The following is a 72089-nucleotide window of genomic DNA, read 5'->3' as shown; positions in this document are numbered from 1 at the left end:
CTAGGATACTGAAGAAGGTGGCTCGAGAAATCGTGGATGCGTTGGTGATTATTTTCCAGAGTTCGATAGATTCGGGATCAGTTCCTGTGGATTGGAAGGTGGCTAATGTTATATCATTTTTTAAGAAAGGTGGGATAGAGAAAGCAGGAAATTATAGACCAGTTAGTCTGGCTTCAGTGGTGGGAAAGATGCTGGAGTCTATTCTAAAGGATGAAAATACGACACACCTGGATAATAGTAACAAGATAGGACAGAGTCAGCATGGATTTATGAAGGGGAAATCATCTTGACTAATCTACTGGAATGTTTTGAGGGTGTAACTCTGAAGATGGACGAGGGAGATCGAGTAGATGTAGTGTACCTGGACTTTCAGAAAGGTTTTGATAAAGTCCCACATAGGAGGTTGTTGAGCAAAATTAGGGCGCATGCTATTGGGGGCAAAGTACTAAATTCGATTGAAAGTCAAATGGCTGATACGAAACAAAGAGTAGTGATAAACGGCTCCATTTCGGAATGGCAGGCAGTGACCAGTGGGGTACCTCATGGATCAGTGCGGGGACTGCAGCTCTTTACAGTATATGTTAATGATATAGAAGATGGCATTAGTAATAACATTAGCAAATTTGCTGATGATATTAAACTGAGTGGATGATGTTAGAAGATTACAGGGTGATCTGGACAGGTTAGGTGAGTGTTCAGATGCATGACAGATGCAGTTTAATGTGAATAAATGTATGATTGTCCACTTTTGTGGCAAGAACAAGAAGTCAGATTACTACCTAAATAGAATCAATTTAGATAAAGGGGCAGTACAAAGAGATCTGGGTGTTCTTGTAAACCAGTCAATGAAGGTAAGCATGCTAGTACAGCAAGTAGTGAAGAAAGCTCATAGCATGCTGGCCTTCAAAACAAGAGGAATTGAGTATTGAAGCAAAGCGGTTCTTCTCAGCTGTACAGGGCCCTGCTGAGACCACACCTGGAGTATTGTGTGCAGTTCTGGTCTCCAAATTTCAGGAAAGATTGACTCTTGCTATTGAGAGTGTGCAGCGTAGGTTCCCGAGGTCAATTCCAGGAATGGCGGGTCTACCTTACGCTGAAAGACTGGAGCGACTGAGCTTGTATACCCTTGACTTTAGAAGACAGAGAGGGGATCTGATTGAGACATATAAGATTATTAAAGGATTGGGCACTCTGGATGCAGGAAACACGTTTCCGCTAATGGGTGAGTGCCGAACCAGAGGACACAGCTAAAAAATACGGCGTAGACCATTTAGGACAGAGATGAGGAGAAACGTCTTCACCCAGAGAGTCGTGGCTTTGTGAAATGCTCTGCCCCAGAGGGCAGTGGAGGCCCAGTCTCTGGATTAATTTATGAAAGAGTTGGATACAGCTCTCAAGGATAGTGGAATGAAGGGTTACAGAGATAAGGCAGGAACAGGATACTGATTAAGGATGATCAGCCATGATCATATTGAATGGTGGTGCAGGCTCGAAGGGAAGAATGGCCTACTCCTGCATCTATTGTCTATTGCCCACAACATATGAGATAGACAGCTTTGACTGAGGTACATAAGTACCTGCCACGTACATGGTGCGATGTGTATCCCTGCGTAATGGTGGTATCAATGTCGACATTCTGACACATCTTGCAGCGTCCACCGTGACAATGTTGTTTGGTATTCTCGTGAAAGCTGTAAAGTTTGCTGCAAACAATGATCCATTCGAGGCTTGCTGACTGTTTAAGGGCGAGAAGTGGAGGTCTTGGCGAGGTGCTCAACATCATTGATAATGTGTTACAGGCTACAAAGTGCATGACATAGTTTCTGGCTCCTGGTAAGTAGTGGACAACGAAGGGTATCCTGTCAGGTGCAGTTTGTGTCTGTCTTCTGCAGACGTCATTAAGCTTCCTCGTTGTGGCACGTCAGAACTGGTGATCGATGAGTTGAATATTGTACCCCGTTCTTACCAGGGCATCAATGAGTCCTTCCAACTGCCGGCCTTGTAATACTGTTGGTGCCCAATTCCTACCGCCGTTCCTTAATATCAATGGGACATTATAGTTCCATGTCACGGTAAAGACTAATGCAAAATATCTGGATAAATCCTCTGCCATTTCCTCAATCCACGTCACTATCTCCCAGACTTGTTTTTTGAAGATTTTTTTCACCAAAGGTAACTCATTCTATCCAACTCTATCGTCATTTCATTGTCATCTCCATTCAGTTAAATACATTTATTTCCAAACTAACGTCCTCACAGTTGAACAGAATATTAAGGACTCTTGTATTGTTATCTCTACTTTTCGGTGACCTTTTACATGAATGTCATTTATTAAATCAGGGTCATTACCCACTACCAGATGCAAGATGACTTGTTCCCTGATTGACACCAAGACTTATTACTCGGCACAACTTTCCCTAATGAAATTATTTCGCTGTTGTAATCAATTTTTTTTCTATTTGATTGAATTAATCAAGAAGAATAAAATCGCACTTAATTATATGCTCAATATTTTGACTTATGACTTATCTAACAGATGGCCGACCATTTGGCGATGTAAGCACTATTATTCCCAAAAGGTAGAATATATGTAATTTCATGACTTTCCTCACATTGCCAGGATCCGGGTTCAATTACTGGCTTGGGTATCTATCTGTGTGAAGCCCGCACATTTTTCTCGTGTCTTCGTGGCCCTCTGCCTGGCGATCCGCTTTCTTCCCACATTGCAAAGATGTTCAAATTTGGTGGATTCTCCGTGATGAATGGGGGGTCATGGGAACAGGAGAGGTGCATGCGATGTTGTTCGAAATGCCTGTACAAAATCGTTTGATCGAATGACCTCTTCCTGTACTGTAAAGATTTTGTAATCCCCATTATTTAATACCCACCATCATCCACCTACAGGGTTTATACTCACACGAAACTGAAGTGGGAAAGAGCAGGCCTGAAGCTGGACATTCTGAGATGAGGAACTCATTGCCTGATTGCCCAATGTTCGTCATCATAGACAAACAAAACTCACGAGTGTCATGGAACACATTCCAGTTGCCTGGATATCAGCTCCATTAACACGCAACATGATTCAGAAATACAGGTCAGTCTATTGGTACCCCAAGTACTACCTTAAAAACTTACTCCTTTCACAGTGGGATGTGTATCAGGGAGCAACGCATTACACAAAAAATGTCTAAATATCCCTGCCCGCCGAGTGGAAAATCAAATCCGAAGTTTCATTTCCAAAATGTTAATATACCAATTAAAGTTCTGCATCATGTCTCCGGTAATTAGCTTACATGCAATGTGAAATTATTCTGATTTGATTGAGTGGCAAATTCTCAACGAGATGAACAGCAGATGGCTATGGCGGAATTTAGAGAATAATGCAAGACATCTCAATTAATTCTAAACAATCTTACCGTCAGCGGTTATATTTATCAAGAGTCAAGCATTGATGAATGACAAATGTGTAAACCCGAGGGGTGCACTTCCAGTTCGACTGACATTAATTCATTCTTGAAATGTCCGAATTAATTTTGAGCCTGGTACTGAAACATCATTTCACACTGGGGAAAGACCATTCACTGAAGATTGGGTTCAGCGGAGAACAATCTCCCTCTTTGATGCCCTGTGAAATTGATTCGAAATTGAAAAAAAAGTGAACGAAAACCTCGAGAATAACACAAAATGGCAGGATTGAGCTCGATCAAATTTCATTGCCTGTTTAGGTTGATGAAGTGGGTACACAAAGAGACCACGAAATCTGGCCTTGTCTGGAATGACAAGTGACGATTCGGAGAGACTGGATAGGCTACGTTTGATTTTCCTGGAGCAGAGAAGGGTTGGGTGCCAGTGTATGGCTGAGGGTGTAATCTGATTGAGATATACAAAATTATGAGAGGCAGAGACAGAGTACTATCTGAAACTCCACGGCCATTGGAAGTCATGTCGAAGACCAGTAGGCATAGCGGAAAAGAGAAAGTGGTTTCTCGAAATTGCAGAAACAATCTTCACTCCGGAGCTGATAAATAATAGCAACATGCTGAAAGAATGTGGAGAAGTGCACTTCCACAACATTTAAGAAACGTTAGGATGGGTGCTTATAACGTTGAGGAATAACAGATTATAGATCAAATGCAAGAAAATGGGATTCGTGTCGTCTGGTGTTTGTTGGCAGCATAGAACATGGAGAACTAAAGGGCATGTTTCTATGCAATGTGTCTCTCTGAAACCAAACTGATTATCTGATGTCCTTTAGCAAAGCGTTCTTGTTAGCCAGCAAGCCTGGGCCTTTACAAGACTGTGGTTTGTGAGACCAGACAAAGTGAGAGGTGTAAGGCAAAAGAAAGGAAAATGACTTAAACATTTAGAACTTCCAACCAGAGCTTAAACCGGATCTCACAAACATTCACTCGCCCAGAATCCCACCTCCCACCAACCAAAAGTTACCACAGACTCACATGTATGAGACAACTATAATTTCCCAGTCACACACTGCCTTCACATTTCTGACCAGTGTTGGATGAGCCAAATATCCTCATTTAATGTTTTTGGAAAACTGAAACCATTGTCTAGTCTCCCTGCGCAAAACTTCACTCCCTCACCACTGAATCCAGCCCTCACCCTGGTAAATATCTGAACCTGAACTTGACAGTGGACTACCACGATGAAATCACGCACACTGTGCTTGCGATCGCATAGGAGGAACAGAGGACTGCAAATGCTGGAGATCAGAGTCCAGAGTGTGGTGCTGGAAAAATACAGTAGGTCAAGCAGCATCTGAGGAGCAGGAGAATCGATGTTTCGTGCAAAAGGCTTTCATGAGGAATGTGTCTGGTAGGCCGGAGGGCTATAAGATAAATGGGAACGGGTTGGGGTTGGTGGTACGAAAGGTAGATGAGTGTGATAGACAATGTGATACTTTAGAGATGAGGGTGGAGGGGACAGATGGGAATGTCAGGAGGGCGGTGCGGAGTTGGTTTATCAAGAGTATGATAATGTGGGGGGAGGGGAAAGGAGGAACCTGGTGAAATCCATATTGACACCGTGTGATTGCAGGATCCCAATGCAAAATATCAGGCTTTCTCCCTCCACACATCAGTTCGTGAGGGTTTGGCGATGGCGGAGGCCCAGGACCTGGATGTCTTTGGCAGAGTGGGAGGGGGATTTGAACGGTTCAGCCACGGGCAGCTGGATTGATTTTTATGGGTGTCCCACAGATTTTCCCTGAAATGATCTGCATGTAGGCGCCCTTTCTCCCCGATTTGCAGGAGACAACATCAGTAGATGACATTAGTGAATGTACACGTAAATTTCTGCCAGATGTGGAAGGATCCTTTGGGGCCTCATTGGAGCTGAATGAAGTGGTGTGGGCCGAAGTTTTGCACATCATGCGGTGGGAGGGTTGTTGCCAAGGGTGGAGGTCGGCTGTTAAGGGGACATGGATCTGATGAGAGAGTCGTGGAGGGAATGATCTCTCTGGAATGCAGAGAAAAGGGGATAGTACATCTGGTGGTGGGGTATACGTGATGCTACTGGCAGAGGATGATGCGATATATGCGGAGGTTGGTGTGGTGGAAGATGATGTCCAGGGAGGTTCTGTCCTAGTTGCGTTGGGAAGGGTGTTTTTCAAGTTTTGAGGTTCCAGAAGTGGGGAAGATGCGCTGGAGGTCATCTTCGACCACGTGGGAAGGGACATTGCGATCTTGGAAGAACGAGGCCTTCTGGAATCTTCTAACGTGGAATTAATCAGCCTTGGAACAGATGCGGTGAAGCTAGAGGAACTGGGAATAAGGGGTGGCATTTGTACCGGAGATAGGGTGGGTGGAGATGTAGTATAGGTAGCTGTGGTTGCCAGTGGGCTTGTAGTGGATGTCCGTGTTTAGTCAGCGTCGGAGATGGAGAGGTTCAAAAAGTGGAGGGAAGTGTCCGAAATGGTCCAGGTGAAATTGACGTCAAAGTAGAAGGTGTTAGTAAACCTGATGAACTGTTCAAATTCCAGATGGTAGCACGAGGTAGCCCTGATACAGTCATCGATGCAGCAGAAGAACAGGAAGGGGATGATATCGGTGTAACTGCGGAAGATGGACTCTTCGACGTAACAAACAAAGCTGCAGGTGTGGCAGGGACCCATGCGAGCCCGCATGCCCACCTCTTTGGTTTGGAGAAAATGGGACGATTGGAAGGAGAAGTTGGTAAGACTGATGATCAGTTCAACCAGGCACATGAAGGTGGCAGTAGAAATGTACTGCTTGGAACATCGTGTGAGGAAGAAAAGGAGGACTTGGAGGCCTTTTCATGGCGGATGGATGTGTTCAGGGATTGGATGCCCATGGTGAATATTGAACTTTGAGGCCGAAAATCTTGGATGATGTTAAGATCGTGGGAACATTAAGACCATCTCTCTTTTCCATTCTGGGTAACCTCCCCCAACTTCACACTTGTCTCATTCCATCTGCTGCTGGAAATCTCATCCATTCCTGTGTTAACTTTACGTTCACCTGTCCTGACACACTCCAGTCCGGCCTGTTATATTCAACCTCCCTCTAATCTTGAAATTATCCAAAACACTGCTAACGTGTTTCTTCGCATCTTATTCTGTTCGCATTGGCTTCACGCTGTGCTCGCCGACCAACCCATTTTCTCGCGGAAAAAAAAGTATTCATATGTTGGACACAAGGATCCCGAATCAAAAATTGTTCCACAGAACTACCCTCCCTTCGTAATCTCCTCCAACCTCACAGCCCACTAAGTTACAGTATTACATAAATTCTAAACTGCTGATTTGTGATTGGAGGGATCCCATCTCTATCTTCATGCCTTCACTTGCAACGGTCATATCCTCTTGAATTTACTAAACTTCCTGCATATCCAACCTCACTTGATTTCCACAAGATGCTCCTTAAACAATGCCTATTTGGCGCAGTGTTTGGTCAGTTGTCATTATACCTTCAAATGTGGCCTGAAGTCAATTTTCCAAATGCCTGCCCTGTGTAATATGTCAGGTAATTACATTAGATTAAATAAAAGGTGGAAAATGCAACCTGTTAATGTGGACTGTTCCTGTTGTTGTTCCTTGAGTACCACTGTTCATCCAGTTTTAATTGGTAACTCCTTAGTGAAAGTGAATACCTTTCCCACATGCATTGTAGAGGTTTGGTAAAGTCAAAAATTACCTTCTGAATAGATAACTGGGACTGGTTGTTTTAATAATATCCGTGGAGAAAGACACTGGTTTAATATTTCAAGATAGATTGAAAAAGTGAAGGCGAATAACGTGTTGGTTGATATAAGATTAGAAGCAGGAGAGAAAAGACTGCAGTGTAGTCAGAACAATTCCTGATTGAGAAAGACATTGGCGAAAGGTAAAGCGTCTAAATTGACTGAATATGATCAGGAGATGATCTGAATTTAAATTTGAGAGGGTGCAGAAGGTATTTCTAATCGTATTACCAGGACTAGACAGTTTGAAATATTGGGAGAGCGAGAAAAAACTGCAGCTTCTTTATTCCTCAAAGAGAACTGAGGTGCGAACTTAAGAGGTTAATAAAATCATCAGAAGATTGGAGAGGGTGAACAGCAATGTCTTTTCCCCAGGGTAGGGTATTCTAAAAGTAGAGGGCATGTGTTTAAGGTGGGAGGGGAAAGCTTTAAAATATGGAACTGAGGGGCAATGCTTTCACACAGACAGTGGTGTGTATATGGAATACACTGCCAAAGGAATTGGGAGATTAAATTAAAATATGTAAGGAACATTTAATGGCTACATGAGCAGATACCGTTTAGAGGGATTTGGGAATAATTCTGTCAAATCAGATTCGTACAGCTGCACAGCGTGGACAAGTTGGACAGAAGAGATTGCGTTCTGAGATATGGTACATATTTCATTTAAATACAGATGGCAAAACTAACATGGACAGTGAGAGAGCAGAATTGAAACGGAACAATTAATTGTAAAGATTTCAATCCACACTACAGAACACCCACAAGCCCCACAGCCCCGAACCCTTTCCAAGTAATAGGCACAGTACTGAAAGCGCTAAGTTGTTGTTGAAAGATCAACAATGCTCGATCGTGTCACTGTTTACAGTTTTAATTCTACGCCGACAATCTACCAATTGATTCATTCACCACAATTTGTCAGGACTAAGGGATTTGTGATGTGAAGCAGGAAATGAAGCTGAAGGGAGATTTAACAAAGTTTTACATGTTTGTCAGCTGAGCTAATTTACTGCAGTCGCCCCTCACATGCAGTTACCTCGTCACGGACTGGGTGACTTCTTTCCAGAATATGTCGATTAATTTACAAGCATGAACTGCAACCCTGTTTCTTTCTCTCATAAAATGCTAAGTATTCCACGATATTATGCTTTTCTGTTAGATTTCCACTCCCCATTGTATTTTGATGTATGAACAATACATGTAATGCAGGAGAAGATAAAGGGTAAAATAAAATGTATGTTTTGAACGAGAATTACCGCTGTAAATGTTGGTGGTAAGTATAGAAGTGACAAGGAATCAGGAGGCTGTTTCAAAAAGTATTTAAATGCTTGGGTTCGAGACATTAACGATTCTCAAAACATTGCGTTTATAAGAAAAATCTGATACGGTTTACTTCTTAACTGAGGTGCACTCCATTAAAAACTGCACAAATAAACGCCAGTGAACATGGATCAGTTCCAGTTGTGGTGAGCAGCAAGTTCCATCCCAAATCTCACTTCACACTATTGTTGTCCATTTCCGATCGGATTCAGAATCTCCTGAGGTATCCTGTAATTTCTGGCGTAGAGTGTGAGAAGGGTCAAGTCGAATGACAATGAAATGCTTCTAATTTTTACGTCAAGCTTTTCACAAATGCCTGCGATGTATATGACTTTAGCCCATATGTGGAACAGTATCAGATTATCACTCTTCCCTTATCTTCGCAATTATAATGAGTGTAAAATATGCATTACTGCAAAGGTTACCGACCTGCATAAGATTGGAGAGACGGGGAGTCGCAGAGCGAGAGGGATCTGGGGGCAGGATGGTGTATAATAAGCACCAAGCAGAATATTGGATCTGGTATGTTGGAGAAACAAGAAGGTCAGACTCTGCTGGCTCTTGCAGGGCCATCCGCAGCCCAGTCACTTCGCAAGTAGAGTAGATATTATTTGTCATTTCCAACATATACAACTGATACAGTGAAAAGAAAGAGACCGTGTTCCTCCTGGACCAAGGTTCTCCATGGACAACACAAACTATACGATCGTTCAGAGGGCGGCATGAAGTCCATAAGATGTGCAAAACACGCAAATTACAATGTAATAGATGAATGTTAATGAATACATATAGTTCTCGCAGTAAATCCAAATCGTGCAAATAATTTCAGTTGGATAACAGTCTGATCGTGCAGTATTAAGGAATCTGATGGCTTGGGGGAAGAAACTGTTGCACAGTCCGGCCGTGACAGACAGAATGCTCCTGTACCTTATGCCAGATGGCATGAGGGAGAAGAGTTTGAGTGAGGGGTGTGTTGTGCAGCGTGATTGCAGCGTGAGAGAGGCAGATTTGGTGGTCGAGGCATAGAGATAGAGAGAGTGTGGTGAAGAAGAGAGCTTGGGAGGAGGAGATAGAGAGAGGTGGTAGAGGGAGTTTCGTGCAGAATGAGAGTGCGAACGAGAGTCAGTTGCAGCGCAGAGAGAGGGAGAGTGGAAGTGGGAGAGGGAGAGAGCAATGAAAGAGACAGTAGGTTTGGAGAGAGTAGGAAGGGGCATATACAGAGAGGTAGAGTAGGAGGAGGGTGGAGGGAGAAAGATTTAGAGGGGTTAAATGGAAAGAGATAGTGTTAACGAGGGGACAGAGATGGAGAGAGAATGAGATAGTAGGCAGACAGACTTGGAGGGCGTACTGAGAGAGTCGGGAGTGGGATGGGGAGACAGTGGGGGAGGCAGAAAGAGAGAGAGGACATGAGGCAGAGTGAGGAAGGAAGGATTGAGAGAGAGTGGTTGGTTTCAAGAGAAAGAGAGAGTGGAAGGGGCGAGAGGAAGAGAGTGCGAGTCAGGGAGAGAAGGAGGGGTAGTGAACAGAGAGTGGCGGGAGGTAACGACAGAGAGAGACTGGGAGTGGTGTAGTGAGGGAGAGTGGGAGTGAGTTTGAGCAAGAGAGGTTGTAGGCGTGTAAAGAGCGAGAGATAGTCGAAGGTTAGAGAGAGTGTGGTGAGACCGACAGCTGTTCGGGATCCAGAGTGGCTGGAGAGAGAGATTGGGAAGTTGGGAGAGAGATAGAGAGGGGGAAGAGGGAAGACGAGGGAGACAAAAGGGGCGGGGGAGAGCGAACAAGGCGAGAGAGACAGTGGGGTAAAGACAGATTGGGAGGGGGAGAGAGGGAGCAAGAGAGAGAGGGGAGTGGGAGAGTGAAAGAGTCATCTGTGAGAGAGAGAGAGACGGAGAAAGTTTGAGTGGAGCGAGAATGGAGAGACAGTGTGGAGGAGAGAGAGTTGGAGAGGGAAGTCAGCGAGAGTGACAGTTAGCTGGAGAGTGGGAAGGGGAGAGGGAGGACGTAGTGCGAATAGAATGGTTGACAGGGAGGGTGGGGTTAGAGAGACAGAGTCGGGGGAGAGTTGGAGAGACTGTTGGTGACGAGATAGTGGGTGTGGAGAGGGAGTGGGAGTTGGGCAGGGAGAGAAGGACAGCGTGGTAACGAGTTGAGAAACAGGTAGAGACAGAGTAGATGGGTTAGAGAGTAAGTGGTGGAGAGGGAGACAGACAGTGGGGATGAGAGAGAGTGGATGTGAAGGAGAGAGGGTGGGGAGAAAGAGGGCGGCGAGAAAGAGTGGAAGTGGAAGGAGAAAGACAGAGATTGAGGGGACAGAGGGTGACGTGTTGTGAGGCACGAGAGTGTGGGGAAAGAGGAAGAGCGAGAGGATGGGGAGAGGGCGTCGTGGTTGGACGAGAGAGAGACAGCGAGAAAGTGTTGGAGGGAAGTGAGAGAGGGACAGGAGAAAGAGGGAGGGAAGAGAGAGAAAAGGGGCGAAGAGAGACTGGGGGACTGATAGACAGACAGAGAAGAGAGAGAGAGAAGGAGGGAGAGAGTGGGGTGCTACGAGATTGGGAAGAGACAGAGAGAGTGGGAGCTAGAAATAGAGTGGGAGGAGGAGGGCGAGAGTTGGAGGGAGAGAGAGCGTGAGGGCGTAGAGAGAGAGATTGGGAGTGGGGTAGATAAAGAGAGGGGAAAGAGAGGTTGTTTTTGGAGATAGAGTCAGAGGGTCGCAGACAGAGAGGGAGATAATGGGAAGGGGAGATATAGACAGAGTGGGTGGGGCTAAAGAGAATAAGGGAATGAGAAAGATGGGAGCAGAGATAGAGAGAGGATGAGGCAGTAGAGAGAGAACGTCAGGGGTGCAGAGAGAGTCACGGAGGGGATAGAGAGAGTGTGGGGAGCATGGAGAAAGATAGACCAATTGACAGAGAGGAAGGGACCGATGTGACAGAGTGGTGGGCGGAGACAAGGAGCGCAAGAGAGTACTGGTTTGGAGATAGCGAGTGTGTGATGAGGAGAGCGAGAGAGAGAGGAAGGAGGTGGGAAAGAGCACCACAGTGGCAGGGGCACGGACAGAGAAAGACTGGGAGTGGTGTAGAGTGGGAGAGAGAGTCATAGTAGGTTCAAGAGAGATGGGATGGTTGTAGAGAACGAAAGACACTGGTTGCAGCGAGTGGGACGTGAAGAGGCAGGTGTGTGGTGACACAAAGAGTGACATGAGAGAGTGAGAGGGTGGAAGAAAGACAGAGAATGGGAAGTGGAGACAGAGAGGAAGAGGAGATAGAGAGAGTGGAAGGGGAAGGAGAGAGTGGGAAGGGAGAAAGGAAGCGAGAGAGAGATGGGAGTGGGTGAGACGGAGAGACGGAGAGACGGAGAGACAGAGGGAGAGAGTGCAGTTAGAGGGGAGAGACACGGAGAAACTGGAAGGGTAGACAGAGTTAGCAGAGCGGAGATAGTTGGAGGGGGAGAGAGTAGGTTCGGTGACAGTGAGGAAGAGTGTGAGGGGTAGAGAGAGAGAGATTGCGGGAGTTGGGTAGAGAGAGAGACAGAGTGGCAGGGGGTAAAGAAAAAGAGACAGAGAGATTGGAAATGGGTTATAGAGAGTATGTCAGAGAGGAAAGTGAGAGTGAATTCGAAGAAATTTAGCCAGAGAGTGGGAGGGTAAGGATAGGGTGGTGGTGGAGAGAGATCGAGAGACATTAGTGGAGTGAGAGAACGTGTGCTCGGGACAAAGATCGAGTTTCTTGGAGCAGAGAGTGCGAGAGAGAGAGGAGGAGGAGAAAGAGAGTGTGGCGGACGACAGAAAAAAGTGGGAGCATGAGGAGAGAGGGAGTGGTGGTTGGAGGAAACAGAGTGCGAGAAAGTTGGTTGGGGTGAGTGAGGTTACTGGGTTGAAATACAGGGAGAGTGGGAGTGCGGGGAGTGAGATTCTTGGATTGAGAGAGACATCGAGAGAGAGTGGCAGGAGAGAGTGATTGGGAGGGAGATAGAGGGGAGGTAGTGGAGACAGATGGAGAGTGGGACAGGAAAGAAAAAGAAAGAGGAGGGCGGAGAGAGGGAATGAGGTGGAGAGACAGTGGGGGCAGTGAGAGATAGTGCAAGAGAGAGTGAGTTGCCAGAAAGACAGTGAACGAGAGAGAGGGAGGTGAGAGGTGGAGACAAAGACTGAGAAGGTGGAGGTGTTCAGTGAAGAGAGAGGGAGGAGAAAGAGGGTGCTAGAGGCGAGAGAGGAAGAGTTGGAGGGGAAGAGATAGAGAGAGGGAGGAAGGAAGGAAATAGCGAGAATGACTTTAGGGAGGAGAGAGAAAGCGAAAGATGTGTAAGAGAGAGCGCGTGGGAGAGGGGAACACGAGCGAGAATTGGAAGGATAAGAGACAGCAAGAGAGAGAGAGTGGCAGGTGGAGATCGAGAGAGTGGAAGGGTGAGAGAGCATGGGAGGGAGAGAGGGAGTAGGTGAGAGAGAGGTTTACTGGGAGGTAGTTAGAGAGAAAGTGTGGGTGAGAGAGCGAATGAGTTTCGGAGAGAGTGTGGATGTGAAGCGAGTGTGGGAGTGTTCGAGAGGGAGGAAGGGTGAGCGTGTGACAGATGTACAGAGAGACAGAATGGGAGGAGGCAAGAGAAAGAGTGTCAGTTGGAGTGGTTGGAGAGAAATAGAGAAAAGGGGTGCACAGAGAGCGCGCAGCGATGCAGAGAGATGGGGAGTGAAGACAGAGTTGGAGCATAGGAGAAAGAGAGAGTGGGGAGAGAGAGATTGGGAGAGTGAGAAAGACAGTGGTGCGAGAGAGAGAGACATGTTGGGAGCAGAGGAGAAACAGAGTTAGAGAGAGGAGAAAGGGAGTGATCGTGAGAGAGGGAGAGTGGATGGTGGGGAGAGAGAGTGGGAGGGAGAAAAGTGAGTGGGGGAAGATCGAGAGAGTGGAGGCTAGAGCGAGAGGGAGGAAAGAGAGGGTGAGGGAGAAGAGAGTGTGGGGAGAGAGAGTGGGGGTCGAGGGAGAGTGGGAGTGGTTATAAATAGCAAGAAAATAGAGGGAAGGAGAGGACAGATGGTGGAAGAGCGTAGACAATGAGGTAGAGATGGTGAGGGGCATAGACTGAGACAGAGTGGGAGGTTTAAGTTAAAGAGAGAGTGAGATGGAGCAGGCAGATAGTGAGAGAATGATTTTGTAGATAGAGAGAATAAGAGGGGATAGAGAGAGTCACGGAGGGAAAAGATGGAGGGAAGGGATATGCAGAAAGAAAGAGAGGGTGTGAGACCAAGGAAAGGGTGAGAGAAAGTGGTTGATGGAGAGAGAAAGAACGAAAGAGTGTGTGACTAAGTGAGACAGAGAGAGTGAGATAAGGAGAGCGTGAGAGAAAGAGGGGCTAGTGAAGAGAGCATGGCGGGATAAAGACAGAGAGAGGTGGGAGGGTTGTAGAGGATAAGTGATAGTGGGTGGGTAGGCTATCACGATGCGCTTGTTGGAGGTAGTTGGAGGGGGAGAAAGAGTGTGCCTGGAGACAGAGAGAAAGGGAAGGCGGGAGTGAAACAGAGAATGGTTGGAGAGAGAGGGAATGAGAAACAGAGAGTGAGTTGACAGCGAGGGAGGTGATACAGATTTGGAGGGTAGAAACAGAATGAGGAGTGAGGAGAGGACGCAAGAAGAGGGGGAGTGTGAGATTCAGAGTGCGAAATGGTCGGGTGAGAAAGATGCAGTCGGAGAAAGTGCGAGGGGATAAAATGGGGAGAGAGTGGGAGTGGGCGAACAGGTGTGGGAGTGCGGAGATAGAGAGAGTAGAGGTGAGAGATAGAATTTGGGCGGCAGAGAGAGTGGGAAAGGTAACAGAGAGGAATATTTAAGGGGTAGAGAGGCAGTGGGGTGGAGAGAGAGCGGGTGTTGGGAGAATGCGAGGCACGTAGAGAGAGAGCGAGAGAGTGGGAGGGGGTAGGTAGAGTGGAGAGTAGTGATAGAGAGTATGAGATGGTAGAGAGAGTGTGCCGGAGAGGGAGAGAAAGAGAGTGTGAAGGAAAGGAAATCGTGTAAGTGTGTGAGAGAGAGTGGGAGGTTGCGACAAAAGAGTGCGGTGAGCAGACAGAGAGAGTGAGATAGACTTAGGGCGAGATGAGTGTGTGCAAGTGCAAAGAAAACGAGATTGTTTGAGAGGACAGAGAGCGCGACAGTGTGTCAGTGGGAGTGAGACTGTAAGGGTGTAGAGAGAGTGGTAGAATGGGAAGAGACAGAGGTGTTTGGAAGAGAGAGAGCTAGAGCGACAAGACCCTGGTTTGAATCGCACCTTGGCGCACTTACACCTTCTCCCCGTGGCTATCTGGGTTTCCTCGGGGTGCCCCGGTTTCCACTCGCAACAAAAACACTTGCAGGTTCAGTGAACTGATCATGTTAAATTGTGTACAGGGTCATGTCGCTAAGGTGTATTTGTCCGAGGTGAATGTAGAGTAGGAGGGGAATGGCTCTGGATGAGTTACTATTTGGATGGTCTTGTTGGGCTGAAGGCCCTGTCTTCACATACCATGAAAATTCAACGGATTTTGCTGACTATTCAATATACAATTCGTTTTCCTGTAACTTTTTTTATTAAACGATGTGGATGTAAAGCAATTAGTGAATTGACGAACTTTATATATATAAATCGAACTCCATTTCACTGCCACACAACTCTCTCTTGGCGCTAACTGAGCAGCAAAATGCAACCTCAGAATCCACTGCCTGGAAAATGGAAGCACAGCTACAACAGGAAAGGAATCAGCTCGATAAGCCTGAGAAATGAGCTTGAAAGTGGTAATATCTTGTACATTTGGAAGGAACTTAATTTCACACTGGACCAAAATTTACAGAGAACTGGAATTCCGTTTGGGCTCAGTCGGTTTGCACTTTCTCTGATGAAGCGCATCGTGAAAGGTACAATGCTGCAGTCAGTGATTGTAGTCTTTAAGTGTTTCATTTACAGAAATGTTTCATTACAATATATAATTTAAATATTGAACGACACTGTGTTAAGGTAACCATTACTTCTCTTTTGATTTTTACCGAGATTTGTGGCATTTCGCCCGAGACATGTTTTTTCGCCTACGTTTCATGACTTGAATTCCATGGTTTTGTATAACATGGTGTTCCACAGGAACTCAGCTGCCATCTTATAAAATCTAACTATAATGATGGCTGGTCTTCTACCCAAAAGCGATAGGCTGCACTGTTTCCATTACTTTCGTGGCCAGAAATCCTTATATTTGATGCCTTGGTTTTTATTGCCTCATCTGTGAGAGAATTCCGAGGTTCGCCAGTGTCTGATTGCCGACGTTTATTCTAATCTCAATGCCTTTACCTAATACTGTAGCTGCTTGTTTTAGATGTACAAGCCCGGGGAATTATCATCCTTGCTTCCAATGTGTCTCAATCTTTGTGAGTTTGTCCCTGAGATCTCCAGTCATTCTCCGAAAGCTTGTGGGATATGACCCCAAACTGGTCCCACGACAAGCTTGTCAGCCCAGAGGTCAGTCTGGTCTTTCTTTGCTGCAATCCATCAATGTCAGATTTGTGCTTTACTATGCAAGGAAATTAGAACTGCACTCATTACTCCACAATGTCGGCGATGAGGTCTCACCAAGACACTGTACAGTTGCACTAAGAGACCCTTACTCCTGTACAGAAATCCCCTTGAAATTTTGGTCAACACGCCATTTATCTTCCGAACTGCTTTCTGCTCATTCAATATTGCAGCATTGGATTAGAGATCTAATTTCGGTGATTAAATGTGGTCTGAATTCGATGGATTTGACTGAGACAAGATGGGGGAGGGGAAATGAGCAAACTAGTGAAATCCAAGTTCATCCCTTGTGGTTGGAGGGTTCCTAGGCCGAGGATGTGGCGCTCTTCCTCCAACCATCGTGTTGTTGTGGTCTGGCAATGGAGGAGTCCAAAGACCTGCATATCCTTGGTGGAGTGGGAGGGGGAGTTGAAGTGTTGAGCCACAGGGTGGTTGGGTTGGTTGGTCCGGGTGTCCCAGACGTGTTCTCTGAAACGCTCCGCAAGTAGCCGCAAGGCTATTTGCGGAGCGTTTCAGAGAACACCTCTGGGACACCCGGACCAACCAACCCAACCACCCTGTGGTTCAACACTTCAACTCCCCCTCCCACTCCACCAAGGATATGCAGGTCTTTGGACTCCTCCATCGCCAGAGCACAACTAGACGACGGTTGAAGGAAGAGTGCCTCATCTTCCGCCTAGGAACCCTCCAACCACAAGGGGTGAACTCGGATTTCGCCAGTTTCCTCATTTCCCCTCCCCCCACCTTGTATCAGTCAAATCCATCGAATTCAGCACCGCCTTCCTAACCTGCAATCTTCTTCCTGACCTCTCCCCCCCCCACCCCAGTCTTACCTATCACCCTCACCTTGACCTCTTTCCACCTATCACATTTCCGACGCCCCTCCCCCAATGTCCTCCTCCCCACCTTTTATCTTAGCCTGCTGGACAAACTTTCCTCTTTCCTGAAGAAGGGCGTATGCCCGAAACGTCGATTCTCCTGTTCCCTGGATGCTGCCTGACCTGCTGCGCTTCTCCAACAACACATTTTCAGCTCTGTACTTCAGAATCCAACCGAGCCACTTTTAAGGCCGAGGATATCTCCATGATGAGTCTTGTAATAAACGGGCTAATTGTCAAGTTCTGCCTCTCAAGATTTTCTTGAAAAAATGGTACAGCTGGCATGGTCCCCTTCATTACTTGGTCTTCTGCAGAAATGAATTAGTGCTTTCAACAGTTTAAATTTGCTTAAGTGTAAATGGGAGTGATGCATGGGGCGACTTAAAATTGCAGATATTGGTTAAGTACATTATCCTAACCTGTGCTGAACACTACTAACTTTCGGTGACCTTGAGAATTGGCTATACAGCCTCAGTTTGTGCGTTTTGTCTTTGTTTGTGTCCTCTTTGTTTGCCTAGAGGTAACGTTTCTGCGCATACGACGAGGCAGGTGACGATTGGATCAAACTACTCTACATATAAGATCAAATCAGCGGTGACGGGGTCAAGGCAATCTTGTTCTGTTGTGCAGGCCGAACTCCGTGCTTTTGTCCCCACGGAAGCCACGCTGAAACGCCATGATAGACTACTAAATGCAACACCTAAGTTAGGCGATTTCATTGGAGAACGTGAAGATTACAGATGCTGGAGATTAGAGTTGAGAGTGTGGTAACTGAAAAGCAGAGCAGGTCTGGCAGCATCCGATGAGCTGGGGAGTCGTCATTTTGGGCAAAATCGTTTCCCTTGTTGAATTTATGAATGTGGCTAAGAGCCATCAGCCCGTACATTTGCAATCAAAATCAGCGTTCAGCGAACACATTCAAAACCTTCCCACGGGACTGGCACCCTGTTCCCTAAATATCCCAAAATTACCGTCCCAAACTGGATTGTTGCCGTTGTCACTTTCCAAACGACTAGGCAAGCTGGCCAGAGACAGAATGCTGTTTAAAAAGCTATGACAGTTCTCGCTACTTCCCCACATTTTATGAGTGCAAGTACTCGCCAGGGCTCTGGAGTTTGGACTGCAAGTGTTGGTAAAAGAATCTCACGATTCACAGAGATTTGTAATAAAGAACTTGCTTGCCCAGAATTATGACCGGTGAAACCCATTTAACCATCATTGGACCTACGTTGAGGTTTGTGACATGCTTCAATACGCCCCGGTAAGCTCTTGTGCCTAACAAATTTAATTGGCTTGTACAAACATGCATTATTTATGGTTGCTTGGCTCAGAATGTCCACACTTTCCTGATTTGAGCCAATGGGACACAGAGGGCGACTATTACATTCTCTATTATATTTCCCCCTTCATCGTCGACTACTGTAGAAGCACGCACACCTCGGCTTGAAAATATTATTAGCATTGGAACTCCCTAATTTTGACTGTTCTGGAATGTGAATGTTTCATGACACTTAGAATCACCAGAATCTTAAAAAACTGAAAGTGAAAAATTGTTGCCTGGAAGAGAGAGAGAGACCCTCTCAGCCCCGAGACTCTGAAGCTAGCAGAACGATTACATTCTTGTGGTCTTTTATTGATGCACATTTGCTTGTTGTTGATTGAATTTTTCTGTTTTGTTTCCTGGCGCTCGAGATCCAGGATTGTTGATCTCCTAGACTATGACGGCGAGACTATCAATAGTTAACTCGACTTATTTTTTATTTTCATGAAATTCAAGTCAATTCAAAATGGCGGGAGACGACATTACAATTTTTAAATAAAACATTCTCCTCAGATTTTACAATATTTGACCCAAGTGTAAACCTGCTCGCAACTCTTGCATAACTTCTGCTTCTGACAAAGATCGATTTCACCCCCTGTTTTCACCGGGTGTTGGACTAATTGAAGGATTGAGTGAAGTCAGTTAAAGTTGTACCACTGTAAACCTTGGATTCGCGTGCAGAATAATTCTGTTCCGGTTTGAAATTAGGTATCTGTTTATTACTTGAAAATGATTATCTAATCGTAACATTGAGGGCAATCATCTCAGACTTTAACGTTTGATCATTCAGTAGAGGAATTGCAGTCAACATCACAAAAATAATATTTAAAAATTGTAAAACTCTAAGTATGAAGATGGATGTAAATATCCCAAACCAGCGACAGAGTTTTCAGAAAATGATTCAAGCAGAATTAATTTTTACACTGCTGCATCTCATTTGTGCATACAAAGTGTCAGTCATAACTTTATTCGCTGTCAATTTCCCTTCCCCATTAAAAAATCAAGTATCAGTTCAACAAGATTTTCTGAGGAAGAAATCATGTGACAAAATTTAAGTTAGTATTGTTGATATCTGTTTCTTTGGAATAAGTTTTCATTTGTGCATACGAAGCATTTTGATACTGTGTGAGTAGACATGACTTTATTGATGCAGCTGCAGTCATTTCACACCCTATGACGCAATGACTGAGCAATGACTGATCAGAACCGCTTAAGGAACTAAATCTGGGATTCACATTGAGAGTCTGCAACCGGTTATTTATAATGGGTTTTAGGATTGGAAACAGTGCGCATTTTATATTATGTAATGGGATCTGGAATGAGTGAATTTCACTTTCATATTGAAGTCTCGAGGCAAAACTCATACTAAATCGGAACAAAACTTGTGATTTAATAAGCTGAGTGTGATATGCACCGAATAGAACAATCCTGATACAATTTCATGACTGCAACTTTACGCACATTGAATCATTTTAGTGACTTTAAAATCTATTTGTTCTTATTAATTAATAATGAAATGTCTCAGTCACGTGTTCAGTTTCCATCTTGCGTTAACAAGATTGGCAAGACTGAATGGTTTATGCACTATCATACATTTTCAGTCATCCGTGTTATTGCCTCATAATTAGTTGAAAGCATGGCAACATTGACTCATGTTTACCTCAACCATCCCTCATGATAAATTGAGCTCTGCACATCCAATTGGAAATGGAAGTAAGCTATGTAATAGAAAGTGTAAAAAATGGTGTTGAAGCAAAAGCTCTGTAAACGAATCTAAGTAGTATTCGGGATCCTGAGCTTTTGCCTGACATACCGACACTATTTAAGGATGGGGATGACACTGATATGGATGGGGGAAAGGGATGTTATTCAAGGAGAGCCATTGAGCCCCTTATATGTCCTGATAGTCTTCAGCACACAACAGATAATAGACAATAGACAATATGTGCTGGAGTAGGCTATTCGGCCCTACGAGCCAGCACCACCATTCATTATGATTATCATGGAAATTAAATCGACTTGACTCAATTATTAGCAAGATCAAAGAAAGGAACTTTATTTTAAATTCTGCGGAATTGACTCCATTACACTAAGCCAGATGCCTCATTGTAAGGAGTTCTGAGCATTGTTTTGATGCTTTACTTATAGTGTTTCTTATCACTCTCTCAAGGGCAAAGACTGGGAGAATTCAAGTTGTTATTCTCTCATCCCCTTATCATAGACATATTAGTTCTTCAGCTTTTTATGAGTTCGATTATCGCAAGTTCGTGTTGGATGTGTACATAATTCGAACAGTGATAAGCTACTGCAGGCGTTAGAAAAGCATTCTCTTTCAAACTTCACAGTAAATGGATAATTTTCCATTACATTTTCCATCTTTTTGTCATTTTATGCCATCATGGACAACGACAGCAACAACAAACAAAAATACAGAGCCAGAGTAGCTATACATCAAACAATGTTAAGGAAACACCAGACCTTTCCTCAGACACCACCGAGCTTTGTGGTGGTATCGTCACTTGCTCGGGTGTCCCTGTCCATAGCCCATGTGCACACGTCACACTCGTTAACGCCATGGTAGGGTGGGGTCCACGCAATGCCTCAGCCCGTATAAATAGTCCTACCAGGGCGCTTGCTAAAAGTTTGAGCTGGGGCAGCCCCATATTTATATGAGGCTTCTAATCACGACTTGCACTTAATTGGTTCCGGTGCTGTCTGATGCCTACTCAGGCCCAGCTGCACACTTGGAATGTCTGGCGTGTATCCACTTGGCTCTTTCTGCGATGTTAACTGCTGTCTGTGTTGCACGTATCACTTAAAATGGTCCAAGCCACCTCTTCACCTTCCAGTTTTTCCTCCTGAATTCTTTCACCATTACCCAGTCTCCAGGTGCTAGATCATGCAGTTCCCTCCTGTTGGTTGTTGCAGTGCTGATTTCACTTGATTCTGTGCCTTGTGGGCTTCTCATCTCCACCTCAGCCTTCCCCTGTCAGTCACCCTGTCGATCATCCTCCAGGACCAACTGAGGCTGTCTGTGTTGGCACTGTCTCGCCCATCAGTCTGTTGCTCCGCAAACAAAGCATCCAACAGATCTACCCCTGCCCGCGCCGCGAACTGCACCTCTGCGTCTCTGTCTTCCTGTAGCTCCTCCCTCCAACGGCTGGGTGACCATTTGCATCACTGTAAGCTGAGCTATATGTGCTTGCTGTTCCATCTTTAGTTTCCGCTTATACTTTTCTTGAGTAAGCAATTTTTCAGCATGTATCGCGTGTTGTTCTATCAAATTCAGCTTTCCCGTGTCGTAGGTAATACATGTCTCTTTTACATGTTTTTGCTATTTCGTCTTTCATTCCATTGATGAAGCTGGTCCTCAGGTGTGCCTCATAAGGCATGGTTTCTGCCGCAGTGATGATGTCGGGTGGTGTCAGTTCACTATGGGCATTACAGACTTCAGTGAGGCACGAACGTTACTGGGACACGGTCTCACCTTCCCGTTGTTTACACATTGTAATTTTGGTCATGTCCAGTCGCACTGGGAATGCCTCCCTACAGGCGTTTGCCAGCGCTGCAACAAAAGTATTGAAGTCTTCGTTCTGCTCCGCTTGTGCGTCCGCTACCCTGCCATGAAGGTTTGCATTTGGCCAGGTATACATGATTTTCGTGACATTGGCATCTACCTTTCGTCCCAGGAGACATCTCATCTCATATCACGTGAGACGGAACTGATTACAGAACTTTGTAACTTCTTTGGCGAACTTATTACCTCGAACCTCGCGTGAGTTAGGCAACTGCCCATCGACACTTTCCAGATCCTTCATGGTCCATGGCCGGTTTACCAACACTGGATGTCCCTCTGGACCTGCAATTTCAACCATTGGTGCTTGCAGAACTACCTGGTTCGTATGCCAGTTCCCTCACCGTCTGACTCATCATCCGTCGGAGAGTGACCGCAAACAGGCCCTGAATGCCTTTCTGTCTTGAAGTGGTCGTCCTTCTTTTGGGCTTCTTGCTTCAATTGGTTGTGGGTGTGGCGTGTTATCGGTGATCCAGCAGATCCTGAGGCAGCGGCCGCTGACGTGGAATCTTCGCCAGGCCGATCATGTAAGGTTGCTGTAGGTCTTGGAGGGCAGTCATCAAGGTTAGAATCTGAAACAGACTTTAGACACAGTTCAGCTTCGTAAGGTTGGTTTCCGCGCGTCTGCATGTGTGCTGGTGTTCGTACGTGTGTTTGATCTATCTTTTACTTGTGATTTCCTTTCCCTGATATCAGCCTCAGCTTTGCACATGTTATAAGCACTCCAATCCACGGGTTCTATTTTTCTCCTTCTCTCTCTCCTCCAACTTCGACCAGAATATTTCCAGCTGTCTTTTACTAAAACTTCCTCCCTCAGGAAAACCACATTCCTCAATCCACAATTCTGACTGCTTTACAGACTCTGGGCCGTAATTATTAGCATATATTGTATTTTTGGTTGGCCATTCCAAGTCCTGTGTGGACTCTCCCTTTGTTTCCTCTTGCCATTTTTAGTGTAACTGGAAAAGTGTTCAGCTCTCTCTCTCTGTTATGTTTTCCCTTTGACTTGCTTTTTACCTCTGGAGGTCCCCTCTCGCACTGGGCGCGTCTACCTCAATGCCTTGGTTTTCATATACCAAGAAACCACGTGCCTGGTACGTCTTTGGCGAGTCCAACTCAGCCAGTGGTGGTTCCAAGTCTAAAGCTACCCTCAAACTTGCTGTCTCCGAAACACTCTGGAGACGGCAATCACCTTCCGTGGGGTTTTGCTGTAATATCACGTGAAAGTTCACTGAACCCTTTTCGTGCTGTATTTAATCTCTGATAATGAGTCTCTACGTAGGATTACTTAAGGCACGACTATTACCCGGACCCGTAGTGTAATGGAGTCAATTCTGCAGAATTTAGAATGAAGCTCCTTTCTTTGCTCTTGCCAATAATTGAGTCCAGTCGATTTAATGTCCACGAAAATGATTATGGCTGATCATACACAATCAGTATCCTGCTTTTGCCTTATCCACATGACCTTTGATTCCACACCTCCGATTATAAACCTCCCGTTTCTGTGAAGATGAGGGGTTCAGCATTGGTAACCATCTTCATAGCCGACGTCATAAAAGTAAATGGCCTGAGTAATCCAAAACCCGGGCTGTCTCGATAAACAGATTAATGTTAATGAACCAAACCCCTGACTGCAAGGAGAACAAGTCCAATTGCTCAATATATTCGAAGGACAATACGGATGTATAATGCCACTCCTCAGGCCTGTCTGTAGTTATGAGGATATGAAGGCTTGATTCCCTGACAATGACAGTCAGGCGTACCAGTCAATACAGTCATTAGAACGAGTTTTACAACAACCTGCAAATATTCGTGATGAACTGAAATGCAATCTCAAACCTTGGGAGTCACGAGGTCAATATTGCGATATGTTGCCTGCTAAGAAATTTTTATCAGGCAATCAGCTTTTCAATTTACAAGCTGACTCACCTTTGTTTAATGCGATGCTTTTGCGATGCATTCCTTCTGGTGTCGCCGACATGTTCCAGAGAAATGAGATGAACTAGTCTAACAATTCCGGTCACAAATCCAGTGAGCAGTGATTTTGTACTGGGATGTCCAGAATGAGACCAAACCACGATCGAGGTTGCAAGCAAAATCGAAGATGTCCAATAACCTAGCGATCCCTATGCCCCATGTGCCAACCCCGAAAAGCTTAACTGAGACCAACATACCAACTTGGGACGCAAACTACCTCAGATGCCCACACAACAACCACTACTGGGCAGCACATTCCTGAGGGGACACTGGAAAATTTAACAGGCAGACCCTTATTTTAACTGGAAATGTAGCTACTAAGGAGAGAAGTGACTTTGCAGCTGCCTTGGAGCTAACGTAAGGTTTAACATGTTGAATTCTAGTAAAAGGATGTCTCTCATTGTGCTTTTGGTGTAGACACGATTACGGAGCCTTGTAGGAACATAGAAGATTTTATCCTCATAGAGACAAGGGAAGGGCGGAAATGCCAGATCTGGGTCAGGCACAGCAATCAGAGCGGTAAGAATAGGCTGAAGACCACAAGCTATGAACTCAAATAGGGTGTTCCCTCGGCACTCAAACCAAGATATGGCTGCCCAAAGTGCTAAAAGTTTGTGTTCTTTCGTTGCTCATGCCTGGTTTAGCTGATTATGTGCAAAGTTGTACACACTTGGGCAAGGAGGGTTCCAAATCCACTCCCTTGCCTGGTGGCCCTTTTTACATTTCTCTAACTTGTTTTTATAAAATTATCATTGGTACATTGGTACAAATACCGTCTAATTATAGTAGTTGAACTGAGTCAATGAACCGTCCCAACGGCTGACACTACTGTCACAACACCTTGGAAAAGTGGGAAATATCTGCACACGTAAACTGATAGTCTTTAATGTTTATAGTCACAGGCACACTAAGACTAAGAATGGGGACCGCCGAAAATTGGAGCCTATGTCGGAATATCACGATCTTGTTCCAATAATAACCCGCACAGCAGTCAAAATTCAAGGACGACTCGAGTGGACGCATAGACATCGATGCAAGAGAGCACTGCCTCAGTGGGGACCCAGCTCCAGGTGGGACTTGTGGAGTTTCTTGGGCTCGTCGCTCAGATCCTGGGCCAGTGCTCTTCGACAAGTGCTCATTGTCCTTGTTGTCTGTGCTCTTCTTGCGATCCTTGTTAGTTTCATTAAGCAGTGTTGTGCGTGCTTTGTCTCACGTCTCCTCTCCATCGCATAATTTGCCCAGCTGGTCACGATCCCCCTTCACTGGCACAGGCCCTGAGCCCCAGATCCCAGCCCTAACAGCGCTGACACCACCGATTCGTGGGACTACCTGTCTGATTTAGAACCTCCACGTCTGAACAAGCCCCTTGGCTCTCGCTACCTTCACGCTATTGCTGAAGATCCTGACCTGCTCTTTAGATGGTGAAAAGAATATGTACGATTGTGGAAGCCATTTTTTGGGTGTTATTTCCGTCCTGTTTAAGAAACGATTTTGCTTAAGTGCCCCTCACGCCAGCAGAAAAAAATTCCTTGGTATATGAGCTGTGCCTGTCTCAAAGCCCCGTCGCTTTGCTCTCATTATGATGCAACGCTAATGTACAGTTTATCTGTTCAAGACGCCATGGTTTGCCTGCTCCTCGTTTCCTCACTCTGATGTATTGCTAGAACATATAGCTTAGTTGCTGAAGCATACTTAGCCCGTCATTTAGTTTACGATATATTGCTAATATATGTTGTTGCTCTGCTTAAGACTTCTGTCCGACATTTTTTGCAAGTCCTTGCAACAAACGTGACGTGATAAATTTCACTCCAGTCCACTTGTGGAATGTGTCATATCCATTAGGGCTGACTCTGAGAGATGTCATCTGACTCAGTACCTCCTCACACCAAACTGATATCCTGTAATTAACGGTCAGCCTGTGTCTGAGCTCATGCCTGGTTTTCTGTATAATCCAGCAAAATTCTGTTTTACTTCGGAGTTCTGTCCAGCCGTACTTTGGACAGTGCTCTCCCCATTTCGTAATAAACTGTTAAAGCTCAAGGGCTGTCTCTGAAGGTTTTGTTCAACAAGTACATAATTCAAATCACATTTTCTTGCTGTGCGTACTGGCGAATCGATTTGATCGAACTGTTCCGTACACTACCAAATGGAAAATGCCGAATGTGTGACCACATTTCCCTTTTTTGAAACCCTTAACATGTGTCTTCGAAGTGACAGGTGGCTTACGTTATCAATAGAGTGAAACTTCATTGCATGTCTTGGAATTAAGATTTAAAAATTCCAAATTCCATTCCGTAATTGAGAATTTCATTGGCTCACAAATGGTTATACCTGTCTAATTTGTTACAGTCAATGCGTTCAGTCCATCAGTGATCACTCTTCCGTGTCTTTGATAAATCGCACTATTTTTATGCTAAACCTGTCCTCGGTGTCTACTTCTTTGATTCTGCATCTACTTAGCATGTATTTGTGTTGCGGCTGTCTATGTGTGGACATTTGCTACTATGATGAATAATGCTGCATTTGCATTTGCTGAATGTGTCACTCTCTGCATTTCTAAGTGGTTCTGTGTGTATGAGCTGAAAAATGTGTTGCTAGAAAAGCGCAACAGATCAGGCAGCATCCAAGGAGTAGGAGAATCGACGTTTCGGCCATAAGCCCTTCTTCAGGACTCTATGTGTATGTTTTGTTGCATATTTATATTGAATTTATTGGTGGGTCAATGTTTGTACGTCTGCACTAATGCAACCTTGCTTGTGAGAGTACGTATGTGTTTCACATTTATAGATGTTGCATTCTTCGCATGTATTAGTGCTCAGTGTGTGACTGTGATATTCTCTCTGTATTTATATATGTCGATGAGTGTGTCAATTTTTGCATGTAGAAAAAGTTAATACATACGTCGGTCCTTATCTTCTTTCCACCTATTTATATCCATGTCTGTTTGTTCACGCACGCCTGTGCATAGACTTGAAAGTCCGTATTTATTAATTTGCCAATACGTGTTTCATTATTTCACTTTTTTTCTGTGTGAGAGAACTTGTTTCTGCCACATTAATTTCATTGGTATCACAATGGCGATGGGTTGGCCGGGACTTCTTTCCTCTGTCTTTCTCTGCTTCTGCACGTGTATTTGTTTTTGCCCATGTGTCTTTATATCTCTGTCGATGTGCACAACGACATCTGCGTTGTTTTCATACTTATGTGCCTTTTGTTCCGTGCATTGATGAATATCACTGTAAGACTGTGAGGCTTTGTAGTTAGTGTTTGATTGACTGTGTGATTGTCTGCTGGTGCCTGAGTATCTATGCTTATGTGTGGAATGAAAATAATATGTGCTTTTATCTGTACGCTAATATGCACGACTGCACGCATGCTAAAATGTCTGCATTTTAGCGCATTTTTCCTTGTGTTTGTGGGATCCAATGAGAGAGAAGTAGACACCCGAAATAAGTGACCCTTTCTCCCTCCTACAATTCGCAACACCATCAAATTACAACATTTTGCTATCCTCAAATGTATGGCAAAGTATCCGAACTGGACTTTAAAATATCCAACCTCAGTCTCTGCGAATACTCAATTCAAAGCAATTGTATAAATTATAATCAAAATACTTAAAAATTTCAATCAAAACAAATATCAAATTCAGCTGCGCAAAACTAAACAACAATGTCAATGCAATGAACCAAAAAGACTTTCTTTTCAGCAGAATACGTTCAAGACTGGAGGATACACAATCACAGTAAAGGGAGAAGTCAAATAAAAATAAACACGAATCAGACCCTATTACTTGGCAGGTTTCCACGATGCGTCGTTCTGCAGGCATCGATAATTACTTCCAGATTGTTTTTGTGATGGTATATATTATAATTCACCTAGTAAAGAGGACATAACTCATATATCGTCATTTTCTATTCTCTGAAACTGTAAGAGCCTTCCGGGGGATATTAGGCAGGGAGCTTTCAAAGCTGCATGCTGTAATGACAACAAAGAATTGTTCTTCTTAAACGCAGCTGTCCAAAATCCATTTAGCAGTCTGCCGACATACTGACAGAACAACGATCGTCGCTATGAGATTCCACCTACCATTCATCGTGTGTCATCTCCTTTAATATGAGGTCTTGTCCGGACGTTGCTTGAACCAATTCCTATGTAGGATCGTTTGATCAGGTAACAACCCACGTTGAACCTCAAGCATGAACTCCCGAATATACAAAACCCTGTTTGTTATCACTTGTGTTTTCATTTTAACACTTGCACGTGATTTAAAACTCAACTTTAGCTTATAGTTTAGAGGTATTAGCTGCAAACCAAAACCGATTTTTCAAAATCAGATTAACGAAAAAAAATTGACGAGGTCTCCGTAAACATAGTTGATCACATGCTTCGAGCTGCATGGCTCTCTTTGCCTGTGAGAGGATCTATGTGCTTGTGAATGTGTTTTTGGGTGCTGCGAGTTTCCGTTTTCTGTCTGCAAATCTTTGAGGGTGATTGTTTGTGTATGTTTATGTTTGCGTTTACATGGATCTTCATGTTGTTCTCTTTATACGTATGAATCTAGTCTGTCTCAGTGCGTGATGCATGGTGGGTAAGTTTGTGAATGAACCAGTGTCTCCTTATCTGCCACTGTCTGTCCCCATGGTGGACAAGCAGGATGATGGATTAACAGAACAAGCCAGACAGCATGAGGAGGTGGAAAATTTATCTTCTCGGGTGCAGCCCGCCTTCTGGACTGGCGGTCGGTGTAACGGGCGCTGGGTATAAAGGGGATGGGCGGACAGGGTGGTGAGGTGGGGATGGTTGAGCACAAGTAGAGGGTACAGCCTATATAGTACATGGGAGAAAGGAATAAATTTGATGGCGAGAAGAAAGGACCAATGAGACGAATGGAAGGGAAAAGGGAGAGGCTATGATGGGTGTTGGGTTATGGGAAAGGACGTTATTTGAAATTAAAGCACTCAGCTTTGAGAACTCTGAGCTGCATGCTGCCTCGATGGAAGGTGAGGTGTTGTTCCACCAGTATACAATGCCATTCGCTGTGGCAATAGACGACGCCAAAGCTGGCCATGTTGGAAATGGAGTCGGAATAAGAACTAAAAAGAGCGGAGACTGGTAGATCAGGTCGGCCCTGCAGGTCTGGCTGAGATATTTGATGAAACCGTTTCTTAGTTTGTATTTGGTCTGCCCGACAAAGAGAAGACCACATCGGGAGGACCTAATGAAGTAAATTAATTTAGATAAGAGGCAGGTGAACCTCTGTCTCAGCTGGAAGGATTGTATGCATCCCTGGATGAAGGTAATGGGGGTGATGTGCCTGTCTGTCCATGCCGTACTATCTGTGGTAGAGGATTGCGATGGTTCATACACACTTTCCTGGTAAAATATGACAACTCAGAAACCATCGAGATGGTGGACTGTACATGCGGGGCAAATGGTGGATATTAAATGAGAATTCAGGTTTACAAAGCAACTTAAAGCGTCAGAGGAATTGTGCATTTATTGTGGAAAATGTCCTGCTTCCAAAGCATAATAAATCTGAGTAAATCGATACACCAAAGTACAGTGGACGCAGTGACAATTAGCAAATTTAAGGATGAGTTACATGGCTTTTTACTTGGTAACGGGTTGAAGAAATATAGAGAGAAGGCAGAAAAATAAGGGTGATGAGCATATCTGCTATCACAGAATGGCCCCTTTCTGCTCCTATCGCTTATGAAGTTATGAACTTATGAGAGAAGAGGTGAAAGAAGAGAAAAAATATCGAATGAAGGCATCTTAAAATTAACTTTTCTTTTCTATAAGGGAGAATAAACAAGGAAAACGCATATATCTCAACATTTCCTCTCGTTGGAGACCAATCTCGCTAAGACTACCAAATTAAATGTTGGCAGTTAGACATCCACGACTTTCAAAACCATGTTGCTTTTACAATTGCCTCAAATTTGTGTACAGATCTGTTCTTTGGTTTCTCCCGAGCTCCTATCGAATTCTGTAATGCATTCCGTGCAATGTGGTTGCTGTTTCTAGATTTTTTGACATTTGCCTACGTGATTTCATTTGTGGATACTTTTCAGATTCATCCCTTTGTTTTGCAGTTATAAATTCTCTGATTAGCTTGACATCATCTCATCAGTTATTTTATGACAAATTCTCACGGCCTTTATTCTAACTGAAAGTCTAAGCAGACAGTTCGAAATAATAGATTCGACATATTTCAACTCGTGTTTGAAAGGTAAGCGGAGTATTTAAATGCAGGTGGGGAGCATCTGAAAGCACGTCTGCAAAGTATCAAGCAGACAAAAATTATTTACACAAAGTAAAGTTGTACGGACAGCTCTGAATCGTAGAACTGAATCGTAGATTAACGACAACGTGGAAGCAGACCATTCGGCCCAACAAGGCCACATTCACCTTCCAAAGAGCATCACGTTCACTCTCAACTCCATACCTCATTCCTGTAAACCTGCATTTCACTGACCATTGCACCGAACCTACAAAGCCCTGAATACTATCGGCAATTTAGCATGGCTAATTCAACTAGCTTGCAGCTATTTAGACTGTCGGAGGGAACTGGAACATCCCTTCAAACTATTTAACTGTCTACCTGGTGAACGCATTGTGCAACTGCAAATTGCAAATTCAAAACTGGCTATTGAGGAGGCCAAAATCATTAGCGAATGTCGACATTCCGGATGTTAACAGGGATAAATCTTGAAATACTTTATTACAGAATCACATAGAATACTGAAAGCCAGAATTTCTCACCAGCTATCCTGAAAATGTTGATCCCATGTGCCAGAAGTAGCAAGCCCACCCATTGCCTAACGAATTTGACGTAGATTTACCAAAGTATTTCATAGAAAGTCAGTTAACTGGGTTTTTGAATTGAGAACGCGCATACTGCCAAATTCGCCCCTTGCAAAAACCACCGAGCACAAAACCCTGATATTCGGTTTTGATTACCGCATTTTTTTTCTGTCTGGCCAGTGTACCAAAGGGGAAAAGGTTATTCTTTGTGTTGTGTATTTCCTGCTGTCAGACAGCTGCCTTCCCTGTATAGCTAAGTTGCAAGCAAAGAACAATAGTAGAGGCTCTGACTTGAGAGCCTGCTCCGCCACTCAATATGATTGTGGCTGGCTAAACTACACGTGACATATTCAAAGCATATAAGATCTAATTTAATGGGTGGAGCCGGACATAATTTTCCCTCTTGTGTAACCAATGGGATCCATCAAGATTTTTCTTTTAAAAATGGGTCATCCATTTAAGACAGAAATGAGAAATGTTCCAGTTGTTCTGTTATACTTCGGTGAGTTTTCGGGGTCTCCCTTCCTCAAAATTCAGCGAATGCAGGCAATAGAATTTTTTTGTTGAATGATCACTGAATACTGAGTGGATAAAAGGCTATCTTTGAATTTGGAGCTGAGGTTAAAATCAGATCGGGGATCACATTGGATCATTTGAGCAGGCTGGAAGGGTCGAGGGCCCTGCACTTGTTGTTCGCCGTTTGTTAAAAGGGCCATCTATGCTTAAATGTAGCATACGGTGGGGAAAAGTGCAATATAAAGCATATTCGTTACCACTATAAAGGAAGCACGTTTCTATTCAACAGCAGAACTAACTGGTAATGGTTTGCTTTGGTTATGTCAGAAGTGTGAAGGCCAATTCGGTTGTAGCAATCCAGTGATCATTATGGCAAGGCGATGCCTGGGTGTTTGGGCCTCATGACCACACTCAGTTTCCTTCAGGTCCTGAAGCGACCACAGCCATACAGTGTCCCTCCTCCTGGACTAATTCCACATTCCTCCGGGCTCGCTCATTGACCATTTCCTGAAGCTTTATTGCACAATGAAAAACAAGATGTTTACACTGAGATTAGGAGACGAAGCAGAGTCAAAAGGTGTTGTCAAATGGAGACAGGAGCAGGGAGGGGAATGGCGCAAATTGAGAAACACACAAAGTGGACTGGAATGAGAGACAGGGACAAGGAGAGGAGAAAAAAACGAGAGGCGATGGCATCATTTCGGTAACACCAGTGAAAGGGGAGAAACATGGGGGGCGGGGGGGCGAGAGTGATATATAATAGGACAGTAATAGAAGACAAAATTTGACGGAGAAATCATAACATGAAAGGAAGCGAAGAAGCAAAAATCATAAGAAGGTCATTCAGCTTTCCTCTCGATCTTTTGTCCGTGTGATGCAAGCAGAAAATATGAGAGGTTTATCATTGTTTAGCTCCTCCCCAAAACAGTTATTATATGCAGTTGCGGGGGCGAGGGTGATGGTCGAACTCGTGGGGTGGCATTGGATGTGGGTAATTTGCGTCTGCCCTCTTTGTATAGTGGAATCTCTTACCGTCTTCAGCGTGATTTTCTTCGCCTTTTTGTTGTCAATCTCTGCATCCGAAGTGATCATCACATGAACCCATTGATGCGGAGAACCTAAATGCAATATTTACGACATCAAACAAATTACACATACATGTAGTTCTGGACAGGATATAGTATTGATTTATAAAATGTCCCTACCAGATTGGATTCACTTTTGTCTTGCTCGTAATTGTTTGTTCTATCTGCACATCTGTATATTGCTATTCTGCCTTCAGTTCACTATTCTTATCTGCTCTCTCTCTTCCCTCAATTACCATGCTTCACTCTATGCTTCTAATAGTCTGCTGCTCATTGATTCCATTTCACAAGCAATTTATTTCCATGCTTACGCAATTCCAGACTTCCCGTTTCACCTTCGCCTCGTGATCAGAGTGATCAATAAATGACACATGGAGTTAGGGAGACACAGGTGGAGGGAAATAGATGTAGATAGGAAGACCCAAATGCAGAGGATTTCAAAAGGAAGGACTGAAGGTGGTGTTTGGCATTAAAGACGAATCTTCGTGAACCAGTTTGAAGGTTCTACAATAACTGCTCCACCCTGCAGTGTATGCCCCACTTAATATTTTTGATCGTCAATGGTGGTAAAAGAACTGTATACATAGCATTGAGTTAACAGGAGTCATCACACGGATACAGATAATACAAGTGAGTCAATGATTTCCAGGACGCAACCTCAATTGCTAGACCCCGGTAAGTTTGGTGGATGTTCAAGAAAACAATTAAGGAGCAAATAATCGACATGAGAAAACACTTGTGAACAACTTTCTGGTTAATCCAAAGATATTCGGCAAGTAAATCAAGATGAAGTGAATAACCATGGAACGATCAGTCCCTAACAAACGATCAGTTTGTGTCTAGTGGGCACACACTGGAAGAGTATTAAATGAGACACAATATTTGATCAGCTAAGTCCGCATTGCTTTGTTACCTGGAGGTCATGGCTCAGAAGGCTTGTTAATTATTTTGAAGAGGTGTTCAAGTGTTTGGCAGGCTATCAATTAATCAGTATTTCGGAAATAAATTTGACACAACTCCAAGCCAAAACGCATGAAGTTAAAATTGCAAAGGATGCAGCGGAATTTGGCAATTCTGATTTAAATAAAAATGCCCATAGACATAGCAGTTGGTCATGCTAAAAGCCAGTGTTTGGAACAGGTATCAGTGGGTACCACTGTTATCATTGTTGGGTCACTTAATCTTTGAGATGTTCACAAACCACTTTGATCTGCAGATGCGAATTTCGGAGAGTAGTCACACGGGCATGCTAAATAAGATTGCAGGTTATACAAAGCTTAAAGTTTGCGAGAAAATTTGTAGCTCGGGTGCTCGTTGCTGTGGTTCTGTTCGCCGAGCTGGAAGTTTATGTTGCAAACGTTTCGTCCCCTGTCTAGGTGACATCCTCAGTGCTTGGGAGCCTCCTGTGAAGCGCTTCTGTGGTGTTTCCTCCGGCATTTATAGTGGCCTGTCACTGCTGCTTCCGGTTGTCAGTTTCAGCTGTCCGCTGTAGTGGCCGGTATATTGGGTCCAGGTCTATGTGTTTGTTGATGGAGTTTGTGGATGAGTGCCATGCTTCTAGGAATTCCCTGGCTGTTCTTTGTTTTGCTTGCCCTATAATGGTAGTGTTGTCCCACACAACCGGAAGCGGCAGGGACAGGCCACTTTAAATGCCGGAGGAAACACCACAGAAGCGCTTCACAGGAGGCTCCCAAGCACTCAGGATGTCACCTAGACAGGGGACGAAACGTTTGCAACAAAAACTTCCAGCTCGGCGAACAGAACCACAGCATACAAAGCTTAGCCAAGTAGGTGACATTAAATATATTTATATATATATATTAGATGAATGGATTTTGTCAGGTGACATTTTTAACCTGATAAATGTGACGAAGCAACAACCAAGGCTTGGTTTCAGAGAGGGGAAAAGGAGAAAAGCATTCCTGAAGAAGGGCTTATGCCCGAAACCTCGATTCCCATGTTCCTTGAATGCTGCCTGACCTGCTGCGCTTTTCCAGCAACACATTTTCAGTTCTGAGAGGAGAAAAGTCATGTTACTGCCCTTGATCAGAGATACATGAATCTGGGAAGAGAATTCAACCGGGTAGTTGACAAGCAGCATTGGATTCTTGTCGTTTTGAGGCATTCCAGTTTGAAAACAACATGGTGGTCAATTTGAATCTACAGAAAGTTTTGCTCAGTTCATTGCTGAACTACTGTTGCAGTTTTGGTCATCACACTGTCGGAAGATGTGGTTGCACTGGAAAGGGTCAAAAGAATGTTTGTCAGGAGGTTGCCTTGGATGAAGCTATGAAGAGGTTATGCATATCGTTTTTTGTTTTGAGCGTGAAAGTTTGAATGGGGATCCCAGACTGGTAGACAAGATAAGCACAGGCATGAACAGGGTGAAATGAAAGCCGCTGTTTCTCTTCGTAGAAATATCCATATCAAGGGAAAAGTATTGAAGTGAAAGGCAGAAAGCTTACAGGATGTTGAAAGAATATCGTTTTCGCTAGATGTGTTTGGGTTTTGATTGAACTGTCAGCGATAATAGTACTGGTGGGAAACGTCACGAAACTTTGAAAGTACTTGGATGAGCATTCAAAGTAACATACGATTAAAGACTATCGGTCGAGTGCGGCAAAGTTGGACTTGCGAAGTTGGTATTATTACCATTGTCAGTATAAACTTAATCGGTCAATCAGGCTCTCCAGTAATTTATCATTCTCGTGGTAACTACTGAGAACCATTACATTCTATGCACCTCAGTTAATACATTCCAAACTCCTCAGTCATTACATCTAACTCCACTTAGCCACTGCATCCCACTTCCCTCAGTCGCTACACAATACCCTGACTTCATACTTCTTAGTTAGGTCAGCTATCCAAGCTATCAGTCAGGTAAAGTTACTGACACTGCCTTTATCGTAAGTCCATTCTTGATCGGTTAAGTAGACCGAAACTGCGTACAATATTCAGTCGTGTTCTCATTTAAGGCATGTACAATTATCGCAAGACATGCCAGATCCTATATTAAAAACGACTTGCTTTGAAAAGCGACATTTCATTTACTTCTTGACTTACCTGCATGACTTCCTTTTGCAGCTAGGACAATCAAATCTTTTTGCACATTGCACTGTCTCAATATGTAGCCATTTTGATTTTAAACTGTCGTCGCCTTTTTGCAGCTACTATTGACTTCATCCTGCATTGTTTTCCACACTCATTCAATTTGTCAAAACGACACTGAAATTATCTGCATTTTCTCGCAAGTCATCACGCCACACAGCTTGGTGTTCATATACTTTCCCTGATTTTTTTCATAACCTACAAATCCCTCACCTTGCTCAGCATCAGTCTGAAGGTTATAAAATTCCGTAGGGTTGGATGGAAGAGTAAACGAATTCAAAGTCGAAGTCTCAGACCCTGAAGAGTCAGGCGAGGCAATGTCAATCGAAAATGTTGTCGATAGATCCTTGTGTCTTTGAGTTGGTACTCTTTCTGCAATAGGAAGAAAGGATGGTGGCATATGAGCTTACAGGTGATGCATCGTGTACTGTTTTGAAAGGTTACATAATCATTAGATAATGCATCTACTTCGCAAATAAACCCACTCCATACTTGCACTGCGTGTCTCAATAAAATACTCTTAGTGGGGTCGGACGATAGAATCAGAGCAGTGCCAAACCCGAAGTCGTCACAAGAGCACAGGTGTCATAAAAGTGACAAGAAATTGCCAGAACCACGTCAATACCGACACGGAGAAATGTTTGATGGATGAGAAAGAAGAGTTAATCGGGCTAAACAAGTGCATAAGATAACTCTGGCGGTTAACATTAAGGGGAGTATACACAGATTCTATGAATATATCAAAAGGAAATGAATTCGGTGTAAGGAATTGGTGGACGAAGGTGGCAATTGTTGCTTTAACTGAAGCACATTGGCAAAACGGTGAAACATTACTTTACAGGTGTCTTTTCTTTCACCAGGAGGACAATACAAGCACAAAATGTCGGAATTTATGTTAAGAGGCGAGGTGGTATGGGAGGACTTTTTAAAAAATTTTACAGTGGTCAAATATTCAGTTTTTTAACAATAGGGTTGCTCAGGAAGTTAATTCGAATTGCCTGAGCCAAATTTTCCAGTTGAGATCGTGTCGGAGAGAGGATGAAAGAAGATTCGAGAACGACTAACGCCAAAACTTCCTTTCGACAATAATCTCGTAAACAAATACTAGGGAGCAATTGACCAGTAACCCTCATGTAATTATTGGGAAGGCTTTTGAAGAAAGAACAAGTGAAGCATAACATTAGTTTTCATTTGGCGAACCAAACATTGAAAGGGTATTCACTGCCTCTTTGCCAAAGGGAGATGTTATAAAAAAAGCTTACTGGAATATTTCTACGAGGTAACAAAATGTTTGGCATTTTAAATAATTTATAATAATTTCTACAATAACTTTCACAAGATCCAACATGGGAAACTTAGGTAAAAATGTACAAAAGCGGCAAATTGAACAAGTAGGTTCCACGATTTTCAGAATGATGGGAGAAAGATGGTCTGTTATTGAATTGACAGCAGTGTGTACCACAGTGATCATTGCTGGTTCACTTATTTTTCATATTCTTAAGTAAAATAGATTTGTAGCTTCAAATTTGAATGTGTGAGCACTGAGGACCTTTATTAAATTATGCTGATACAAAGATTGGCCAATTAAGTACATTGAGGAACACGTTATTCAGTGACACATGGATACAAATACTTTGCCAGGTAGACGGTTGTGTGCCAGATGAAATGTAAAACTGACATATGTGTGATGGTACAATTTACAAGAAGGAAGAATCCATGTCACAACTTAATGAATGATTGGACATTCGGAATCAAAGAAGAAAAGAAGCGTCTTGCAGTATGTGGACCCAGATTGCTGAATGTGTCAAGACAGGTTGACGAGATAATTAAAGAAGCACATTGGTTAATTCCATTTCCCAGGTGCTCTTTCGCTCATAAATGCAGGGAGATAAGATTTCAGATGCAAATGACTGTGTTTCAGTCACTGTTGGAGTACTGTGAGCATACTGGTCAATGCACGATAGAAAGATTTGATTGCTCTGGAGTCGGTGCACAGAATATTTTCCACAAAGGTGCCTTGAATAGAGCTATATAGAAAGTTTGGATACGCTGGAGTTATCCCCTTTGGAGAGGAAGGTGCTGAATTGGTCGTGACAGCGTGGTTGAGATAAGAAAGGGCATCGACAAGCTGAAAAAAAGACAACCTCTTTCCCTTCATAGAAACTAATGAAACAAATGAAGCAACTGTCAAGTGCAAAGTAAAGGCTGAGGAGATTTTTGTAGTTAAAGCATATGGACAGAAGCAATATTGGGATTTGAAATACATTGGCTGGGAGTTTTTCTGCTCATCAACATATCAACTGGTAAAATGCAGTGAACCAGCATTTGAAGTGTTATAATATTCAAGACTACGGGTTTATTTGGAGGATTGGAGAATTATCAAGGTGGTGATATGCCATTATTAAAATTACCTCTGCGGTCGGACTGGAATCTATAACTCTGTGTTTTCTCTCCTGCATCATTGCATTCAACTCACTCTTTCACTTCATCCCGATCACCTCAGTCATTAAATTACTCACGAAATCCCATTTTTGTCAAATATGACTTCTCAGTTCCCAGTTCACGATTTCGACTCAGTTAAGACACTAACCCCCACTTCCACCAGTCATGAGGTCGTACCCGCTCAGTCACGACATCCTGCTGTCTGATTTACTGAATTCCATTCACCTTAATCATGGTCTTCTAACCTTGTCGGTCAACACATCAAATTCTCCTCCAAAATTCAATCTCACTTCCTTAAGTCACTCACTTCATCACTCCTCCCATGCCAGTCACAACATCCCACCATCTTCAGACACTGTGTTATATTCTCATCAGTAACAAAGTCCCAGTCCAATCATGCACAGTATTCTGTTACCGTCAGTAAAAGCATTACCCTTCATTCGGGGACTATATTCTATTCCTTTCATTTACAACATCCCACTACCGTCACGCGCTTTATTCTACTCCCGTCTTTAACAACATCACACTGGGCTGGCGCATTTTACCGCTCGACCATCACGCACTCTTTCACACTTGGATGAGTTACACATCCTTCTCCTATCAGTCTGCCAATTCATTTTTCCTCACTTCAGCATCCGCCAAGTTCTACTCTATCTCAGATGTTCATCTGAACTGCTCAGAATTACACTTGGACTTTGTGATTTTTGGGACTTTTTGTATATCAAGTTGAAGTTCAGGTTGCAGTTTGCACCCTGCGATGGTAGGTTTGTGACCAGCTGGTTCTTTACCACGCGGCTTAACATAATCAGTGAGCCTCTGTTGAAGCACTGTCTTCTGTCCTGCTTTTTCTTTACGTGTCTTGGTCTGTTAAAGTGGGTGATATCATTTCCGGTTCTTTCCGAAGAGGTTGGTAAATAGGATTACTACAGATGTGCTTATTGATGGAGTTTCGGTTTTAATGCCAGGGATCGCAGAATTCACGTGCGTGTTTACATTTGGCTGTCCGAGGATGGATGTGATATTGATGTCGTGTATTTCTTTATCCGTGTGTTAAGATACTAGTTATAGATGATAATGTCTTTTAATGACTAGTAGGTGTTTGTGTATCCAGGAGGCTAGATTTCTTCCTGGCTGTAGGGTGTAGTGTTTGATGTAGCCCTTGCAGGGCATTTTGTAAATGACATTCGAATTAGGGTTTTGGTCGTAAAGTGTCCTTTAGGTTCATCAGTAGCAGTTTCATTCCATTGGTAGATTTGTGGGCTACCAACACTGAATCGGACAAACAAGCAGGAAAATAGCCATCAGAATAAACGAACACCAACTAGGTATCAAGATTCATGATCAGCTATCACAACGATCCTTACACACAGACGAAGAAGGACACCACTTTGATTGTGACAGCACATCTATTTTCGGACAGACGAAACAAAGACAGGCACGGGATTTCCTAAAGGCCTGGCATTCAAATAAGAACTCCACCAATAAACACATCGATTTCGACCCCATTTACCAACCTCTGAGAAAAAAGAAACAAGAGTTATGTCACCCACCTAACAGACCAAGAAAATAAACAGAAATTGGGACAGAACACCATTAGTTGAACGGAGGCTCACATTTGACGAAACGTCTGAGAAAAAAAATAATAAAACACAGAACATCGATCAATGGAGTGCAGAACAGGCCATTCGGCCCTCGATGTTGCGCCAAACTATGAACTAGTCTAAGCCCATCCCGACACTCCCCCATCATCATCCATGTGCTTAGAGTTATGTTTGAATCTCACTAATGTTGGTGAGTTAACTACATTGGCAGGCAGGGCATTCTATGCCCTTAACACTCTGTGAGTGAAGAAATTGCCTCTGACTTCTGTCTTAAATTTATCACGCATCAATTAGTAGCTATGGCCCCTCGTTCAAGTTGATGGCATCATCACTGGAATAAAAGACTTTCATGTCACCCCATTCTAATCCTTTGATCGTCTTGTATGCCTCTATCAAATCCCCTCTTGGCCTTTTCCTTTCCAATGAGAATACAATTAAAGTATCTCAGCCTTTCCTCATAAGGCCTTCCCTCCAGACTACGCAACATCCTGGTAAATCTCCTCTGCATCTTTTCCAATGTTTCCACATCCTTCCTTTAATGGGGGGACCAGAACTCTACACAATATTCCAAGTGCGGCCACACTTGTGTTTTGCATAATTGCAGCTTGACATTACGGCTCTGGAACACAATCCCTCTACCGATGAAACATACCATAATGCATGCCTTCTTAACAGCACAACCTGGTTGACAATTTTCAGTGAACTATGTACATGGACTCCAAGATCCATCTGCACATCCACACTGCCAAGAATCTTTCCATTGACCCAGTATTCGGTCTTCCTGTTATTCTTCTCAAAGTGAATCTATTCACATTTATCAACATTGTCCTCCATTCGTCACCTCTTAGCCCAATTCTGCAGTTCATGCAAGTCGTCCTGAAACCTGCAACATTATTCCAAACTATCCACTACTCCAACGACATTAAAGTCATCTGCAAATTTACTAACACATTCACCTACCCCTGCATCCAAGTCTATTATAAAAACTACAAACAGCAGTGGTCCTAAAACAGATTGTTGTGGCACACCATTCGGAAGCTGACGCCAGTCTGAATATTTTCCATCAACCACCAATTGCTCCTTTCTTGCAGAAAGGCAATTTCCAATCAAAACAGCTAAATTAATCTCAATTCCATAACCTGCATTGTCTCCAACTGCCTAGCATGTGGAAACTTATCAAAAGCTTTCCTCAGGTCCATGTATACCATGTCAACTGCCCTACCCTCATCGACATGCTTGGTTAACTTCTCAAAAAACTCAATGAGGTCGGTGAGACTTGACCTGTCTTTGATGAAACCATGTTGACGACCTTCAATCCGATCTCGACAGAGCCCACACACAACTTCCCACTTCTATCTTTGAATGGCGCGATCACGATTCTAGTCATCCTTTTCTTCCTCACAAAATTATAGAAAGCTTCATTGTTCTCCTTTATTTTGCCTCCTAAAGATTGCTCATGCCTTCTCTTTGATCTTCTGAACTCTCTCTTTATATACTACCTAGCAAGTTTACAACTCTCCGTCGTCTCACCTGAACCATGTCGCCTCATGGTCACATAAGCCTCATTCTTCCGCTTAACAAGCGATGCAATTTCTTTAGTAAACCACAGTTACGTTATGTTATCACTTCGCCCGTGCCTGGCAGGGATATATGTATCAAGGAAATGCAATATCTGTTCCCTAAAGCAGCTCCACATTTCGAATACCTCTATCCCGGTATTTTGCTACCGCTTTCTTTGCATCCGACGTCTTGCCTAATCGTATTATAATTGCCCTTCCTCAATCTGTATCTCATGCCTGTGGCATGTTCTATCCATCTTCGTCTCTGAACTAATCGAAACCGAATTATGGTCGCTTTCCAAAGTACTCACCTGATACTAAATCAAACACCTGGCCTGGTTCATTACCAAGTATTAGACCCACTGTTGCCGTCACTCTTATCGACCCTTCGACATACTGTGTCAGGAAACTTGCCTGCACACATTGTACGAAAACTAATCCATCCGACATCCTCGAAATATAGCATTTATCATGAATGCAGTGGGATTTAAAGCCCCCCATAATGACCACGCTGTACATTTCATTTTTACCCAGAATCGTTTGGACGATACTCTCCTCCATATTAGGTGCGGCACGGTGGCTCAGTGGTTAACACTGCTGCCTCCCAGCACCAGGATCCCAGGTTCAATTACAGCCTCGGGTGACTGTCTGAGTGGAGTTTGCGGATTTTACCTGCGTGGGTTTCCTCCGGGTGCTCAGATTTCCTCCCACAGTACAAAAATGTGGAGGTCAGGTGAAGTTGCAATGCTAACTTGCCCCAAAGTGTTAGGTCAATTATCAGAGAGGAATGGGTCTTTCTGGGTTACTCTTCTGAGGGTCGGTGTGGAGTGGTTCGGCCGAAGTGCCTGTTTCCACACTGTAGGGAATCTAATCTAATCCCTGGAAATCTGCGGAGGCCTATAAATAACCTCCCAGCAGTGTAACCTCTCCTCTCTTGTTTCTCACCACAGCCCATGCTCTCTCAATAGACGAGTCCTCGTTAGAAGTTCTTTCGACTACCATTATACTTGTCTTGACGAACAAGGCCACACTTCCCACACACCCTATTTTACCTCCTTCCCTGTTCTGAATGGAAGATCTAAACCCTGGAACCTACAACATCCATTCCTCCCCATGCTCTATCCACGAATAGCCACAGCATTGAAGTCCAAGGGACCTATCCATGCTGCAAGCTCACCGACCTTATTTCGGATACTTCTGGCTTTGAAGAAGACTCACTTCAAACCAATTTGCTCCCTGCCAGGCCATTCCTGTGACCACGAAAATCGTGTCCATGTCCTCCCTACTCTCATCCTTCTGTGCATTGGAACTACACCTCAGGTTCCCATTTTGCTGGTGAGCTAGTTTAACCCCATCCGAATAGCGCCAGCAGATTTTCCACCCAGTATATGTAGACCCACCAGCTCAGCGAGCGAACTCACAACTGGACACTTGGTCTCTTCTGTATTCTGTACGCTCCCATGGAGGTAGAGAGTGAGTGACATGGAGAGCACTTATGTTTTCCAGAAATTAGGGACAGGACCACATAGTATCTCATCTCATTTTTGCTTACCGAATAAGGGGTGCTTGTAACATTCTAACGGACTCGCGTGAAATCTCAGAACCACACTGTGGGTGGGAAATTACTTATGACGTACCTGCACAATATCCAGCATTACAGAATTGTGTCGGCTTCAACTCATACACAAAGAATGTGGAACATTTCTTGATGATGATGTCTTGCCTAGAGGAGCAGTTATTATTATTCCAATTAAAACAGATAGTCCTGGTTACCTCCCCATCACTCACGGAAGGATGGCGACCTGCAATTCATTTTGTTTTAATCGGAAATGATTAAAAGATAAAATGAACAGTGCGTAATGAGAATTAAATATGGTAGATAAATAGGTGGTTATACCATTTAACCAGCCTGTACTCCTTGTGCAGCAGAGATCAATTGGGATAGCATTCTCTGGAATCATCCATTCACCAGAACTGAAATAAAAATTACAGAGTCAGCTCCTGATCTGATCACATATATTACCTGACTGGTAAAATGTCCGAGACTTCCACAATCTGTGCCCCTTTCGAAAACATGCACTCTGAATGAAATATTTCCCTCCAGCCCGAATATATACTGTTAGTCCTTGGCTCAGGTTCAGGTATTTGCAAGATTGTACGGAGGATTTACTGTATAGAAAGTGGACATTCTATCTACTGTTTTATTTTCAATTATTCACACATACACGAACTTTCAAGCATGACCTATAGATATCCTCTCATCAACATTAAACTATCCTGGTTTATCCTCAAGTGTTTTACGATCTTTATCCCATTAAACACGTAACAAAAGTTGAAGTCAATACCCGTCCCTGTGGTCGTGAGCTGAACATTCAAATTATTCTCTTGATAGAGGAGTCTGTTCAGAATTCTCCATTAGATTCATGATTAACCCTCACAGCGATTGTCTCATTAACGCTTGGTTGAATCACTTTCAAAGAGAACACAGTTCTCTTCGTGTAAATTAATGAAAGACCGTGAATACCAGAGTAGGTGCCCCTCGTTTGCATAACCAGAATAACATCAAGACCAAAACAAAATGATGTGCTCCTAATGCGGAGCACGAAACTGTGGACTGTGCTCTTTCTGTAAATCAACTGATGGCTATGGAGACAGGAAATGTGTGCTGCATTTGAATTGTGGTATGATAAATGTTTAAAAGAGTTACACATGATTATGAACGAGTTTGCTTTTAATTTTATAAAAATATCACGAGTCCTTCCCTAAAATACATTTATGTTTCTCTCTTTGCGAAACATAATGTTTTCAGTTTCAACAATGAGGGAGATAAGTTTAGTATTTCGGAATTACAGATGTTTTGTTTCACTCCCACCAATTCCCTCATAGCTTTACACTGGTGCCTAGGACAATGAAACCATTGACAGTGCAAACAGTGAGCCATCACCCCGCCTTTTACAATTATACTAACGTTCCAAGAAAGCTCACTCTTTACCTATTAAAGCTGTACCATCCCTGTTGGAGATTGTTACCACACTCATCTCGGTGTAAGCATTCTTTTAGACCCAATTTAATGCTCCTCCTGGTCGGATCCAAGACTGTGTGGTTCACACATGGATCAGCGATTTTGCTGTTTGGGACTGAGGGTCACAAAAAAAACTGTTTAATATTATGTTGTAAAGAACAGTGAATTTGACATAGCAACATGAGCTGCCAGACGCATCAAAACTATAATTGATATTAGCAGGGACGAGGGACACAGTAATCTGGAACGACTGAAGTTCCAATTTTAGTCATTTGAGAAGTAGAGGTTGAGTGCAGTTTCGAACAAAAAAACATTGAAAGTCACGAGTGGTTTCGACAGTGTCGATTACGAGAGAAAGTGATCGTATTGACAGAAATGTTGAAAACAAGAAAGAAGTGGGAGGCACGGTCGCACAGTAGTTAGCACTGCTGCTTCACAGCGCCTGAGACCCGGGTTCAATTCCCGCCTCAGGCGACTCCTTGTGTGGAGTTTGCATGTTCTCCCTGTGTCTGCGTGGGTTTCCTCCGGGTGCACCGGTTTCCTCCCAAAATCCAAAAATGTGCAGGTTAGGTGAATTGCCCGTAGTGTGAGGTAAATGTAGGCGAATGGGTCTGGGTGGGTTACGCTTCGGCGGGTAGTGTGGATTTGTGGGGCCGAAGGGCCTGTTTGCACACTGTAACTAAACTAATCTAAAAGTCTAATCAGTTGCTTGAGTCATTGAGTCATATAGATTACAGCACGGAAACAGACCCTCCGGTCCAACCCGTCGATGTTGACCAGTTACCCCAACCCAATCTAGTCCCATTTCCCAGCACATATTCCTACCCAGCACAAACAATTCCTACTCATATACACATCCAAATACCTTTTAAATTTTGCAATTGCAATTGCACCAGATTCCACTAGTTCCTCTGGCTGCTATTTACATACACGTACCGCCCCCTGTGTGAAAAGCTGCCCCTGAGATCCCTTTGCCCGCTCACTCTAAGCCTCTGCTCTCCCGTTGTGGACTCCCCCAACCCAGGAAAAAAGACGTTGTCAATTTATCCTCTCCATGCTCCTCAGAATTTTATAAACCTCTATAAGGTAAATTAATGATATTCTGAAATGCAGATACATTGTTCTCCGCAGCTATTGGTATCAGGAACGTTTGCCGAAGAGTCTAATGGGGACAGTGGCAATCCGCTCTATGAGATGGAATTGGATGCGTATCGGAACAGGTGAGGTGAAGGGTTATGAAGTGATTGCAGAAAATTGGTTCTTGGCAAGGACACATTCTGAGACACAGCAGAGTCACGACATGCCAGTTGGCTTCCTGTTCTTCTTAAGCATTTCGTTGGAGTCTCGTGTAGTGTCATGGATACTGTCGTGCTCTTTCCGAAATAATTATAAATTTTATGCGAATAGTTAATAACAAGGGAGACAATTTGACAGAGTAGTGCCCATTCAGTATATTACATAATTGTTTCTTTTTTTCTGTAAGATTAACTCCTATTAGCACTGAAAATACAAAAGGTATTTTAATACGATCACAAATGCACGATAGGTTATTTTTATGCGTGATTAAAACAATTAAACAGAGTGACGTTTGAATGAATGTTCAGGAACTTACACATCAAACCGAGAACCAGCAGTAGAGTCCTCATGCCACTGTGTGATACTCTGTAAATGGGAACAGAGAATTACTATTAGAAAGTGTCAATGTAGAGCGACATTATGGGAGATAAATTAAAGATTGGTCGTCCTTGAATACGAATTATTATGAGTGGGTAGCTTCAAACCATCTTACATTCACTGGGGCAACTGCAGGAAAAATGAAATGTACGTCTGTGTTCCACCGGAACAACCACAGACAGGGTGCGATCGAACTCTCTTCATCATTATTATCATCAACAGAATAAGAAGCACCTCTCTTACATTTGAGCATCTATCTGTACACGTCCTTACAACTTCCATCTCATGTGTACAAGTAACAGTTACTGCAAGGTAATTGTAGTCCGAACATCACAATTAACAGAACCTCAACTGACTTGAATGCTATGTTCTAAACAATGAACTAGCTCCTTTTACTGTTTCATTACATGGCAAACTTTGAGAACAACTCCAATTGCAAAGACTTCAATCGGTAGAGGATAAGTAGTCCTCCCAATACCGAAACAAGTGAATATAAGTGACAGCTTTATGAGTTTGTTAGCGTGTTCCTTTAGTTCATTCCCGCCTACCTGTCTCTTTGAAGTCAGTTTCGCTGTGGGGTATTCCAGTTCAGCTGCTACCTTTTTAGTCCCATCAAACTTCTGCTATGCATTGTGCCAGTTGCACAACAACTCACACTACATCCTCAGAAGACTCTGAACAAAGTGTTGGTTGGTTACATAATCAATGATTTAAATTGTGGCAACTTCAATGCAAATTAAATATTTTTTTATGAAATGGCATACAGAAAGAGAACAATGACACATCTTTCCTGGCGTTGGAACGTGTTGTTTGGTTGTACTTGATCCTAATGTTCGCATTTGACTACCGCCACACATCCACACCCTCACACAAATGATGCAGGAATGTTAGAATTGGCAGAGTACATGACCATGCTGTTGCCAGCACCGTCCAGCCTTCCTGAATTTGCATGGCCGCTAATCTGGCACTTGCAACGGCCAGTACATCGGGCAGCAGACTTGAGTACTTGCTGCGTTTGGGATACTAGGGGCCTGACAAGGCTGACAAACATTGCAGTCTGAATCTAAGACGTCGTAAAAGCCAACATGACTTTTAGTTCCATGTTCACCATTAAACTCTGACATGTTCTTCATCAATTTCGAATCCTCTAATAATATCAGGTTCTCAAAAAGTGATAGCGTCTGCACAAGCCTAACACCACTATTCGTGTCAAAGAGTAAAATAGTGCCAGAGAGCGTGTCCTTTTCAAGACATTTCAAATTTTCAGAAAATACATTACTACCCGGGTATATATTAATTTCAGGATGGTATAAATTTCAGGCTTTGTCCTCGACTCAGACTCTGTGTAAGTTTTAGCGCCTGTCTGTAATAGGGTCGTTATCATTTTTGCAGTTTCTATTAAGTGCAAGTTGTGCTTTAGTTGAAAAGACTGCATTGTCTTTAGGCTTTGTATCAATTTCAGAGCCGTGAATAATTCTGAGTATGTGTGGGGTTCAGGGTCTGTAATATTTTTACAGGGTCTACATTAGTTTCTGAACGTGCATCAAATTCAGAGAAGTATTACTTTCTGATCTATATGTATTTCAGTGTCTGCACTTGGATGTGTAATTGATTAAAATGTGCATCAGCGTAAGGGGCTGTTTTCTCGTTTAACGTCTAAATTTGATTCAAGTACCATATCAGTTTCACGGTCTGTTATCCATACATGGCTTTTAGAGTGTTTATTATTTTCAATGTATGTATCAGTTTCAGTTATATGGTCGGCATTACTTTCATGGACTGCATCATTGCAGGGTTTACATCACTTTCAATTTTTGAATAAGTTTCTGTTTTAGGGTGTGTATTAGTTTCGAGACCTGTGTCACTTACGTTGCAATTTTCAGTCGCGATTCGATTCAGTAGAAGTATTAGGTTCAGTTTTTTTAATAGTGTCAGCATCAGTAATAATTTCAAGGTCGATATCAGTTTCAGATTTTGTTTTCGATTAAGGCTATTCATTAATTTCAGGCACTGTATGCGTTTCAGGTTTAGCATTCGTTTAAGGATCTGCATTACTTTCAGGGTATATGTCCATTTCATAGTCCATATCAATTTCACTGTATGTTTACGACTCGTCTGCATTGGCTCCTGACGAGTGATCAGTATTACTTTACAATACGCTCAGGTAATGTGCTGTCAATTTAGCCTCACTCCTCGAACCACTCCACGTCTAAAAATCAATTTGGAATTACAAAATTTCTTCGTTTGGTACACAGCAAGTTTGCATTTAAATATAATCACAACTTAACGAGGCTTTGTGTTTCCATTGGTACTCAATGCAGAGCAGTCCGTCTATTGGACTTTGCCTACTTTTCTGGAGTTTCACAATCTTACATGTTCTGAAAAAAGCAGGTTCTCCAGCAGCCCATTCACTCGTTGCATTTATTTGCATTTCATTTGCATTTCTTGCCGCATGTGTTTTATGCAGTCCTTTATTCATGAATAACATATCAAATCACAATTTCTCTCAATATCATGCAATCAAAAATAAACCAAATCCCAGTATTTACGGAGCATGCCAATCATTAAATCCTGAGCTCCCTGATCAACAGACATCGACCTTCTTTCTTTCCCTTGCTTTCAGAGTGTTTATTGTTTTCAGTGTTTCAATTTTAGAGTCTGTATCACATTCATGAAGTGCAACTTTACAAGATTTTCATGACTTTCATCTGCTGTCTTATTTTCTGTTTTGGAACCTGCGTTAGTTTCAAGAATGTGTCACTGACTGTCGTTTTAACAGTATTTATTAAATGTAGGAGATTTGTTCGTTTCAGCAAAAGTTTCATTTACAATATTAGGCAGATACTTTCCAAATTTCTTATTAAATTAAGAACGAACATTAGTTTAAGGGAATCTATTCATTTCAGGGTGTACATAAATTTCACTGTCTGATCCCAGTCTGTATACTTTCACAGAATCTATTAGATTCAGAGACAGTTTAAGTTTCAGAATGTGTGTCAGTATTAGGGTACCCCAAGTTCAGGAAATGCGCTTTCAATGTAGCCTGGGTCCTCTACACTCCACCCCTGAAGTGCAATTTAACCTTCCGCTAATTCTTTGTTGGTGACATAGTGAGTTTATATTTAAATAAAATGACCGTTTCACAACGCATAGTATTCCCAGTGTTACTCAGTGCCAAGCAATCAGTTGATTTTTACCTTCTGTTCAGGAGTTCCACAATTTTAGACGTTCTGAACAAATAGATAATCTACGAGATCTACTGGATATTGGGAACAGGATAAGACAGAGTCAGCATGGATTTATGAAGGGGAAATCATGCTTGACTAATCTTCTTGATTTTTTGAGGTTGTAACTCTGAAGTTGGACGAGGGAAATCCAGTAGATGTATTGTACCTGGACTTTCAGAAAGCTTTTGACAAAGTCCCACACAGGAGGTTAGTGAGTAATATTAGGGCGCATGGTATTGGGGGCAAAGTACGAGATTGGATTGAAAATTGGTTGGCTATTAGGAAACAAAAGGTAGTGATAAACGGCTCCATTTCGGAATGGCAGGCAGTGACCAGTGGGGTACCGCAGGTATCGGTGCTCGGACCTCAGCTTTTTACAATATATGTTAATGATATAGAAGATGGCATCAGCAATAACATTAGCAAATTTGCTGATGATACAAAGCTGGGCGGCAGGGTGAAATGTGATGAGGATGTTAGGAGATTACAGGGTGACCTGGACAAGTTAGGTGAGTGGGCAGATGCATGGCAGATGCAGTTTAATGTGGATATTGTATGGTTATCCACTTTGGTGGCAAGAACAGGAAGGCAGACTACTACCTCAATGGAATCAATTTATGTAAAGAGGCAGTACAGAGAGATCTGGGTGTTCTTGTACACCAGTCAATGAAGGCAAGCATGCAGGTACAGCAGGTAGTGAAGAAGGCTAATAGCATGCTGGCCTTCATAACAAGTGGAATTGAGGAAAGAAGCAAAGAGGTGCTGCAGCAGCTGGACACCTGGAGTACTGTGTGCAGTTCTGGTCTCCAATTTTGAGAAAAGACATTCTGGCTATTGAGGGAGTGCAGCGTAGATTCACGAGGTCAATTCCTGGAATGGCAGGACTACCTTACACTGAAAGACTGAAGCGACTGGGCTTGTCTCCCCTTGATTTTCGAAGACTGAGAGGGGATCTGATTGAGATGTATAAGATTATGGAAGGATTGGACACTCTGGCAGTAGGAAACATATTTCCACTGATGGGTGAGTGCCAAACCAGATGACACAGCTTAAAAATACCGGGTAGACCATTTAGGACAGAGCTCAGGAGAAACTTCTTCACTCAGAGAGTGGTGGCTGTGTGGAATGCTCTGTCCTAGAGGCCAGTGGAGGCCCACTCTCTGGATTCATTGAAGATAGAGTTGGATAGAGCTCTCAAAGATAGTGGAATCAAGGGTTATGGAGATAAGGCGGGAACAGGATACTGATTAGGAATGATCAGCCATGATTATATTAAATGGCGGTGTAGGCTCGAAGGGCTGAATGGCCTACTCCTAAACCTATTGTCTATTGTCTATTGTCTATTGTCTATCTTTCACTTTCCTGCATTTTACTCGAATGTGTTCTTGAACGTGTTTTGTAAAATCCCTTAGTTCTGAATTCCATATCAACAGGCAATTGTTCTTGTTCTCTCAATATTCTGCCAAGATAAGAAAAGTAAATGCAATATTTACAGAGCAAGTATTTGGGGAAATCCTGAGCTCCTCCATCAACGAAGATCGACTTTCTTCCTTTTGCCATTCCACATAAATCTACTTCTGCCAGTTTTGACAACTCAACCAAAACAAGAATTAGTGAGTCTGCTACAGTTGTCGCATAATCTCTGACTATTTCATTATTTTCTTTTGAAGACTGTGCTCAGCGACCTTTTCACACTACGAAACAACGGCAGTCCATCAGTGAGGGTAACTTTAGATTTGCATAAAAATAACTGCACGTCATTTGTTTCACAATGGTCCGGATTGTCTATTTATTTCCTTGTTTCTCAAAGCTCTTTCATTCTGCAGTTTCTAATTTGCATGAGTGTGTCTAATTAGTAGTTTCTGGATAATGTTACAGCACACAAGCCCTGTTGCAAGTCAGAAAATCAATGACATCGATTGTTATTGAAACATTGTACCTGATCTTGACTGTGATCGGTCCCCAGCCATTGGTACCTGTATGCATCCCAGTTGTGCCTGTCTATTTGCCGGTCATATCAAACATTCCCGCTTCAGCATTTTCACAGGTATTGCACCCGAAATCTTCCACGGTTACATCGATGGCTGCATCGATACAGCGTCTTACACTCAGGCTGACCTGGAACAGAACATCGACTTCACCCACAACTTCCACACCGCTATGAAATTCACTTGATCATTCTCACAGCCCTCCTACAACTTCCTCGACCACCCCATTTCCATCTCCAGTGACAGAATTCAAACGGACGTCTACTATATATACCCATAACTACCTGAACTGCATCTCCTCCCACCCCGTATTCAGCAATAACTCCATCCCAATCTCACAATTGATCCAAATCCGCTGCATCTGCTTGGATGCAGACACATCCCAATCGCAAGCATCCCAGGTGTCGACCTGTTTTGAATATCCATACAGCCCTCCACCGCAACACCTCCTTTCCCGTACCACCACTCTGAACACACTCCCTCCATTCACGATAAGAAAAGAGTGTCCTATGTCGTCCTACCGCCCCACCAGTCTCTGCCTGCAATGCATTATCCTCAAACACAACCACGAACCCAAACAAACCTCACAGTCAGGAACATCTTCCTGTCCCCACCCGTGTCAGGTTTCTGCAAGACCCGTTCCCTCCATCATTCCTTAGTTCACTGCACCTTCTCTCCCCCGCTGAACCCTCAGGTAACGTGCCCTGCAACCAGGAAAATGCAAACAAATTCAAGTATGCCAACTACATCACCTCCCTCCAGGGCTCCAAACATACCTTCCAGATGAGACAAAAAATATTCTGCTTCTCTTCCAACTTAGGATAATGCATCAGAAGCTCACAATGAGGTCCTCTCGACATCGGGGAGACAGAGTCTAAACTTAGGGAACAGCACACCGAATTTCACAGGATGGTCCGCAGCGTACGACCGGACTTCCCAGTCACTGCCATTTTCAATTCCCCAGCCTTTGACTTTCCAACATGCCCATCTTTGGCCTATTCCATGTCCATAACAAACCGCAGCGTCAATTGGAGAAGCAACACTTTATCCTAAGGTTAGGCATTCTACAGGTCGGAGGATTCAACACTGAGTTTGACAATTCCAACTAACCTCACTCCCAATCTCCCGACTCCCCACCCAGCCCCTTCTCCTGACTGGCACATCTCGCTGTCAACAAATGGATTCATTCATCCCATTGACTAAACAGGTCATACACTTTATCTTCCATCATGTATCCTCACTTCACCACTCTTACCCTGGCTACCCCTTCAGCTGCAGCTAACCCATACCACACCCAGTCCTGAACAATGGTAAACCCGAAATGTCGACTTCTCCACCTCCTGATGCTGCCTAGCTTGCTGTGTTCGTTCACACTCCTGCCTGTCTAATTTGAATTCCAGCATTTGCAGTTCATTCGTCTCTTGACTGTAATGACCAGACATTTGATCTGGAAATGAGGAGAGAGAAATTTAATGGAACACACTGCATCTCAGACTTTATAAGTAGGAGGAATTTCACTGAAATATACGTTCAGTAACATGTATTTGGCACTGATTTTAAATTTCTAGCAATTTCACATTCACATGACCGACCCACCAGAAAGCACAGAAAGTTACACTCAGAATGGAGGTGTCTGTGACTCTTCAACATGGATTCTATGCTGTCAAATGCCTGAGGTCATCAGGTCAATGGAGAAGAATCCAAACTATTTGATTGCCATCAATTGCTGACTCCTTCATTCATCTGTCTCCATGGTAGTTCTGTCGGGATCAATGTCAGTGTTCCTGTTCTGTCTGCTAGATGTAATCAACTTCTACTTAGATGTTTAAGAGTTGATAAGTAAGGTTGCGGATGATGAAACCTTTTATGCGGTGGTAAATAATGAGGAGAATAACTAGAGATCACAATAGGACATAGAGATTTGTCATAAGGGCTGTATCATTAAAAATAAAATTCAAGCAAAATAAGTGTGACGTGTTGTATCTGGGCAGACAAACAAGACAAGAGAAGACACAATGAATGTTAGACCTCCGAAAAGCATGCCACCCATCCCAGACGTCCGTGGGCAGGCACTAAAGTGGGGAGGTTAGCATATAGGGCAGTTGCAAATAAGATGTTTAAAATTAGAAGGTGCAAAGATAGATTTGACACCAACGAAGTTTTCTTTTGAAAGAGAGATCAATAACGAAATGGTCAAAAGTTTACCACTGGGGTCGAAAGCTACAAGGCAATCTGAGAACCATAAATCTTTTTATTTGTTAAGCCAGACGCTAATCAGAATCTAGAACAGTCTGCCTGTCATGCAGGATGAGACAGGCGACCTCAGAACACCGAAAACAATCTAAATGTGTACTTACAATGCCCAACTATACAAGACAATGGGCCAAATTTGTCACATTTGCCCAGAATAATATGTGGTTGCTGTTGAGCAGCTTAGATTCTAAAAGCCAAAAAGCCAGCACCTGCATTCTTCACCTCCTTGGATCCCAAATATTGGTTGATCAATCAATCTTTCTCCAGGTTTACCTTTACAGGAAAGACTGTCCAGCAAATGCAGCCTCAGAGAGAGAATTCAGTCTCTATCAATCATGTGTTACTTGCACGGAGACTACCTGAGTCTTGTTAGAGTTAGAACAGCGATGCAAGGAGAAGATATATTCAAATGGTCTGTGTCGAATGAGATTGCTGATTGGAAGGCATGTACAACTTCTTTGGTTGAGAAGTTGAAAATGCCAATGCAACAGTTAGTTGTTGACTGCTTCACAATTTCCAAAATTAATTTAAAATTTAAACAAGTAGCTTAACTCAGACTGATGCTACTTGTGTAAAGATCTCTATTAACGTTAGGGTCTTAGTTCCAGTCAGAATATGCATTACCGTCAGTATATCTGTAAATATCAGAATATCTAACAGTTTCAGAAAATTCCATAATGCCAAGACTTCTGCAGGTTTCCAGGCCTCTGGTTGAATCAATGCCTCTGTGCGTTCTGAGCCTGTTTGGGCATCGGTATCTACATTAGTGTGACGTTTTCTGTTGTGATTAGACCCTCTGTCAGTGTCAGCATTTTGTTGCAATGAATCATATCATTTTTCAGCAAAGTCCTGAGCCTTACCAGTGACTGCAGAACAGAGGCTGAGCTAGTTTACTGACTCCATTTTCTCAAAGAATTAACTGTAATTTGTGTTTGAGCCGAAGAGTACAAATCGCTTCTGCCATCCTCCCAATCTTCCCATGCACTGTTTATGGCCCAACCATCAGAAAACTGAGATACACGCGAAGGCCAGCATCAATAGTCATATCTCTGTTTCTCATATTGTAGTCCAAATCCCCAAGAGGGCTGTCAGTTGAAAGTTAATTGGTGTACGTTGTCAGGAGCGATTTTGAGAAAGGAAAACCTGACACTTGGCTTCTCTCGAATAAATCGAAATTTCTTTGTGGACCATCTCGCTGAAAGGAATGGCGTCAACGTTTCAGAGAACTGGCAGTGGTGTCTAGACAACCACAGCACCAGATGGTGCCAGCTTATCCAAATATATCATCTTTGTCAGTTTATTCTCAATGGTGAGGAACACTGGGCAGCAATGCTTAGAAATGTCTATCTGTAGATGACAAACTACACTCACCCGATATTATCCAATATAATATTCTGTGAAATTTGTAATTCTCTTTGAAAAATAAATAAGGGCAAAAACCTTTCGTAACATATTCAAGTCTTCTTACACGTTGCTGCTCAGAGATTCTTGCAGTGGCTGTCTCTCTTCCTACAGGCACCAGCATATAGCAAAGGCATGTATGACTGAGACAGGTATTCTTGCAATTTGGGACACGGCAAAATGCCACATATTATATTCAGTCATAACGGCTGCTTCCAGAGATCGAAACAATAACGAAAATGAGAAACAAGGGCAATATGTGCCAATTAAAGGAAATAAGGTATTTTAGATTTGGCGACTGCAGGCACGAGATAAATCAACAGCAACACGGAGCACGCATCAGAAATGCATCAAGCCATATCAGAAGCAGCTCGAGCGTACATTAGCGAGACGTACGGAAATCCACCACATATAAGAAATACATATGTCTTTTATCAGAGACAAATCAAGCTTTCAATGGATGCGAATCGATCCATACCAGAAATAACATTTACACAAAGGAGAGCATAGCCACCTGTTAGAAGGGACAATAGAACATATAACACAGAACACAGAACAATACAGCACAAAACAGTCCCTTCAGCCATCGATGTTGCGCGGACCTATTAACTATTCTCAGTTCGTCCCCCTACAATATCCCATCATCGTCCATGTGCTTTCCAAGGATTATTTAAATCTCCCGAATCTGGCTGAGTTGCCTACATTGGCAGATTGGGCATTCCCCGCCCTTAATGCTCTCTGAGTAAAGAACCTGCCTCTGACATCTTTCTTACCCCTCAATCTGTCGTTATGCTGACCTTCTACAAGCTGATGTCATCATCCTATGAGGAAGACTTTCACTGTCTACCCTATATAATCCTCTGGTCATCATTTATGTCTCTATCAAACCCCTCTTAGCCTTATTCTTTCCAATGAGAACAGACCAAAGTCTCTCAGCCTTTCCTCATAAGACCTTCCCTCCAGAAAAGACAACATCCTGGTAAAGGCCCTCTGCACCTTTTCAAACGCGTCCACATCCACCCCGAAATGTGGTGACAAGAACTGTACACAATATTCCAAGTGTGGCCGCACCAGCGTTTTGTTGAATTGCAGCATGATATTCCGGCTTCAGAACTCAATCCCTCTACCAAGTAAACCTAACACACCTTGTGCCTTCTTAGAAGCACTGTCAACCGATTTGGCAACTTTCAGGAATCTATTTACATAGACTCCAAGATCCCTCTGCACATCCACATTAACACGAATCTTTCCATTGACCCAGTACTCTGTCTTCCTGTTATTCTTTCCAAAGTGCATCACTTCACATTTAGCTGCATTGACATCCATTTGCCACCCCTCTGCCCGATTGTGCAGTTTATCCAACTCCTGCTGCAACCTGTAACATTCTTCCAAACTGTCCACTAGTCGACCGCCTTTTGTATTATCTGCAATTTTACTAATCCATCCACCTATACCTGCGTCTAAGTCATTAACAAAATACCAAACAGCAGTGCTCACAAAACTTATCCTTGTGGCACACCAGTAGAAACTGGACACCAGGCAAAGTATTTGCCATCAACCATCACTCGCTGCCTTTTTTCAGAAAGGCAGTTTGTAATCCAAACTGCAAAATCACCCTCAATTTCATTCCTCTACATTTTCTCCAACAGCCTACCATGTGAAACCTTATCACAGGTTTTATTGAAGTCCATGTATACCACGTCAACTGCCCTATCCTCATCTACAGTTATGACTTTTTTTGGATGAACACTGCTCTATTTCAATCATACAACGTTAGGTCAAGAATGCAGTAGGCAATTTGTTTGTCAAAGGCCAAGGGGCCAGTATTCATGTTCTGCACATCGCGACCAATTCACTCAGCAGCACGCGTCTCTCCAGCAAGATTCCAACGTGTCAACACAAGTCTGAAAGGGTCATTCACATTCTCCGGAGCTGAAATCACTCGGATAATGAATAGCAATTCACGAAAGTGTGATGTGATGACCCCCGGCAAGACAAAAATGGCAAGTAAAAGCATGATGAATTTGAGGACCCCGGGATCAAAAAAGGCAAGATATAACTTTTATGCACATGTCTTGTGATTTCTGAATATGGCTGGTCAGGGAGCGTTAGTGGTTATGAATGCCTGTGTGATACTTGCTTTTAGTAGCCGAGGCATACACTTTACGAATGTGCAGGTTGTGAAGAGAACTGTATAACATTGATTTGGTTAAGTCACACACTTACAGTTTTACTTACAATTCCGGAATGCACACAAATGGTCACACTTGAAATGGGGCAGAGAGGAGATTTACGATTATGTTACCTCGCCTGGCGAATTTCAGTTATGATGAGAGACCGAACAGACTGGATTCGTTATCGTGAATTAAGAGGAGTTTGAGAGAGCACAAGATTGGAATGTATACAATAATGAGGGGGAGATAGGAAGAAGACTTTCCCCTTCCTGGTGGGATCAGTGGCAGGATTGGTGATTTTAGGTAATGGGCAGCAGGATTATTGTGGCCGTGAGGACCACTGTTTTCATTGAGGTGCTCGTGGAATATGAAGCTCACTCTCCATGGAAGTGGGAGAAACAGAAACACTCAACAATTTCAGAAAGTATTCATCTGTGCAGCCACGATGCCAAAGCGATTGGCAAAGGACTGGGGAACAGGAACAGAGTTTTGATCTGATTGCATTTGATTGTTGCAATCTAATGTGTAGAAGCTTTTCCTTCGTTCAAATGCGACCGAGCTCAGAGACTCTCTGCCGCTCCTGTCAACATTTAACAATAATGTTATCAGGACGCCTTATTTAGCTACTGTGAAAAGACCTTGCTGACTCCGCAGAGAGGATGGGACGTTAGTGGCTTATCCTGGAGGCATCCTCACAATTGCGATTGAATCTTGTTCCGTCCGCAACTCCTGGAGATCGTTCTAAATATCAACTACCTATTGTTCAGCAATTAACCATGCAGAGCGCAGCGATCACAAAAATCCATCCATTTCCCTCTTGCTTTCTGACCACAATTCAAACAAAGACAGAATTTTAACATTCGTCTCCGTCACTCAAATTAGAAGCCATACATTCAGATGGCTCAGTCTTTCGAGCCTGTTACGTCCTTCAACGGATTGTCTGATAAACCTCAAATCACTTCTCTAATTTATCTCAATACCACATGATTCCCTTTTTGGAGTAATGATCTGTATTTCACAGCTTTGAAGACAGTTCATGATGAAACCTCAATAGTTATCTGCAGCTGATCATTCCACATTTATTCCCAAATTCAGAGAGATTAAATTCTTCATCATCTGTCTAAACTCGATGGTTCGTATTCTTAAATTATGCCACCTGGTTCCACACTATCCCACAAGGAGAAACAAAGCCTCTTCATCTCCACTAGTAAACACTCTCTTGAGTGATTCAACAGTGACATCTCTCAGTTTTCTCTATTCCAAAACCAAATGGCACAATCATCTCAATATATGCTCATAATATCGTCCAATCATTCCCCGGATTAGCCCAGTAGAAATTCTCTGGACTGCCTCCGATGCCAGTATACTTATTTCTTTCAAGACTGGATTAAAACTAATACTGGTCTCAGTATTCCAGCTGTGATTGAACTCGTGCCTGTATTGTTCCAGCAAAACATCCCTACACTCATGCACCATTGCATCTGAAATACAGGCCAACATTTATTTACCTAAACAATTACCCACACAATGAAAGCAGTTCAGAGACAAAATATATGTTGCCTCCTTGAGCTCCAAACGATGGCATGTACTCTCCAGAGTTTTTTGCTCAGAGTTTCCACCTTCAGACCGAGGCAGGTGTGCTTCTCACTGTGCCAGTTCCGATCGTTCCTGCAGCTACGCATTGAAAACTTGATGGTATCTCCATCGCTCTGTACAACTGGTGAGCTATTTTGCAAATGAACTTAATGCTTTCGTGGATATCAGGGAGGAATCGAAAATGATAGCCGTTGATTGTACAGAAGAATAGTTCGTGGCTTAGAAAATTATATCCTAAGGTAACAAGCCTTGTCTAACAAAAAAGTACCATCCAAAAAGTTGTCTTGTGCCAGATTCTAGGGCACAACATTTCTTTTGTGCTCAAGCACTGTGTTTCGCGCTGTATGCAAATTGCCATTCCCCAAGGTTGGAATCTCACATGTGGTCTACTAAAATTCTGATCTCATTGGAATATTTTCTCTCATGTATTAATGCAGCAGTAGTCCCATAGCCTCGCATAGACAAGAGCCCTGATTGACCTTCATCGACTCCTGAGTTAGCAAAGTCTTAATTTTAAAACACTCTTACTTTTTTCTGGACTCACTCCATGATTTGCCTCCCTCCCAGTCTTTGGATTCTTTTCAAGCAAAACGCCATTCTCCCACGACCCTTCGTGATCTCTGATTTGTCGAAATCTCCAGCTTTTCCCCACCTCTGCTTGATTTGAAACTTACCACCATTGAGCTGCAGGAACGTTGGAATTCCGTCCAAACCTCTGACAAACACTTCCCACCAAAAATCAGATCTATTTGACTAAACTGAGTTGAGATCATGTTCGTGTGTCATATTTTGATTTGACGTGGCACTGTAGAGGATACTTGAAATTATTCATGAGGCTAAGGACAGGACATAAATCGGCATTCACAAAAGGGGACACAGAAGTGTCATTTCTCCTCTTCCCCTCATCTGGCGAAAATGCAAGAATTCCAATAATGAAAAAAATGAACATTTCTGCAGTACCAGGATAACTGAATGACAATCCAAGCAACATGAGGATACATGTTTGACTGGTAAATCTCAATTTTGGTCCACCAACGAACTGGGAGTGGGTTGCAGTGTTAGACTTTTGAGGTCTCCAGAAATGGATTGTCAAATGTCGATTTTTTTTTTAGTTTCGTCAGCTGTTATACCTGATTCTCATCTCCCTCACAATACCTTTTAATTTTGCAAATTAGATTTTGACTCAGTGGTGTGGGATTTTCGAGATCACTCCAGATGTTGGCAAAATGCCTCTCAGCAGGCCTGATTCACCGGTGAGCTTTACTTTCAACGGGAGACTCTCAGGGTCAAGTATCATTTTTTCGATCAACTTGAAACATTTTAAAATCTCATTGGCTGCCCATTTTGGGACAAGATTAAAACTTCTGGAACAAAAGTGCAGTGCACTCCGGCCACCTCTCACCTCAGAGCGCAGAAAAAAGTGTTTTGAATCAACATGTTTATTCACACTGCACTCACTCCACGAATCTTCCTCTCAACATTACGTTCATTGTTTTTTTACTTCCAGCCATATTAATTCAGTTTCGAACCATAGTCTCGTTTGGAGATGAGGAACGAGAAGACAAAGAGATGTTGGTGAGTGTGTTTGAGGCGCGAACAGGTGAATGCTGGGATGAAGGAAAACCTTTAATTATGTCGACATAATTGACCCATGTCAGCAATAGATTCACTATTTGCAAATTCACATGTGTAAACACTCTGGGATGTTGATTGTCAGTCCTTGGATATTTGTCTGCAGAAGCACGGTGGCTCAGCGATTTCATTAACATTCTCTTCTATCAATTATTTCAAGCCAAGTTCTCTTCTAAGTCGCACTTACTCTAGTTTATTCTTCTTACTAAACGCCAGTATTACATCATTTCCAGTAGGGGTATTTGCATATGACGTCTGAAGTGAAACATGAGTATAATTCGTCAGTCATCTCTTTGCTCCCCATTACACATACTCCCGTTTCTGAATCGGAACCAATACCTCATAAAACTGAAACCATAACGGACAAACCATCTTTTCGGCCAGTGATGTACCTCAGTGTTTTCTACTTTATTCATAATGCACTCTTAGTAATCTTGAGATCCCTACCTTTGCAGTCCTAAATTCAGTTTGCTTCCTGCATTTTTGATCTCGTTATTTCCTCCTATCATTTTTTTCCCAATGTGTAACCTGACCTATGGCTTTTCACCTTCTACTTTTAAGATGTGCTATAACGGTTCTGAGGCATTCATAAGTCAAACATCGGGGAGACATCATCGTATTCTTGATTCTCGTTTGCGCCGATCCATCCTCCTCGTAATTGTTTGAACATTGTTGAAACTTTATTGCTGGAACAGCACAGCAGGTCAGGCAGCATCCAGGGAACAGGAGATTCGACGTTTCGGGCACAGGCCCTTCTTCAGGAATGAGCAGAGAGTGTTCAGCAGGAGAAGATAAAAGGTAGGGAGGAGGGACTTGGAGGAGGGGAGTTGGAAATGTGATAGGTGGAAAGAGGTCAAGGTGAGGGTGATAGGTCGGAGTAGGATGGAGGCGGAGAGGTCAAGAAGAAGACTGCAGGTCAGGAAGGCGGTGCCGGGCTGGAGGGATCCGGCTGAGACAAGGTGGGGGGAGGGGGGGTGAAGAAACTGGTGAAGTCCAAGTTCATCCCCTGCGGTTGGAGGGTTCCCAGTCGGAAGATAAGACGCGCCTCCTCCGACCGTCGGGTTGTTGTGGTTTGGCGGTGGATGAGTCCAATGACCTGCATATCCTCGGTGGAGTGGGAGGGGGAGTTGAAATGCTGTGCCACAGGTTGGTTGGGTTGGTTCGTCCGGGTGGCCCAGAGGTGCTCTCTGAATCGCTCCGCAAGTAGGCGGCCTGTCTCCCCAATATAGAGGAGGCCACACCGGCTGCAGCGGATGCAGTAGATGATGTGGGTGGAGGTGCAGGTGAATCTGTGGCGGATATGGAAGTTTCCCTTGGGGCCTTGGAGAGAAGTGAGGGGGGAGGTGTGGGCGCAAGTGTTGCACCTCCTGCGGTTGCAAGGGAAGGTGCCGGGAGTGGTGGTTGGGTCGGTGGGGGGTGTGGATCTGACAAGGGAGTCGCGGAGGGAGTGGTCTCTACGGAAAGCTGATAGGGGAGGGGAGGGAAATATATCCTTGGTGCTGGGGTCTGTTTGGAGGTGGCGGAAGTGACGGTGGATGATGCGCTGTACATGGAGATTGGTGGGGTGGTAGGTGAGGACCAGTGGGGTTCTGTCCTGGTGGCGGTTGGAGGGGCGGGGCTCAAGGGCGGAGGAGCGGGAAGTGGAGGAGATGCGGTGGAGGGCACCGTCGACCACGTCGGGGGGGAAATTGCGGTCCTTAAAGAAGGAGGCCATCTGTGTTGTACGTATTTTGAACTGGCGCAGTTTTGGCGCACTGACCTTTACACCGCTGAGGCCAAACGCCAGCTCGCAGATACCTCCTCCTACCATCCCCTTGACCATGACCCCACCCCCCACCACCAAACCATCATCTCCCAGACCGTCCATAACCTCATCACCTCAGGAGACCTCCCATCCACCGCCTCCAACCTCATAGTCCCACAACCCCGCACCGCCCGTTTCTACCTCCTGCCCAAAATCCACAAACCTGACTGCCCCGGACGACCCATCGTCTCAGCCTGCTCCTGCCCAACCGAACTCATCTCGGCATACCTCGACACGGTCCTGTCCCCATTAGTCCAAGAACTCCCCACCTACGTTCGTGACACCACCCACGCCCTCCACCTCCTCCAGGATTTCCGCTTCCCCGGTCCCCAACGCCTCATCTTCACCATGGACATCCAGTCCCTGTACACCTCCATCCCCCATCACGAAGGACTCAAAGCACTCCGCTTCTTCCTTTCCCGCCGTACCACCCAGTACCCTTCCACCGACACCCTCCTTCGACTGACCGAACTGGTCCTCACCCTGAACAACTTTTCTTTCCAATCCTCCCACTTTCTCCAAACAAAAGGAGTAGCCATGGGCACCCGCATGGGCCCCAGCTATGCCTGCCTCTTCGTAGGGTACGTGGAACAATCCATCTTCCGCAACTACACTGGCCCCACCCCCCATCTTTTTCTTCGCTACATTGATGACTGTATCGGCGCTACCTCGTGCTCCCACGAGGAGGTTGAACAGTTCATCCACTACACTAACACCTTCCACCCCGACCTCAAATTCACCTGGACAGTCTCGGACTCCTCCCTCCCCTTCCTAGACCTTTCTGTTTCTATCTCAGGCGACCGAATCAACACGGACATCTACTACAAACCTACCGACTCCCACAGCTACCTGGACTACACCTCCTCCCATCCTGCCCCCTGTAAAAACGCCATCCCATTCTCCCAATTCCTTCGTCTCCGCCGCATCTGCTCCCAGGAGGACCAGTTCAAAATACGTACAACACAGATGGCCTCCTTCTTTAAGGACCGCAATTTCCCCCCCAACGTGGTCGACGGTGCCCTCCACCGCATCTCCTCCACTTCCCGCTCCTCCGCCCTTGAGCCCCGCCCCTCCAACCGCCACCAGGACAGTACCCCACTGGTCCTCACCTACCACCCCACCAATCTCCATGTACAGCGCATCATCCGCCGTCACTTCCGCCACCTCCAAACAGACCCCAGCACCAAGGATATATTTCCCTCCCCTCCCCTATCAGCTTTCCGTAGAGACCACTCCCTCCGCGACTCCCTTGTCAGATCCACACCCCCCACCGACCCAACCACCACTCCCGGCACCTTCCCTTGCAACCGCAGGAGGTGCAACACTTGCGCCCACACCTCCCCCCTCACTTCTCTCCAAGGCCCCAAGGGAAACTTCCATATCCGCCACAGATTCACCTGCACCTCCACCCACATCATCTACTGCATCCGCTGCAGCCGGTGTGGCCTCCTCTATATTGGGGAGACAGGCCGCCTACTTGCGGAGCGATTCAGAGAGCACCTCTGGGCCACCCGGACGAACCAACCCAACCAACCTGTGGCACAGCATTTCAACTCCCCCTCCCACTCCACCGAGGATATGCAGGTCATTGGACTCATCCACCGCCAAACCACAACAACCCGACGGTCGGAGGAGGAGCGTCTTATCTTCCGACTGGGAACCCTCCAACCGCAGGGGATGAACGTGGACTTCACCAGTTTCTTCACCCCCCCTCCCCCCACCTTGTCTCAGCCGGATCCCTCCAGCCCGGCACCGCCTTCCTGACCTGCAGTCTTCTTCTTGACCTCTCCGCCTCCATCCTACTCCGACCTATCACCCTCACCTTGACCTCTTTCCACCTATCACATTTCCAACTCCCCTCCTCCAAGTCCCTCCTCCCTACCTTTTATCTTCTCCTGCTGAACACTCTCTGCTCATTCCTGAAGAAGGGCCTGTGCCCGAAACGTCGAATCTCCTGTTCCCTGGATGCTGCCTGACCTGCTGTGCTGTTCCAGCAATAAAGTTTCAACTTTGATCTCCAGCATCTGCAGACCTCACTTTCTCCTCGATTGTTTGAACATTGCCTTTCAACTTATTTTGGATCATTCCCTTAGGAACACACACATCAGGGTGCAACGAAATTGGTTTTCGCTGCTTAATCCAAGAGAACATCTCTCTCAACACTACCTGAAGATGTATATCTTTTCTCAATAAAATGCCCACGGGGGAGTCTCGCATGGCCTTTTTAGTCTTCTATCTCTACCAACAATACCTTTTCTGCTTGTGGAGTCTTAACCTGCGATGTGGCCATCTCGCTGCCTTGCTTTCTTCATTTCGCCCAGCTTCACAGTTGTTCTACAGTGACCTCAGACATTGCTCCAGTTACACAATATGTACTTCCAGCAGTTACAACTGGAGACATTTCCTGCTCACAGCCTTGCCCGAGGCAGTGGAAATATTCCCGGCTTAGTCCGTATTCCTGCAGGAGCACACCACTGATTGTTGCTCTTCTGCCTGACTGACCCCGGTATCTTGTACGTTTTAGAAGATACTATATATCGGATTCTCTGGTTCTTTAGTCAAGAATCAAGGGAATTTGGCAAAATTACACTTAATATTCCGTGATCTTTACTGTCACTTTTCATTTCGTTAACATGCAAGTTATGAAATGCGAGATTTTGTCGACACTGTAGCGCAGGCGATTTCGACAATCATGCCTGCAACAAGTTTTCAAAATACATACTTTTTTCATACCAATCTCCTGTTCCTCCCTACAGACATGCATTACCTGTTCTTTACAACAGTAGAGTACATACACATTCTTCACTGTGATGATGACTGTTTTTACTTGGTGTGTGAATTTCTTTAATTTTGCTTAGTTTTGAATGTCTTCACAATTAAACATAGATTAAAAATGTGTGTTCAATGCCCATGTTAATTTCTCCATTCTCATTGCTAATTCCGCACGTTCACCATTCATAATTGAATACTTTCCGTGTACTTTCTTCCTTTTCTCTCCCTCGTCGAAGGTGAAATCATGTGCTTTGGAAACACTTCTGGATAATTTACTTTTCCACTCCTTTTTCCCATTTTGTAAAAGATCATTCATTGCTGATTTTTAAAACTTATTCATGCCAAAACATTTTACCATATTGGTCACAACGTTGTTCGCTTTGATACAATCCTTAAATTTCATGTTTAGTCATAGAAGGTAGAACATAGAACATTACAGCACAGTGCAGGCCTTTCTCTCTCGATGTGGCGCCGACCTGTGAAACCAATCTAAAACCCATCTCACCGGCACAATTCGATTCTCATCCATATGCCAATCCTATGACCATTTAAATGCCCTTAAATTTGGCGAGTCGACTACTGTTGCAGGCAGTGCATTCCACTCTCCTACTCCTCTCTGAGTCAAGTACGTCTGACATCCATCCTATATCTAGCACCCCTCAATTTAAACCTATGTCCCTTAGTGCGAGCAATCGCTCTTCAAGGAAAAGCGTTCTGGATGATGCATCCTTTTCATTAGAGAATCTCTCGGTGAAATGTATGCCGTTTCAGAGACCTAAAAGCCTCCTTAAACGTCTAGTACTGCTTCTTTACCGAGATGAGATTTCATTTCGTTTTTAATTCCCCCCGTCGACAGGACTGAACCCTGCTTTCATGGGTTTATGTGTGTGCTATGCAAATTCCAGGAACAAGATTCAAATCAAAGTGTCCCACATAAACAAAAACTGATGATATTTCATCATGTCACAATTACTGTTGATTCGACAATATGGAGGCAAACCAGCTTCCCTATTTATCTTTGTTATGCTTAAATTCATACACACAAATACACACATGCATGAGGATGCACACTCTTGAGCAAGTGTACAGATAAACGAGTGCAGAAACAGAAATAGCCGCGGCAAAATAAAGAGGCAAAATCGTAAGTTCCAATATTTGAATGGAAGTCACCAGCGAATGTGGTTGCAGGATTGATTTCTTATAGCGCAATTCTTTAATCGTTTTCAAAATTTGATACATTTCAATATTACAGCAAAGGGATAATTGACAATATTCTTGAAATGTTCTCTGAACTTAGTTTGTGTCAAGACATATATTGCAGTGTTTGTACAACAACTGAGCAGCTGGAGCATGTAGCCCAGTTCCCTTACAAAAACTGGCAGCTTCTTAGACAGATATCTCAGATAAAACAGTCGTCTATTTATGGAAAACACCATTGATACTAACCAGAACAGAATAATATTGATTGACAAAAGGAACAACAAAATTATTGAATTCCTTCGATTGTTCATCTCTGTGTCTCTGATGGTCTTTCTGTTCCTTTGGTGATGGAGCCTCCTTCGGGATCTGCTGGCCACGATAATATGCTTGACCGTTAAACCATTGAGAAGCAGAATGAGTATAAAAGCAACTGCTGGGGTGAGTAGATAATGAAATAACTCAATTGCGCCCCACAATGAAGAATACCTGATACGTCGTGGCAGCCAGCAGAACCAGGGTCCACCCATCTGACTATACTGACCTGTATACATAAAATACCAAGAAATGTTCTTCAAACAACTCATTCCAGTCACAGTTCCCAGAACCACTGACGGTGTTTTCACACGGCAGTATTCATTTTTCACTTTTGGGCAACAAATATTCACGAATCGATCAAAGGTGAAAGTAACTGTGAACCAGACAGAACAGTCAGTGGCGGCATGGAGCAGGACAGCGTGGATGTTACAAACAGGAACGTTTTCTAAGAAATGTTGCTCTACCTTATAGAGGAATAGAATGCGTCGCAGGATTAGATCAGTAATGACGACGAGTAAATCCGCCATTGCCATAGACATCAGGTAGTGAGTGACGCCTTGGGAGAGATCACACTTTTTCCGGGAGAGAATTATGATGGTTATTACGTTAGCTGAGGAACATAAACAGTGAAGTTATTGGTTCTGCTCGGATCAAAGAGATCAGATTTCCATGCTACTTAATGTGACATACAAATAGGATACTGTTATATTGTTCTACCAAATGTTTATCACAGTATTGGGGTTTTCTGTTGCAGCTCGTAGTTGACCTCACATAATTTGATTACAAATGAAAATGTGGGATAAGGTAAATCGAGTGGTTTTCGTCATGTATAACTCTATGACTGTATGTTATAATGCATGTTGCTGAAATTGGTAAATCCCACAGAAAATAGGTGTGATGTTGTTAAAGTCACTCGAAGTCACGTCAGTCGGATATGATGTCCGCACTTTGATCATGATGATTTTTCTTGGGTAGTTTGATTTTGCCAGTGTTGTCCTTTCCCTTAGAATTCCTGAGTACCCATGTGTAATTGTGAATAATCCATCCTGGATTATGAAGACTGAATAGCAATCAACGACTCAGTATTGGAGTGTTGGAAACGGACATAGTCACTTTTTCTGAACTGTCATGCAGAGATGGTAGCGACTGCGTGCAGGCTCTAAATGGGCAATTGCTCACTTTTGGAGGTAAAAACAATGACTGCAGATGCTGGAAACCAGATTCTGGATCAGTGGTGCTGGAAGAGCACAGCAATTCAGGCAGCATCCGAAAAGCTTCGAAATCGACGTTTCGGGCAAAAGACCTTCATCAGGAATTGCTCACTTTTGTTTACTCATAGAATATTCTCTACCTACTTGGACCAGTGCCGCTCTGACATCATTCTACGACCTGACATCATCATGCCAATGTAGTGCACTCAACAAAAACCCAGCTGACAACTTTAAAAATCAATCACACTATCAACAATATGCACTGCTGCATCTCCAAAACACGACTTCGATAATACCGTTCAAATCAATGACCACGACCTGGATAATGCAATGGCGCCAAAGGGAATGTTTGGGTATCTGTGACCAGAAGGAAAGAGTGTAGATTCACTTTGACAACTGATTTAAATGCATGGCGATTACAATAATGTTTCAGTATTTACTCAGTAAGAGAAATGAGATAGCGACATTTAAATTACCGACAGCGGGAATCAGAGACTCGTCAGGCTGACCAGAGGCAACAATTGAATGTCAAGCACGGTAATATATTTGTTCAGAGTTTGTCAATAATAAACCGCGGAATCATCAGATGCAGCAATGTTAGCACAGTAACGCCAGGGTGGATACATATTGGAAAGACTTACCAAGGAGACCAACAATAGCGAGAATAGGATAATAAACCAGTTGAATGTATTGAAGGGCTCTTTCAATGCGACGTATTAGACTCAATCGGTCAAATTGTACAGACGAGTGACTCATTCCAAAGACAACCCTTGCTATTGTTGTGCCGTTCCAGTCTATGTTTCTCACTTTCCATGTCTTTGCATCACCGTACCAAGTCGCTGTTCCCCCATTCCAAGCTGTTGTTGTACTATTCCAACTCAGTGTCCTTGGATCGCAGCCCATTGCTGGGTCTATGCAGTTGACTGTAGTTAGATTTAAATTCATTTTTTCATCGTTGTGATATATTGTTCAAATAGTGATCTAGGTACTTGCATTGCTCATCTCTGTTCGTGTTGGGTGTGCTGCTCTCACTGACAGTGTCGCAAACATATCGAAGGATGGCCTTATTATTCCAGAAGGGCAGACTCCGGTTGCACAATTACGGTCCGTGGAGACTGACATTCATGAGACCGATTACATGAAACGATTCATTTAACTCATTTCACTCCATAATTCCCTCTCCCAGAATGAAGGGATTTACTTCCTAGTATACTGAGAACAGAATAATACAATTAGGGAAATTCTGGCTGTAAGAGGAGACTGGAACTAGAGGCTGAAGCAACGCATGTGTTTAGTTCTGTGCAAGAAATAGAAAGAATAGGTCTTGAATCGACACGGTAGTCCACAAGCTGGAAGGTACGTCCTAAGTCGCCATAGCCAGACATGATGAAAAGAAGGTGTGATCAGTACTTAAATGAATATGGATATATCGGGTGTTTCATCCTGTGCAGATCACCCCATCCCACACGTGACGAATATTGTCTGATATTCCAGATAACCGTAGGAAACAGTCATGTTAACCTCGGTGGAAGTATATATTTTCCTGCCAAGGTTACCAGAACTGTGCATAATACTCAAGGCACAGTCTCACCATTGTTCTCTGCCAATGAAACATCAAGACGTCTTTGATCCGGTGCTCAAATTCTCTTGTGATGAATAAAGACAGAATATTGGCTTTCCCACCTTCTGCCCAAACTGCTGCCTCACAGCGCCAGTGACCTGGCTTCGATTCCAGCCTCGGCCAACAGACGGTGTGGAGATGGCACATTCTCCACGTGTCTGCGTTGATTCCCTCTGGTTGCTCCACCCAGAAGCCAAATGTAGGCGGTTTAGGTGAATTGCATTGCAAAATTGTCCATATTGTTCAAGGGGTCTGCAGGTTATGTGCATTAGTCAGGGGTAAATGCAGAGTAGCAGTAGCAGAGAATGTGTCTGGATGGATTACTCTTCAGAGAGTCGCTGACGGCATTTCGCCCCAAATGTCCTGTTTCCACAGTGAAGGATTGCATGATATCTCTTAGTCACAGACCATGAGGACCGCACAGGTGTCTTTAGCCACTGGTGATTTCCAAATATTTGGTTTCATTGGTATTAACAACTTCGATACCAACGTGAGGCGTTACTTGATTGATTACATGTTTTTTGTGAGTGTTTATCTGTTTACTATCGTGGTTATTCACTGAAGAATATTCAGCAGTTCTGCAAATTTTCTTTAAATACTTCTCAGTTATCTGTGAATTGTGTTGTTTGTTATTTTAGGGAATTTTAACTTCGCAAATATCGACTGGGCTGCTGGAGTGTTATTGGCTTGAACGGAGAGGAAATAGTTCAGAACATAAGAAAATAACAACATAAGAAATAGGAGTAGGCGTCGGCAATCTGGCCATTCGAGCCCATTCTGCAGGTCAACAAGATCAGGGCTGCTCTTATCGGGTGTCAGAACCAGTTACCACCCTCTCACCATAACCCTTAATTCCTTGACGTTAACAAAAACTATCCTATCATTTAAAAAAAAAGAACTTTCAATGGGGAAGCCTCAACCACATCATGTGCATGCGTTTCCACAGTTTAACAATCCTCTGGGTGACGATGTTCCTTCTCAATCCGGTCCAAAATCTAGTTCCCTTATTTTGAGGCTGTGCCATCTTGTCCATTCTTTTATGCACCATTAAAAACATATTCTCTGTTTCCATACTATGTAAACAATGGCGTCACTGTTTTAAATGTTTGTTAAGGAGCCCACCTCACTGTTCTAAACTCCAATGAACATAATTCCAATCCAGGCAGAAGTGGGTACTGCAGATGCTGGAGATTAGGGTCAGTATTCCAGTGGTGCTGGAAAAGCACAGCAGAACATACAGCATTCGAGAAGCAGGAGAATTGACGCTTTGAGCATAAGCCCTTCGTTAAGAATGACTTGATCAAGAGCATATTTTGAATGGTCGATTCTCCTTCTCCAAGGATGCTGCCTGACACGCTGTGCTTTCATAGTACGACGTTCTCGACTCTGATCTCCAGAATCTGCAGTCCTCACTTTCTCCTATTGAACCTGCAGACCCACCTTCTATGGATCGTGGAAAAGGACACCCAGGTCACTCTTCACAGCAAAATGTGTACCAGAAAATGTTTTGTCCGAACGTGTTATTAAATCTAAGAAGAATCCAGGGTAATACAGACCAATGAGCTGAACATCTGTTGTGGACAATTGTTGGAAAGAAATCTGAATAATCGGATTTTCGGTACAGTGGTATGTCATAAGGATCAGTGCCTGCCCCACTGCTTTACATCACGTGTATAAATAATTAGGATGTGAACATACGAGACATGATTACTAAGCTTGCAGATGACACCAATACTGGATTTATAGCTGACAGGAAGGAAGTTTACCTCAGAGTACAACGGGATTTCGATCAAATCTGCCAGTGCATGAGTATTGGCAGGTGGATTTTAATTTAGATAAACGTGAGATGCTGCGCTTTGAAAAGGCAAATCAGGGCAAGACTCATACAGAAAGGTGAATGTACTGATTCGTATTGCCAAATAAAGAGAGGATGGAGTGCAGTTTCAGATTTCCTTGAAGTTGTAGTCGCAGTTGGATGGGATTGTGAAGAATGCCTTTGGTATGGTTGCCTTTACTGATCAGTTCAATCAATGGAACAGGTCACGTTTCAGTAATGTACAGAACATTAGTCAGGCCACTTGTAGAAAAATGCGTGCAATTATTGTCTCCCTGTTAATTGAAAGTATTTGCAAACTTCAAAAGAAAAAAAAATTAAATGGGCTTTGCCAGCGAGAAAGAGTTTAGGCTTTTGGTAGAAACCACTAAGGTTGCATTTATTTTCAGCAAGCAGGGTTACTTGATCCATGGCTGTAAAGGTATGATAGGCATGAATAGCCAAGGTCTTTTCTCTAGTGTTCGGGGAGTCCAATACCAGATAGTTAAGATTTAAGGGGAGTTGGGAAAGATTTAATAGGCACCGAAGTGGCAACGTTTCCTACAGAGGGTGCTGGTGCATTGAATGAGCTGCCAGAAGAAGTGATGAAGGCTGCTAACTTGCAACATTTATAAGGAATTTGAATGGATATATGAAGAGGAAGTGGTCAGAGGGATATGGAGTAAATGTTGACAAATGTAAATAGATATATTTCAGATAGTTCTTCGGCATGTACGAGTTGGACATAAGAGTATGTATCCATGCTGTGCAGCGCAATGAATCCAGACAGCAAAAGGACATTACTTAAGTGACGGACAAGAAAACTCAGCTAAAATTTGGGATAATGTCAACGGTTCCATTCAAACAATTTTTAACCCAGTTTCAGAAACCATGCATCAGAGAAATGAAGTCAAAGGAATTTACACACCTTATTTCCACTCCTAACCGTTCAACGTTATTGACACCTTTGAAGTTATTTCCCATCAATAATGGAGGGAACCTAAGTAGAGATTTTGCTGAAATTCACGTCGAAGAAGAAGGGGTGCTCAAATTTTCATGTTTCTGGACCAACAGATTTCCAAATCTAACTCTCGTGGTTTCACGCTGAATCTTTCCGACAATGTAACGATGCTCTTCATCGCCCGAGCAGCCTTCCAGGGGAAAGGCGAAACTTCTTTCCAAGCCGAACTTCTATATTCTATGAACTGAATGGAAATCCAATGTCAGATGTTGTTGCATGAAAGGGTTTGTGATCACCAGCACTATTAATCGCCTGTCGGGAATCTTTTAGCAGTTTATTCGGTTTGTTCCACAAAAACTGTTCAGCCCGTTTACAGGAACTAAGCACGTAACGAAATGATAAAAGCTTGCCAATTCGGATTATTATATTGACACCAAAGGACGATCATGCTCTCGGTACGTTTTCTTTTAAGTCTCGTTAAATTAGTGGGAACAGTATCCT

General features: G+C 43.6%; 1 protein-coding gene across 2 annotated transcripts; it reads right to left on the bottom strand.

Moving 5' to 3' along the window:
- Positions 1-29277: 29277 nt before the first annotated feature.
- On the bottom strand, positions 29278-50919 carry LOC148134877 (pancreatic secretory granule membrane major glycoprotein GP2-like). Of its 2 annotated transcripts, none has more exons than XM_087985316.1 (8): positions 50787-50919; positions 45559-45608; positions 43917-44061; positions 42822-42898; positions 42562-42726; positions 35536-35694; positions 32162-32247; positions 29278-31642 (listed from the first exon to the last, which is right to left on the bottom strand). In XM_087985316.1, exons 1-8 carry the CDS (start codon positions 50831-50833, stop codon positions 31541-31543), a joined length of 831 nt encoding a protein of 276 aa, XP_087841442.1. In that variant the 5' UTR covers positions 50834-50919; the 3' UTR covers positions 29278-31540. The 2 variants fall into 2 exon arrangements, with proteins under 2 accessions (XP_087841442.1, XP_087841443.1); XM_087985317.1 differs by lacking the exon at positions 50787-50919 and adding an exon at positions 46169-46273.
- Between the last annotated feature and the right edge of the window lie 21170 nt (positions 50920-72089).

Source organism: Chiloscyllium plagiosum, unplaced genomic scaffold, assembly GCF_037043375.1.
Source record: "Chiloscyllium plagiosum isolate Xiang-an unplaced genomic scaffold, Cpla_swu_hap1 HiC_scaffold_52, whole genome shotgun sequence".
Taxonomy (NCBI): Eukaryota; Metazoa; Chordata; class Chondrichthyes; order Orectolobiformes; family Hemiscylliidae; genus Chiloscyllium; species Chiloscyllium plagiosum.
Note: the sequence above shows the minus strand (reverse complement) of the source record. Positions and strands in the feature narration are given on the sequence as shown.

Excerpts from the sequence above, each read along its gene's own strand:
- LOC148134877 (XM_087985316.1), bottom strand. The coding sequence starts at position 50,833 with ATGCATACAGGTACCAATGGCTGGGGACCGATCACAGTCAAGATCAG. Across the intron at positions 45,609-50,786 it reads CCGATCACAGTCAAGATCAG|AGTATCACACAGTGGCATGA; the intron begins GTACAATGTTTC and ends TCCCATTTACAG. Across the intron at positions 32,248-35,535 it reads TCAGACTGATGCTGAGCAAG|GTTCTCCGCATCAATGGGTT; the intron begins GTGAGGGATTTG and ends TATTGCATTTAG.